The sequence below is a fragment of the Clytia hemisphaerica genome, unplaced genomic scaffold (assembly GCF_902728285.1).
Source record: "Clytia hemisphaerica strain Z4C2 unplaced genomic scaffold, Clytia hemisphaerica genome assembly, whole genome shotgun sequence".
Taxonomy (NCBI): domain Eukaryota; kingdom Metazoa; phylum Cnidaria; class Hydrozoa; order Leptothecata; family Clytiidae; genus Clytia; species Clytia hemisphaerica.
The window spans coordinates 67,215-128,259 of NW_027103951.1; the positions used below are offsets into that span (position 1 = coordinate 67,215).

General features: G+C 34.9%; 4 protein-coding genes across 4 annotated transcripts; all 4 read left to right on the forward strand.

Moving 5' to 3' along the window:
* Positions 1-2,220: 2,220 nt before the first annotated feature.
* LOC136810119 (plastin-3-like) lies at positions 2,221-17,930 on the forward strand. Its single transcript, XM_067066687.1, has 13 exons — positions 2,221-2,402; positions 9,650-9,805; positions 10,183-10,439; positions 10,639-10,846; positions 11,152-11,337; positions 11,774-11,854; positions 12,735-12,815; positions 13,082-13,217; positions 15,085-15,173; positions 15,669-15,867; positions 16,141-16,253; positions 16,679-16,822; positions 17,778-17,930. Exons 1-13 carry the CDS (start codon positions 2,349-2,351, stop codon positions 17,928-17,930), a joined length of 1,857 nt encoding a protein of 618 aa, XP_066922788.1. The 5' UTR covers positions 2,221-2,348.
* Positions 17,931-29,504: 11,574 nt separating this feature from the next.
* LOC136810120 (cartilage-associated protein-like) lies at positions 29,505-42,246 on the forward strand. The gene is made up of 5 exons (XM_067066688.1): positions 29,505-30,046; positions 31,318-31,486; positions 38,828-39,109; positions 41,477-41,613; positions 42,163-42,246. Exons 1-5 carry the CDS (start codon positions 29,612-29,614, stop codon positions 42,244-42,246), a joined length of 1,107 nt encoding a protein of 368 aa, XP_066922789.1. The 5' UTR covers positions 29,505-29,611.
* A 6-nt stretch (positions 42,247-42,252) lies between these two features.
* LOC136810116 (uncharacterized) lies at positions 42,253-45,049 on the forward strand. The gene is made up of 4 exons (XM_067066683.1): positions 42,253-42,357; positions 43,200-43,349; positions 43,935-44,042; positions 44,926-45,049. Exons 1-4 carry the CDS (start codon positions 42,262-42,264, stop codon positions 45,010-45,012), a joined length of 441 nt encoding a protein of 146 aa, XP_066922784.1. The 5' UTR covers positions 42,253-42,261; the 3' UTR covers positions 45,013-45,049.
* Positions 45,050-45,579: 530 nt separating this feature from the next.
* Positions 45,580-49,937, forward strand: LOC136810121 (prolyl 3-hydroxylase 2-like). The gene is made up of 6 exons (XM_067066689.1): positions 45,580-45,604; positions 46,063-46,169; positions 46,867-47,020; positions 47,335-47,452; positions 48,902-48,974; positions 49,577-49,937. The coding sequence occupies exons 1-6, from the start codon at positions 45,580-45,582 to the stop codon at positions 49,802-49,804; spliced, it is 705 nt and encodes a 234-aa protein (XP_066922790.1). The 3' UTR covers positions 49,805-49,937.
* The last annotated feature ends 11,108 nt before the right edge of the window (positions 49,938-61,045 follow it).

Here is a 61,045-nt window from a genome sequence, read left to right on the forward strand (position 1 = left end):
AGAATTTTGAGGTTTTGTTACATACATATTTCAGAATATTTATTTTCAAATTTACGGGTTCTGCAATTTACATCTGCAAATTGCAGGATGTGTATACTATTGGGAATTATTCAAGACTAGAGTCAAAAATTTTGACACAAAGACAATGCAAACGATTATCTTCGATATAAAATTCTTCTGCTTTTTGGACAAAATCAAAGAATTAGAATTAGAATATTTTGATTCATTCCTTTGCATCTTATCTTCTTTTACTACTTGATTTAGATAAAATTTTAGCATAGATAAAACAGATTTGAAAGATTGTTTAACGGTCTCTGCTGTCTACAAAACACAATACTGTGTCAACCACAGCCATCATTAAATTGGATATTCTCATCAGTTCAAAATGAATCGACAATTATCTTATACTTCAAATCAGATGAATGCGGACGGTTGTTTTACCGGATCATATCAATTACGGAATGGAAACAGTCTTAATAAAGATATTGTGAATGAAGTAAAATCAGCTTTTGATCAGGTAAATAACCATTGACTTCCAAGCCCGAAGGACTAGAGGCGAGACTCCTGGATGGGAAATGAAGCCACTTATTTCGTATCCAGAACGCTCGCGCGTGGTTTTTACACAAACGCCGGATTGAAAGTAAAATCTATCGCTAGATTTCAAAAAATGCAGCCCTCAAAAACAAACGGACCACTAGATACAATCTGTCGTCATGATTGCGGTGCGTTTTGGTAAAATATGTAGAATAGCGTGCGTTGTAACTAGGACAAAGCGTTGAATCTCCTACCGTAAACCTTTCAGTCCAAGAGCTTAAAAAAAAGAAATTCAAAAGTTTCTCACCGATGTCCTGCGTCAGCAAGGGGTTAAGGGCGCCTCATAGACCCGAAGATATAACGTGGTAAAGTTGGGTGTGCTAAGACAACTTATTTTTCAAAAAATAAATAATAAAATAATAATAAAAATAAAATATAATATCCCAATTTTGGGTTCTGAGCGATGAAAACATGTTTTGGCAACGTCCTGAGCCAATTTGAAAATCTTTTAATTTTTGTTTCTTCTCTTAAAGAGAATTAAGACTAAGTGACGACGTCCGAAATGTCCGAAATAATTACCTATAGCCCTTTGAGCTTCATGAAAAACGTACCTATCAAGTCATACTTCTTAAGTTGTGTTTGCTAACTGTGTTTGCTAAAGAAAACTGTATGGTATCTGCTTGATATTGATAGTAAAGTTAGATTATCGTAAAAATGATAGAGTAATTTTTTATAATTCCGTTCTTTTAAATTATTTCCACATTGAACTTTTAATCTCTTCCGTTATTATATTTTGACATCATGCTAATTCATCATCAATTGTGTTTAGACCTCCAGCAGGACGAAATATTAAAAGATATACTACATGATAATACTTTCTTCACAGTGCCACCGCCTGTTTGATATTAGTTGATGATGATTTGCTTTTGCTCATTCATTGTTTTTAAATCAATTGTTTCATTATTATAAAAATCTAACTTATCGGGAGAAAGGGAATTTTTTTATTCAAAAATCTATGATCTTTGTTGTGTGCGTTTTGTCCTGTTTTTAATGGTGGATGACCTTAATATCACAACACAGATCATCCATTCTGCGCATACCACGTTCTGCTCTATAAATTCCTAAAGGGATATGGCGATTGTGATGATTGGACCTGGTTGTTTTAGCCAATCGCAGCACAGCGCGCTCAAACGCTCATTTGGATTCCAAATATGGGATGAAAATGATTTGCTAGTCTAGAAAAAGATCTTAGCATTGTGCTAATAATCAGGCAGATTCTCTTGCGGAGCCATGGCCTCATAAGAGTGCATACGTAAGTATCAGAATCTGCTTTGAGATTTATGATGGCCCATAGATTTGTAAAGCCCGAAGGTCATGCTTTAAGCTTTTCCACAAAAAAAGTGAATACATTGCAAAAAATATTTCTGCTATTGTAACCCGTCAAGGGCTAAAATTCTATTTTAATTTCACGTGACCTAGGTAGGATTTCCTACCTAAACTTGGTATACTTTTCAGCCGAAGCACGACATATCTCACTCGCCCTTCGGACTTAATGGAATTTATGAAATAAAATTTATGGAATGAAATGAGCCCGCGCGTGCGTGCGGTGGCACTAATTCTCTGCGGCGGAGAGGTTAAAAGGCTAAAAGGGGGAGGGTCCCGTGAGAGCCTTCAAAACGTCAAGGTATGACGTCACAAGAAGGAGGACAAAAATAAATCTGCATCAGCTCCTTGCTCAGAATTTTCGTCATCAAAAAGTCACTGTCATTCTCTGAAATTTCTGACCATTCAGAAATCACATAAGTTTATTTAGAATGGCTTCTTTACCTCAAGATACCATAGACGATATACGAGAGACTTTTAATGAGGTTTGTGATTTAGAATAGATGAGGTTTTTTCCTGAAACTTTTTGTTTGTTTTTTGAATTTTTGTTTTGTTTTGATTTCTCACCACTACAGCTCAGTGTCAGATTACACTTTCTTGTCTTGAATTATTGAAAAGCCTCCTAAAGTTATCTCAAAGTTAAGAGTTTAATATAGTTTAAAACTCCAGTATAAATTACGAAATTATAAATTTGTTGTTTGTTGTTGTTTTTACAAAGATGGAGTAAATTTTCTTCAAAAAAATGCTCTGATATAGCTTTATTTTATGATGTACTTTAATGGGATAAATTTTCGCGGGGATTAAATTTCGCGGATGAGGGATTTCCTGATTTTTCACCAGGATTTAATTTCGCGGATTGGGGTACAAATTAAAATTTTTGAAAAGGGTCAAAACATTGAAATAAAATTTTCCAGGAAAATTAAGAATTTTTTTTCAAGTAATAAGAGGGTGTTTTGGAATAGACCTTTTTTTAATGAGGCCACCCTGTTTAATAATTATGTAGTCCAACAAAAAAAACAATGGTATAGCCATGCATAATTATTATAATAAGCATGAAACAGTAATTATGCATGGCTGTATCATTGTTTTTATGCTAGACTACATAATTATTCAACAGGGTTACCTCTTTAAAAAAAGGTCTATAGGGCGAGGAGATATGTATTACAAACTATCAAAAGTTGAATTTGAACTTCCATGGTGCGGAGCTTAATTTTCACAGCCTATTTGGGAAAAAAGCGGAAGAGAAATTTGGGATAAGAAAAAATAAATTGAAAATTAATTAGTTTTAGTTTCTCATGTCAATTTAATTTCAAGCCAGTTGGATTACCCTCTTGCATTGAAAAGCTTTTAACGATAAGCGATCACTTTAGATAAAAGTTTTTCCAATACCTCTTCCAAGTTTGTAAATTTGTGAAGAAAATTTTGAGGAAAACAATTTTTGCTAACAAGCATATCGAAGATTTGACCTTTTTCGAGGGTTGTGTGCCCTCATGTAGAAAAAAAAACGATAAAAATAGAAATTTCGGGGATTGCAAAAAAAATTCAAATTTTTCGCGGAAACTAATTTTCGCAATTTTCGCGGATGACACCCAAATCCGCGAAATCCGTGAAAATTTATCCCATTAAAGTATGTCAGTGTAGACCTAACTCTTCATACAAAAATTACGGGAAACGCATATTTGGACTTTGTACCCTATGCTGCACTCAAGCACTTGAGCCAAAATCCCGCAAAGGCGGGACAAAAATCAGTTTTTTGAAGTTTGCAAAAAAACGCCACATAGAAGATCTTTCAAATTCAGTATGTGAATAGAGCAGTAAAAAATACAACTTTTCTATTTTTCCTTTTTTTTGCAAAAGTTATAGGAATGAAAATAAAGGGATAATGATAATTGAATACTATCCATTGATGATCCGCGGCACTATCGTAAAGCTAGAATCACTTCGCGTACACTTCGCTTGAGAAAATGATTGACAGCTTGAAGTTTTTCATCCCCGCGGCGTGTGCCGCGCAGGAGCTTGGGCGCTATGCGAGGTTTCTCGGCTCAATCCTCGGACCGCGCTAAAAATGGTAAACTGAGCTGTGATAGATCATTTCGATAGAAGTTGTTGGAATGTTTACAAGGCTCTTGACAGAAAATCGTTTGTTTCATTGTCAATGATGACAGTGTGGTTATTAATTTTGTTAGATCTGACAAATTGATGTTTGTAAGTGCACTTTATAGTTTTGATTCCCATTGAAGAATCATATTTTGGTTTTCATGTTATTAGATGCTGTTTTAGAGCTTTAGGTCTACACTGTATGTGTAAACTTACATTTCAAATGTAACAGGTAGAAAACAAAAGTGACCAAATGAGTCAATATAGAATACCGTAAGTTGGTCTAATGTCAACAACCCTCATCTAATTCCGACACCTACATAGCTGTCAACTTTGCCTCACAAAAATGCGGGAGAGCTCCAAGTCGGAAAAATTTTCCCCGATAATCCGATTTCTCAAAATCGGAAAATCGGGAAATCGGGGAAATTTTCTCGTAAAATCCGATTTTATTGGAAATTTTTTTCGGGAAATTGGGGAATTTTTCGTTTCGATCTTTCAAAATCCAGAAATTTCGCCGTTTGGTTTTTCCAAAATCAGAAAATTTTTGGAAATGCGGGAGATGCGGGAGAAAATCCCAAAAATGCGGGAGATTTGGCAGAATTTTCTTCACGCGGGAGAAATCGTTGACATGCGGGAGTCTCCCTCTCAATGCGGGAGAGTTGACAGCTATGCACCTATTTTAGGAATTCGAAAATGAGAAGATCGGAATCGCTGTTGGAAACTAAATGTTTTGCTTAGTGGTCAGAGAGGAAAAAAAATGTTGTCCATCACAGATTCAGACCTTCCTACTATTCCTATCTCTAAAGAAGTGTGGCGGAATTAGAAGAGGGGTGTCGACATTAGTCCAATACTTACGGTAGATGTTTTGGCAAACGCAATAGTCTTTCTTCGAAACATGCCAACATGGGACTGGTTGATATCTGGTCTGTATTTTCGCATACTGTTAAACAGTACAGACTTAAACTCGTATATCAACGACCCTGGACACCGCCGTATATTGTACGGTGTTGTACGGTGGGGCTTGATTTAAATGTCCGGTGGGAATTAAAGGTTAACTTTGAAAACACCGTACATTTTCCCACCCTACATTAAAATTTCCACCGTACAATAGTATGGTGGGAATGCGATCGCAAAAGACAAGTTCTGTGGTCAAACTTAATGTACCATAGCTTCAGCCAGGTTTCTAGCTCCCCCCAACAAAGTAAGGTCCCCCCAACAATTTAGCTCCCCCTAAAAAATTGCATTGTGCTAGGTCCCCTAACACTTCAGGTCCCAAGATAAACAAAAAAAACATTGTTCTCCCGCCCCGTAGAGAGAAGTCAATAAAAAATATATGCGAGTACTGATAAATGAAAACTAAATTTTACTTGTTTTGATATATATGTTTACAAGTCTTTTGCTTTTTATATTTGATTTAATAGTAAGATAAGATATATTTTGAATTTAGCTGAACAGCCCCCATAGTCTCAGTCAGATCATCTAGGCTCCCCCCAACAATCTAGGTCCCCCCAAATATTTTGGTAATTTAAGCCCCCAGGCTCTTTAAAGGCCAAAATATTTCTTAGCCCCCCCCCCCCAAAAAAATAAGGGGGGGCTGAACCTATGTTTACCAAAGAAACTTTTTCCGACTTAGAAGTTTTTCGGTAAGTCCGACCACGGTCGAATATCTAAAAATTCACATTCTTTCTGAAACTGAAATCAAGTTAAACTCTGATAGTCTGAAAAAAAAAAAAAAAATCAATGAAAATATGGGTTGGTGTAATTTAAGATGCACAATCTAACGATTTACGATTCACGATGCGCGATCCATGCATAAAGTATGCTGATTATTCCTAATAATTATCATAAAACTTAAATTATATTTATATAACATAATTCTAAAACAATGGCATAATCTTTTCTCGCTTTTGTTTACCATGGTAAATTTATGCAACAAAAAAAAAATGAGTAAGAAATGGAACTACGAATAATTACGACCGTTTTATTATGAAAAAAACTAACTTACATGATTTTGATAATGAATGAAAGCTACCTTGTGAATATAATCTTACAATTGACAGAGAGTGGAAGTATAAACAATGTACAAGAAATATTATTACTCTCTCATAATCGAATATACCGGGTGACCCACGAAAAAGTTCGGACAGTTTTCGGCGTCTCGAGGCCGAACAAATGCCTCAAAGTGCTTGAAATTTTAATATGTAGAAAGTAGATATTCTAACTTAAAGTTTGAGCTATTACTTTTTAAAATTGACCCACAAGTTCCCTACTTATGAGCTTTTAAAGTCAAAATTCACTTTTCGGAAAGAGCGAAATTACGTCAAAAAAGAGGTATCAAATTGTTTTATTATCAATCAATCAAGCAAGGTCGTTAAATCGTTAGAAAAGAGCATGTTAGTTATTTTTATTCAATTTTAAAACTTTTTTTAGATTCTTTACTTTCACAGAATTTATTAACAAGTTATTCGTTCAGAAAAGAACCACCACCATACACTTTCTAGCATATTCCAGGCAAACCCACACTATCTGTTCTTTCATAAGACGTGACATTTTCATAAAGAGGCAAATTTTGCCTATTTGCAAAATATTTTTGATAAAAATATTTACAATAAATTTATATAAATCTACTTCGTTGTTAATTTATTATTTTACAAACTTTAATTAACTACAACACTAATCAACGAGGTCGTAAAACATCAGCACACTCGAAAAACACAATGTTAAAGATAAAAAAACAATTATAATTTGATACCTCATTTTTGACGTGTTTTTGCACTTTCCGATAATTGAATTTTGACTTTAAAAGCTCATAAATGAAGAACCACTGAACCAAATTTAAAAAGTAATAGCTCAAAGTTTAAGTTAGAGCATCCTCTATCTTAAAAAAAAAGATTAAATTTATATTACTTTTATTTCAGACCCTAGCCAACGAAAACCGTCCGAACTTTTTCGTGGGTCACCCGGTAGGAATTTCTTTCTTAAAGGAAATAAAATAATATATTGGCGAACAATATGTTTTTCGGACCGTAATGTACGAAGCAAAAAGCTGGTGCTCTATTATGAGAAAGAATTTTTTCTTTCGGTAAACATTTATTCAAGTTATGAAAAAGAGAGTACAGAAGGTGAATGCACCACGTGGCTTTCATTTTCTTTTAATCTATGACTGATTTAAGTATAATTTGTATAATCTTACATAAATGATGTTCTGAAAAATAAATGAGTTTCAGTGAATGAAAGTTTGTAAATTGCCTAAATATTTTATCATGATTTGCATAATTACGCATGAATTAACATATTTTATGCACGGATCGCGAATCGTGCATCGTAAATCGTTAGATCGTGCATCTTAAATTACACCAACCCTGAAAATATCATACTACTACGTCAGTCTCTTTTTATTTCATGATTTGGGCTGAGAAAAGAAATTGATAAGGGTGGTCAGGCGTCTTTAAGTGGGCAGAGAGCAAAAACGGGAAGTTCAACTATGTGTACAGTGGGATATATGCTTCCGGGAAAGCACCACCGTACTATGTCCTGTGGGACCACTGAATTTGGTACGGTGGTGAAATAGGTTAACTTGAAATCCACCGTACACCCCACCGGACATCACCGTACAATGTACAACGGTGTCCAGGGTCGTGTATATCAAGATTACGGGATTTCCAATACGGGCCGATTATTTAATCGAAATGCGGGATTTGGAAAATTTTCTATGTTTAGTTTTTTGCATAGATCCCTGCTGGTTGGTATCGATACCAAAATGAGAGGTTGGGTCCCCCTTTTTTCAATTTTTGCTGAATTTGAAATTGGTATCTGACTTAAAATGTTGTATAATGTAAGTATAAAAACTTATTTGAATCGTTTACACTATACCCTGATTCCATATAAAAGCATTCTTCATTCTATAATTGAAATTAACTTCTTATTAAACTTTTGCTGCTCTCAATCCTTTCAATTAACCAAAATTCATTCAAAACTAGAGTTGAACAAACTGAATCAAGTGTTAGCAGCAGATCTTAGATCTTTTTTAGTTGTGATAAAATTTTTCTGTACAAAACATTCATCATACAGGCTATATTACAAAGACTCAAAGCGTGCCTACTACAATGAGTTTTTTATCTAGTCTAGTTTATCAACTAGCCCGGGGGGCTAAAAAATGGCTTTTAGAATCGCACCCTTACAGTGCAGAAAAAAATCGGTGAAATTCATACCCTTACAGTGCATTTTTTCAAATTTTAAACTCTTTTAGAGCAAAAAATCAAGATTTTTGAGCCAAAATTTGCAACTTTTCTTAGATTTGCTGAAATTTCCACCCATCCAGTGCATTTATCAAAAGTCACCGTTACAGTGCATTTCTGATATTTTGAAAAACATACCCTTAACCGCCGCACGTACCCGTCCGTCAATTTGCCTGACTGCCCTCCCCCCGGGTCAACTAGTTTTATGAATATGATACATTTTGCCAGTTTAGTTCAAGAAACTTAATTTACGTTGTGTTAGAATGAGAAAAACTTGTTTTCATTTTCAGTCTAAAGTGTGGTACATAATATAAGTGATTGATAAGAGGAATGTTCTTTGAATAAAAATATCCACAGATTTTGTTTAGCGTCCCTTGTATGCAGTATCCTATGCATATAACTTCTTGCATTTTTACTGATTGCCAATTTATGGGGGGATGGGTCCCCCTTTTTCAGAAAAATTGGGATTTTCAAGTTTGTATCGATACCAATTTAAGGGGGTGGGACCCCCCTTTTCCGAAAAATGGAGTTTTCAAGTTGGTATTGATACCAATTTAGGGGGTGGTGGTGTCTACTACTTTCAAATCTGGAAAAGTCAGGTTTTTGGGCCCTGGGTTGGTATCCTGGACGCTGACCCCCCCTGAATTCCCGCTTTATTCTTCAGTAAATTGAAGATGAGAAAAATCTAAGCCACAGATCACGGATTGAAACAAATACAATATAGGTGCCAACGCGGTCTTGCAAAATTCTGTAATCTAAACCTTCCAGATGTTGAAAATTTATCCGACCTTCAGAGCTTTAGCATCGGATGAAAATCTTTGCATCTGCTGGGTGCCAGATCAACTTACCCTTGCGCGTAAAGCTACAAATATTTTGGTTGGATTTTCACTTTCACGCAAGTTTTTTCAATTCACGCATTTACGCCCATTTAGAATCTTTCAAAAGAAACAGAGAAAGGTAGAAAGAGACAATATATTTATTTTAGAGTCAGTCAGAATATCTGAGGTCTTTCGAGGGGGTATTTGATCTTGCAAGTGTATAATGCAGATGGCTGCAAAAGGGTGCGATAGCAAGCAATCATAATAATGATCAAAATCTGGTTATTTTGTTACATCAATGTCCAGCTTACATTCAAAATTGAGAAACTATGACAATATTGGTGCTATAAAATGAATACAATATTGACTACAATCTAAGTTTAGATTAGAAAAATAATAATATCCTTATTGTAATGGGTTGATAAAAATGAAAGAAGTATAGTATTTTAAATGACCTAAAGAATGACTATAAATTACTATAGGTTGCCCAAAAGTCTAGCTAGAAAATAAGGGAGAAATTGAAACCGGCTTTAAAGGCTAGGTAAAGCTGGAGTGTAAGTTTTAATTTCTTTCTTGTAGTTTGATTTGGACCACAATGGACACATTACATCATCTGAACTTGGAAGTATATTCCAAGCATTGGGTGAATCAGTCCCCGGTTATAAGCTCCGTGAAATGATTGCTGAAGTTGACACTGATAAAAATGGGACTGTTGAATTTAATGAATTTATAGAGGTTAGTATATTTTTTCTAAGTGAATGTCTTTCATATTTAAGCACCAATTCATGATATATACCAGAGCATACCACAAAAAAGTTTAATATATAACACTTTGAATGAAATTTTCTCAAGTTCCAAGAGTCGTTTTTTCTTACAAAATAACTATTTGCATTAGGAAGAAGATGAGTGATTAATAGAATGATTGGTTGAATGATTGGCTGTGAGATTAGCCAAAAAAAATCTACGTGACGAAAAAAACTCACACTGCCTTCTTTGACAGCTCAAAAAATTGAAGCCAGGGAACTTTCAAAAAAATTTCACCTGGTCAATTTCTGGAAACAAGACTTTTTTTATTTGGCCTTAAATTTTTGGGTATTGCTTTCCCGTTCTAGATGTACTGCAAGGTGTCATCCAAAGGTGTTTTTGGTCAATGGACATCACTAGTAACCCGCAGAGAGGGAATTAAAGTTCAAGGTGGCACCACAGAAGCTTCAGCTGAAGGAACGACTCACACCTCATCAGATGCTGAGCAGCTAGCTTTCAAAGATTGGATTAATTCACAATTACGTGAGGATGCTGATTGTAGACAGTATTTACCTATTGAAGCTGCCAACCTGTTTGAACAGCTCAAGGATGGAATTATCTTTTGGTACGATGGTTGCTAGTTGTTTTAAAATTTAAAAAATCTGTTTTCAGATTTTTTATCCTGTACTTTCTTCAAAATATGATAGATTTTTATGATAGCCAAAAGATTTTGAGAACATTTCAAGCATTTAAATTTGAACATTTTTGAGACATGACGTTTGACACTCATTTAAAAATTTACTCTTCTCAAACTATTTTTTCAGTAAAATGATCAATTTGTCAGCTCCAAAAACTATTGATGAAAGAGCCATCAACAAGGGACGATTGAATGCATTCTTAATTCAAGAAAACAATTTGTTGGTCATCAATTCTGCTCAAGCTATCGGTTGTAGTGTTGTCAACGTTCATGCTGAGGATATCATCAAAGGGAAACAACACTTGATACTTGGTCTACTATGGCAAATTATTAGGGTAACTTCTTCTTTACATCTTTTGTACTATTTTGAAAAAAATATTTGTAACTTCCTGGCACAAAATTATTTAAGTAATTAGCTTTAATTTTTGAATATGGGAATATAATTTCAGAAAGCTGTTGCACTAGCATAAATAGCAAAAAAAGTTCTGTCCGACTTCTTCTGAAATGCAGTACCTTTTTCTGCTACAAATATTACACCCCAATTCGTCAGTGCAACTATGTAGAGCAAATATTGGTAAAAGTGCTGAGTGTTGTGTATGTAATGGCTAATTAAACTTTGTTGGATATTTTAACATAATAGATTGGTTTATTTGCAAACATCACACTCCAAGCCAATCCAAACATTGCTGCCCTTCTTGAGGATGGAGAATCAATTGAAGACTTGCTCAAATTGTCACCTGAAGAACTCTTGTTGAGATGGGTCAATTATCATTTGAGGAAATCTGGTTCCAACAAACGAATCAACAATTTCTCTGGCGACATCAAGGTTGGTAATTATTTTGCAAGAAGATTTTATGTGATGTGAACCATGAGCTAGGGTGATGATATTCTTTCTTTGAAACGATTGAATATTACTTCTAAAAAAATTCTAAAATATTATAGATCAGCCTTATTTCGAGTATAAAGTCTGTTTTCCAGTCAGATCCTCTAGAGAACAAATTATTTTGAAAATCTCTAGAGAATGACTGCAGAAGATTGTTAGGCGTAGGTCACTGCTGAATCTCTAGATGGGCTCTTCCAGAAAATGTCCGTACATGGGAATTGGAGGATATAGTGTCCTGGGGGAAGTGAAAATTCGCTATGTACGAAGAGTAAATTCTTAAAAAATGTTATATCCTCCATCCCCCATATTCAATTTTTTTCTGGCAGTTTTGAATTTTACATAAATGAAAATTATAAGTATTCTTTCTTTGTATGTTTAGGATTCGGAAGCTTATGCCATTCTTTTAAATCAAATCTCACCACAAGAATTTGGAGTTGACCGCCCTGAGAGAACCATGCAGGTACTTTATTTACATGCTCTTTATAAGCTGACCTTTTCCCCAATTGATTTAGATAGATAGATAGAGTCGATTTTCTAGCCCAGTAATCTAGGACTTTTAGACAGTCTTTCGATTGTTTTCACGGGGTCCACGGCTAGCCGGCTCGGCTATCTTTGAACTGAACAGAACAATGGAAGGAGCGGGGATTCGAACCGCAAATTCCTGGTTTGGGATGCAAATGCCTTTGACCACTTGGCCATCGCTCCTCATTTCTTTTTCGAATTTTAGGTTATATTTTACTTTTGATGTTTTTGATTGCCTTTAATTGTTGTATCCATTACGTGACATTGGCATTATATCATTTTCTCTACTGTGTGAGTCGTTTATTCGTACTAGTAATAACATGGTTTAGAGGGTGATTTGGGATTAATAACCCCGAGGTTCATTGAAAACATTTCAAAATAGCCCGAACGTAGTGAGGGCTATTTTGAAGTGTTTTCAATGAAACGAGGGGTTATTAATCCAAAATCACCCGAGAATACCATGTTATTCCGCGTTAATTATATGGTCAAAAAAAGAATTAAAGAACACTCAATCGCTATTCTTTTCGAAAGTTATAAAAACATTCGAAACTATAAAAAAACATTCGACTGACACTCTTATTTTGATTGGCTTAAAAATTTCGTACGATATTTTGTTAACCAATCAAAATATCGTAAGATACTTGTCTTTCAACCAATAGAAATTTTGGTTTACATCAGGGCGATTACAAAAAAGCGGGGCTATTACGGATTTATCGCCCCGCTCGTCCTTTACAAATCTAAGCTAAATGTAATCAACCATATAATTAACTTTTAAATTTACACTTGTTTGACTGATTATAACTTTACAACCTTTTTAGATTGGGGATAGTACCAAAAGAGCAGATTTGATTTTAAAGAATGCTGACAAAATTGGGTGCAGGAAATTCGTCACAGCTAAGGTAAAATTATTTTCATAAGCAACCGAATTGCTAAAGCCCTCTAAACCAAATTCCGTTGTAACGTTAGGGTTTGATTTGTGAACAAAGATAAAGTTTTTACATACTTTTTTTAGATCCTTTCCCTTCAGGACATAGTGGGGAAAATAACACGTTAAATTTTATATCATATGATTCCTGTAACTTGAGCCCAAATCCCTTTGTAACGTTTAAAGGTTTGGTTGGTCAACAAAGTTTTTACATTTTTTTTACATCTTCTCCTTTCACAGGACATTGTGGGAGGAAATAGTAAGTTGAATCTGGCCTTCGTTGCCAACTTGTTCAACCATTTCCCCACCCTCGATCCCAACGACATCGAAGAAGACGTCGAATATGAACCTTATGAGGAATCACGAGAAGAGAAAAGTGAGTATCATTTGAAATATTTTTATCCCTTTTACTTTGGCTGCCTCTCTTAAAGGCGCAGTAGTGTAGTGGTCATCGCTCTTGACTTCCGTGCTGGATATCAGGGTTCGATTCCCACTCGGTGCTGCGATTCACTTGGCAAGTGAATGTACCTTGTCCCGGGTCAACCCATACCATGTGAGGGGAAAAGGGTACCATCACTCTGATACAAGAGTATGGGGAAATATGCTGGACATTGCATTTGGTGTGGCGATGGTACTCATATGTTCAGGTTCTCCCGTACTGTCCGAGTATCATCATCAATACAGCACAGCGCTCTGATGCACAATGTCTGGTAAGCGCTGTGATTTCCCTATCTAGGGGTAGGAAACTATCCCGGGAAAGGGCCCGGTCCGATGATATCGGAAGGTCAGCTTCTCTCTCTTCTCTCTTCTGCCTCTCTTAAAATCGCGAAGTTCTTTTGAGGAAAATCCAGGGGGGGTCAGGGTCCAGGATACCAACCCAGGGCCCAAAAACCTGACTTTTCAAGATTTGAAAGTAGAAGACACCACCACCCCCTAAATTGGTATCAATACCAACTTGAAAACCCCAATTTTCTAAAAAAGGAGGGACCCACTCCCCTTAATTGGTATAGATACCAACATGAAAATCCTGGTTTTCTGAAAATGGGAGGACCCACCCCCCTAAATTGGTATCGATATGAACTTGAAAATCCCGATTTTTCTGAAAAAGGGGACCCCCCCCAAGAAGTTATATGCATAGGATACTGCATACAAGGGACGCTAAACGAAATCTGTGGATGTTTTAATTCAAAGAACATTCCTCTTATTAATCAATTATATTATGTACAACACTTTAGACTCATGAAAATGAAAACAAGTTTTTCTCATTCTAACACACTGTAAATTAAGTTTCTTGAACTAAATTGGCAAAATGTATCAAATTCACAAAACTAGTTGATAAACTAAACTAGATAAGAAAGTCATTGTATTGGGCACGTCTAGAGTCTTACATAGCCTAAGTAGGCTATGAATCCCTAAGAGTGTAACATAGCCTATATGATGAACGTTCATGAAAATTTTTATCACGACTAAAAAAGTTCTAAGATCTGCTAAGACTTGATTCAGTTGTTCAACTCTAGTTTTGAATGAATTTTGGTTGATTGAAAGGATTGAGAGCAGCAAAAGTTAAATAAAAATTTAATTTCAATTATAGAATGAAGAATGCTTTTATATGAAATCAGGGTATAGTGTAAACAATTCAAATAAGTTTTTATACTTACATTGTACATATTGTACATATTTGCGAAAGTAATTCTAATGAATTTATGCAAATAAATATATAGAAATACAACATTTTAAGTCAGATACCAATTTCAAATTCAGCAAAAGTTAAAAAAAAGGGGGACCACCCCCTCATTTTGGTATCGATACCAACTTAAAGAATCCCTAATTTTCAAAAAAAAGGGAACCTACCCCCTCATTTTGGTATCGATACCAACTTGACTTTTTGAAATTTGAAAAAAAAAATTGACACCACCCCCCGGCCCTGGGTTTGGTATTCGGATCTTGACCCCCCCCCCCTGGAAAATCACTAACAAAAAGTGCCCTTTTTTGCTCCCAGCAGACACCTATTCCTTTCTAGAATATGAATTTTATCGCAAAAATCTTATCTGAAATATTTGGCTTTTTCCAGAAATAGTCTGGACCCCCTTTGTTGAGGAGGTGTAACGTCAAGGGTGGTCTGGAAAATAAGTTCACCTCTTCAAAAAAAATCATTGCTGCCCTTGAGGGCAATATAGAGGGTACAAATAGCCCCGCCCAACTAGCCCAACCCAGCTAGCCTAACTTTTACCTTGTTCTTTTAGCTTATCGTAACTGGATGAACAGTTTGGGCGTCAACCCCTTTGTTTATCACCTATACAACGATTTGAGTAACGGCCTTGTTTTATTCCAGGTTAGTTGTGTTGTCATTATTTTTCAAACTTTTTGTATGAATGCTTTTAATTTATTCGACACAGTTTTTATCTCTAAACAATACTTTGGCCTCCCTTGTGAAGGTTAATGTAGATTTTTGTATGCAAGTTTTAACAATTGTTCTCCTTTCGATATGGAGATACTATATCCTGAGAAAAGAGTTTATGGTTCGTTACAAACACCGGGCATTGTTTGTTGAGCTACATTACTATCAAGAACAGAGCAAATCAACTTTTATTTAGCATAAGCTATTCACAAGAGAAAAAGGTTACAGTTCGTGAGCTGAGGGTAAAAATGGGCTCAACGAGCTTCATCACAGAGGTCTCCGTACAGGAATTTTTTTTAATATGCAGACAATGCCCACAGAGTGTACTACGAAGCGATAAACATGAGATACACTCTGTTACAGAGTAGGTCAGATCAGGCTCATTATATTGACTATTCTGTCATACGAGTAAAGTTAATTATTTCATAGCTCTACGAAGACATTCGCAAGGGAACGGTGAATTGGGACAAAGTCAATAAAGCGCCCTTCAAACTTGCCACGGGTGGTAACATGAAGAAAATTGAGAATTGCAATTATGCAGTTCAACTTGGTAAAATAAAGAACAGCTACTCGCTTGTTGGAATTGGTGGCGAAGATATTTATAATGGAACACCAACCTTAGTTCTTGGTGAGTTTTCCTTCTGTGTAATAATAGGGGTGTTAATTTATGTTTGCTGAGGGATGTGAACCCCCGATATTTATTTCATCCCTCCTCTATCTGTTATAAATTTTGTCCACCTTTTTTATAGAAAATCCGTATCGAAAAAGTTGTTATAAAAAATTTGTGATGGCGCGCCCCTAGAGAAAGCAGTTCTTCATTTTGTTAAAAAATACAGTGTGGTAGGAATGGTAGGAAATATGTTTAATGGCGGTTTTTAGTATACTTATTTCCATTTTACAGCTTTGATTTGGCAAATGTTACGCGATTACACTACAAGGATGTTGGCCAGCCTCACCAAACAAGATGGTAGCAAAATTACTGATGGTGCAATCGTGGACTGGGTTAACAATAAGGTTTGGTGATGTTTTTTCCAGAAAACGTCGTTAACTTAACATAACCATTAAGGGCTATTTACACTGCACAAAATATTGTCAGCCCACCCTCCCCCCCCCACTGTTATACAAAGTAAAGATTTTTGGTTGCGCATAATCTATATTAATTGCCCCCCCCCCCACTTTTAGCTCACTATTGACTTTCAGCCGTTGGAAAAGTTAGGATTTTTTTGCAAATTGCAGTGTAGAATTTGGGTCTTAACTTTAGATGACCTGTAAAGTGCACACAAAGTGCGTTTGATTGCGTTGTCAAATAAACTTAGTTCAATTTCAATAAAAATTCCTATATTTTGCTGTCATCCTTCTAAATTCCCACATGTAACGCTAGAATGGACTACCGTCGTTCGAGTGTATTTTAGTTATGTTTTCTCTACCTCTCTCCTCAGCTCAACTCTTGCAACAAACGAACCCGTATCGCCAACTTCAAGGACCCAACCATTTCCACCAGCCTGGCTGTTATTGATCTTGTCGATTCTATCAAGCCTGGATCCGTCGATTATAGCCTGGTCACAGAAGGACATTCTGATGAGGTAAACAAATGACCTGTTTTTATTTTTTTTTCTTATACAAGACAATAATGACACCTTTCTAAAAAAGTTTTCAGCGTATAGTGCCAGTGATATTCATGATATTTTACACAGCTTATCGTGGCTTGGATCACGAGATTTATGTAAGGTTAAGTTTCGAGTGATTCTTCTTCGATCATCAGGCAAGATGATGAATGTTTTTCTCCACTTTTCTCCACTGCTCAGGAAATCTCACAAAATACTCTATTATTTGGTATGGCAATGAAATAAGAGATCGTACGATTAGTTGATATTTTGGGAGCTAGGGGAAATCAACTAAGGCATATGCCGTAGCCTACTAAAGGCCTGTTTCCATCAATCGCGCGAGCGTGCACGTTAGGCCAAAATTCTTAAAATTCAATGATCAATGTTTGATTTCCATCAAGAAAGAGGATAACTCGAACACAATTTGTATGTTTACATTTTTTTGTTTACTCAGCAGTTTATCTCTTTCTTGTTTGGTTGAAAAATTATCAATTGGGATGTGCGCTCCTGTTATTGTGACGGCACGATCAAAATACATTTTGTAGCACTGTCTTAATTTCTGAATTTATTTTTTGTCTAAAACCTCTCTGTAGGTGTTTATCTTACGGAAATGAAGTATTTATTATGACTAATGAGAAACAAGAATTTAACTATATGTGCTGTATAAAGTCAGGTTATTCATGATATTCATGACGTAATGTTTTATACGGAAAGACCCCAGTTTTTGCCAGTAGTGGGAACTTTAAACTAAACTAAAGTTCTATAAAATTTGCCACCACTGGCAAAAACCGGGGTCTTTCCGCAGAAAACATTACCTACATCATGAATATCATGAATAAAAAGTAGTTAAGTAGTTGCTTCAATTTTTTGTCTCTTTAGCTTGCTACTTTTAGATTTTGTCCTATTTATCAACACATTCTCTATATTTTTCAAGGACAAGGAACTTAACGCCCAATACGCCATCTCAATGAGCCGAAAGATTGGCGCCAAAACATACGCCCTACCCGAAGATTTGGTTGAAGTCAAACCGAAAATGGTTTTGACTGTCTTCGCATGTCTGATGACTCGAGGTTTGCAACCCAACTAAAGAACAAAGCTCCTTTTTTTATGGCATAGATCGTCTGAGATTCTCTTTCTTAAATATCTAGGTAACTTTGTATTCATTTTATATAGGAGCTAACTATAATTTTCTATCCGGGTATTCTATTATGACTTAGAAGTAACAAATCACCTGGAACATATTTACCTTCTTAAACTGGACTAAACTTCGCGTGGATTAATGAAAGAAATTTGGTACCAAAGGGGCCTATTCGCTAAAATTTTAGATACTAAATTGGCGATAAGTCCATGCGAAAATTAACCAACTTAAGGTATATCCATGTTATGCTACAAAGTGAATTGGTTATTTGTAAGTCTCATTATCAAAGTGTAGTTACTAAGACACTTTCGATAGCACTAGTTAATATAGACTATAATTTATAGCAATTTTTGCACATTTTCCAAGTTGAATTTTTTTTTTGGCTGAGGGCTGTAGATACATTTTTTTACATTATTTAAAAAATTTCTGAATATAATATTGTAAAGTACGAATTTTTGGGCACCATTGTATAAAATTAGGGTTTTCTAATGCACCATTTTTTCTAGCTTATTTATCATTTTGTTGTTTTTTTCATTTCTCCTAGAACTAATTAATATTACCCTCGACCCAGTACTCTTTTTGAGCAGTTTGAAGATGAATTTTCCCGCTATAGTCATGGAGTTGAGATGTGCTTTTCATTATTTATATGCCTTTTATAAGAACAATTTCATAGGAAAATCAACAAAGTGTAAGAACACACTCGCATCAACTTGGGCCAGCTTAACGTTATTTGTATAGACAGTAAATTACGTTGAAATAAGAACAGCTGAACAATAAGACGAAAATAAGAACAGCTTGAGACTTGTGTCGGTTCTTATAAAAAAAGCATTCAGTTTATTTCTTAAATATATTTATTTTATACTTTGTAGAGAAAAAAATCCTCTTTCAGTTGCATTTATATGAAAGATTCTGTTTGCCGTATTTTTTTTTCGCGATTCATAATTTTGTCTGCGTGCTTGAGTTGAAAATTCCTTATGAATTCCATTGTTTTCAAGTCAGAAACTTAATGAATGGGGATGGAAAAGGAAGCACAATATATTGAAGTGAGGATTTATTTATTCATTAAGGACAAAATTTGAGTATAATTTTCCATATATTATCTCGGGTAAGTTATGGCAAAAACTGCAAATTACCATAATTTTTAGTTAGATCGCATTAGTCGACAGCAAATGACTAAACATGAAGAGTACTATGATGAAGTTTTTAACCTGATGTGTAACCTAAAGTCTATCCAGATATAATTGTCAGTGGAAACAAGAATGCCTGTAACTTTTCATAATCAAATATAATTGCGAAAAATAATTTTGCTTGTTTTTCGACTAGAGAATCAAAAGCGCTATATTTATATTTGAATGTATTTTTGGCTGAAAAATTCGCAATTTTTAGCGGTTAAATTTGCGATTGCATAAATTGAACTTTTTTCTACTTTTACTACGTTTATTTTTACACCAGTGGCAGGTCAACCTTAGATTAAGAAGGTTTGTGAAATTTCAAGGCAAACGGAAAAGTCCTTCGGAAGATATGGGACCCGAAATACCCCTTGCACTTTTCTGTGAAACATCAAATCTCAAAAGTCAAATAAACGTGGTGAGACCATTGAGTTTAAAGCCCGAAGGGCTAGAGGTCAATCTTTAACCTTTCTTAGGCAAGAAAAATTGAAGCCTTAAAATATGCGCCGTATTTTTGATGACGGATTGAATCTAGCATTCCTTTGTTTTCGAGTGATATATTTTTCGAAATTAAGCGGTAAATTTTAGTTTCAATCTGTCATTTGTGTAAAAACCAGGCGGGTCGCTCAAGGCCGCGCAACTTTGGTAGGATTTGTTGGCTTCAAATCCTACCAAGGAGATTGACCTCTAGCCTTCGGCTTGAAACTCAATGGGTGAGACTTCAGTTTAAATATCGACTTTTTCAAATATTTCCGGAAGCCCCAGCTCGTTTTCGGGGATTGTCAGGTGCAACCAAAATATATTCAGGCTCCACACCCACAAGGATTGGGGGACGCGGCACATCACGGCACAATTTTTTTTCTGATATTCACTTTTTTTTTGCCTTCGGGCGGCAGTCTTTATAAATCTATGTGAGCCAATCCACCATTAGGTAATCATTCGGCTACCGTAAAGCTTGCAAAATCTATCCAATCCCGAAACGGATTTCTCCCGCGCCTTTTGAGATATAATTTTTGTTTACATTTTCTCATTTCCTGTTTTGACTGTGCGTCAACGTGGACAGAGAGAAGCAGAAAAGTGAGATGACTGGACTTTTATAACTGTATCGTGTCAATTATTGTTTAAAGACTTGTCAACTGAGAGATGGCTTAACTTTTATGAGAGGTATAATTTCTATAGCACGAATGCTAGATTTTGTGACACGTTTTTAATGTCAAAAGACCTTTTGCCTTTTATTTTAGTTTCAACACAACAAAAGTATTTTTAAGTATTGCTTCTGAAAGTCACCACCCTGCTGGCTGTTGAGGAAGACAGAGGTTTTGTTACAGTCAGTTGGGTTAAGGGTGGCCTTCTTCGTTCAGGCGCAGTTAGTAGAAGTACTTTGATTTTAAGCATGTTCAAAGTTCACAATAACAGCTTTCTTTTTATTACGGAATCCAAACGAGTGAGAACAAGTCATAAAACTAAATGTCAGCGCTCTGTGTTTGTGACGTAATTTACGAAGTTGTTAAGATAAAACCAGACAGTACTAATCAAACGTTCGATTGTGATCGAAGTAACCAATATAATGGTCGATAATAATCAAAGGTGATCAGTGACCACTTATCAATTCTATCGGTGATCGAATACTCACTCAACTCCAAATCATGGCATTTTCTTCTACCATTTTCAATTTGTTCAATCGTAGACAGGAGACCGGTCGTGTGTTTTTTATAATTTGATGTACACAAGAAGACGGGTTCAAGCTGTGAGTCCAATATTGGACTCACATTTTTTACAGTGGGAAATTCGAATTTAGCGCTGTCCTCACTTACTAAAATAAAAACCAAATTTCGAAAGTTGCGAAAGTTGCGCTAAGAAAGTGTGACCAGTAAAAGAATAACAAAATTTGATTGGCTATGTTTTCAACCGTTATTAGGATCTGAGAAATTCAAACTCTCAGCCCATACCGTAAGTTGGTCTAATGTCGACATCCCTCTTCTAATCTCAACATCCTTCTTTAAAGATAGGAAAAATAGGTCAGAATCGCGGATTGAAACTAATTTTCTTTGCTGAGCAATCAGTTGAGGAGTCCATCAGTGATTACGACCTTTCTATTATTCCTACAGTCTTTAAAAAAGGATGTCGAAATTAGAAGAGGGATGTCAATATTAGACCAACTTACGGTACCATGCTATACATTCCGCCATCAGTTTATCAAAGAAGAAATCATAGCATGGATTCCCAGGCTAGTTCAATCGTTGTGATTACTGTTCGATTACTTTCAATCACTTTCGATCATATTGAATACCTTAAATATTGTGTTAGGGTGGTCAGTCGAAATTTCAAACTCATTTTTAAAATGTCAAATCAAGTTTAATGAAAAGCCTTATCCTCAGAAAATAAATGAGGGGTCACTAATCTTTCAACCTTAAGTAGTTTTTCAGATATTCCATTTTGAAGTTCCATTTTTTTAAAGATTCCTGTTCAAAAACCTCTAGTAGAGGGCATTTTGTAAAATCGCTCGACTTTTTTGTTAGAAGCACTTGTTATACATTTTTGGAAAGCTAAGGGGTAGGGGAATCGAAATTACTATGTTTCCAATTTTTTTTCGGACACTTTGGTGTGATTTTCGGTCTCAGGCAAAAATCATAGGGTTAAAAATTAATGAAAATTTTAGCTCGAGAAAACGGAGACCTGTTGGATATTTTTGGAAAGCTCTCAAAAAATTAGGATTAGAGATATATTGCAAGTATAGGTGATTTCAGTACCTAACTCGAGATATTGAGCTTCAAAAAGCGCAAAAACTGGACAAAATAGCTGTTTCTGGCTGAAAAACACGGTTTTCAAGGGTTAATATCTTGAGTTAGGTACAGAAATCACCTATACTTGCAATATATCTCTAATCTTATTTTTTTGAGAGCTTTCCAAAAATATACAACAGGTCTCCGTTTTCTCGAGTTAAAATTTTTATTAATTTTTAACCCTATGATTTTTGCCTGAGACCGTCATATTTGTCTGAAAATCACACCAAAGTGTCCGAAAAAAAATTGGAAACATATTAATTTCGATTCCCCTACCCCTTAGCTTTCCAAAAATGTATAACAAGTGCTTCTAACAAAACAGTCAAGCGATTCCAAAAAATCGAACAAAATTCCCCCTACTACTCCTGCCATCTTGTAAAATGTCCACGGCACTGAAATCGAAAGTGTTTTACAAAAAAATCTGCACGGGAAGTTTGGGGCGATGAGTGTTTTCCGTAGTGCGAGCCATAGAGTCGGGGGTCACTATACCATTAAACTTCCCTTACAATGGAGCAGATATAGATACACGAAAGATAATTGCACAGCATGAAAGAGGAAGATCTAATCTCTTTGCTGTTACCTTGCTTCACATAAAAAGTCAACGGATTACTTGAAAATTTTTGGATTTACTTCTTTGATTCAAATTTGCTCAACGACAAAATGGGAACCCCCTTGATCGCAAGATTTCAAGAGGAAGCTTGATCTACCATCTTTCCAGCTCAAAAAACTGTTTGTTATGGGACCGATTTGCTCCATTCAGTACAGTCAAGTATCAATATTTAAGGTATATTTTTGATGAATTTTTGCCGTAATCGCTTTCGTTTTTAACATAAGGTCTTAGCAACGGGTACACCGGGCATAGTTACAGGGCATTGAGAAAAAATCCTAACATAGAATTTATAAAAGATTCACACTATCATATTCTGTATTACAAAATGCACCTGTTCTACGTCGGTTTTTTTTCTTGGTGTTTTGTAGGCTTAATTATCGTCATACAAAGTAAATAAAAAACCCTGGAAATCTTTAGGTTTTGATAAGCAAAATACTTACATACTATTGTATACTTTTCAGGTATTCATCCAATCAGAGTTCACGCTCAGAAACTTTCAACCAATCAAAATTCAACGGCACGGGAAATGATCCAATCAGAATTTCGATAAGCTAAAGACTTACAGCCAATCAGAATTTGTTAGCAAGTGGTATTCATCCAATCAGATGAAAGCGAAAGTGAAAGTAAAGGCGGAAATATATTCTTTTTTCAACGTGATCTGCAGGGCTGCAAATAAATATTTTTAGTCAATCGGACATCATGTCCGACAGAAAAGAAATCATGTCGGTCAAACTCAAAATCCTGTCGGTCATTCAGTGTATATTTTTTTTAAAGTTACGGAGAAAGCGAGTAGAAAAAAAAAAAGTTACCTTTGAACAGTTTGTTACTGTATATAACAGAGAAATTGATTCGATAAAAGTGATCTTAGAAAAACCCTTGGAAGTTACGAAGAAAGCAAGTTGATAAAAGTTAACTTAGAAACACTCTTAAAAGTTATGAAGTAAGCAAGTTGATGAAAATGGTCTTAAAAAAACTCTTGAAAGTTACGAAGACAGCGAGTCGATAAAAGTTTAACTTTGAAACACCCTAGAAGTTACGAAGAAAGCGAATTGATAAAAGTGATCTTAGAAACACTCTTGAAAGTTATGAAGAAAGCGAGTTGATAAAAGTTAACTTAGAAACACTCTTGAAAGTTATGAAGAAAGCGAGTTGATAAAAGTGATCTTAGAAACACTCTTGAAAGTTACAAAGACAGCGAGTCGATAAAAGTTAACTTAGAAACACTCTTAAAAGTTATGAAGTAAGCAAGTTGATGAAAATGGTCTTAAAAAAACTCTTGAAAGTTACGAAGACAGCGAGTCGATAAAAGTTTAACTTTGAAACACCCTAGAAGTTACGAAGAAAGCGAATTGATAAAAGTGATCTTAGAAACACTCTTCAAAGTTACGAAGACAGCGAGTCGATAATAGTTAACTTTGAATCACCCTTGAAAGTTACAAAGAAAGCAATTTGATCAAAGTGATCTTAGAAACAAAGAAAGTAACGAAGAAAGTAAGTTGATAAAAGTTAACTTAGAAATACTCTTGAAAGTTATGAAGAAAGCGAGTTGATAAAAGTGGTCTTAAAAAAACTCTTGAAAGTTACAAAGAAAGCGAATTGATAAAAGTGATCTTAGAAACACTCTTGAAAGTTACGAAGAAAGCGAGTCGATAAAAGTTAACTTTGAAACACCCTTGAAAGCTACAAAGAAAGCAAATTGATAAAAGTGATCTTAGAAACAAAGAAGGTTACGAAGAAAGCAAGTTGACAAAAGTAATTTAGAATCACTCTTAAAAGAGTTACAAAGAAAGCGGGTTGATAAAAGTGATCTTAGAAACAAAGAAAGTAACGAAGAAAGCAAGTCGATAAAAGTTAACTTAGAAACACCCTGAAAGCTACAAAGGAAGCGAGTATTAAAAGAATAGGCTAAGTAAGAGACAGGGGTGTAAGAGATTTATTTTCAACTCAAGTTAATGGTTTATTCCTTTTTTCATTCGGACATCATGACCGACACAAAAGATTTTCAGTCGGTCAAATAGCTTTTTCAGTCGGACATTGACCGATTACCGACGCTTATTTGCAGCCCTGGATCTGCATATATATTAGAACAGAGAGAAACGCCAATTTGTCAAAGATTTGTTTAAAACCACCTTATTTTTTGTTGAGTATCGCCTATAAATTTATCGAAAAAATACGCATTTCAACATTAATTTTAAAATCTCTTGTTTTATTGTGTTGTATCCTCGGGGATAAAGGCTGAAAGGAAAATAAGCGGGCGGAACCGTCCTCGTAGTTTAATCCCGGGATCGAAAAAGCCTGGAGAAAACCTTTTCCGTACATATAATGTAGCTAAGGAATTTTAAAACACGGCATTTAAAGTGAAACAAGATGGCAGAGAAGTAGTGATTGGAGGTTTTTGTAATTAGACAGCATGAGAAAGGTTTGTTATATTTTAGCATAACAAAGACAAACTCAGGAGGTAATAAGGTAAATTGCGTTTTGACTGCTTTTAACCATTTTTCTAATAAAGAATATCTTCAAACTTGACTTCACTGCCATTGTAATCTTAACAAAAGTAACCATAGTTTTTCGAAATTCGGGTGCCTTGATCTTGTTCACAACAATCAGGGCTACCCTAGCTCTGAAAATTGAAGATTGCAAATGAACGAAGAGCGTTAAAGACTTCTGGTTTTTTGAAATGCAAAGGTAAATAAATTCTTTTCTACTTAGAAGAAAAAAACATGTAGATATGTTACTTTATCATTCAGATATTAAATTCTGAATTTTATTTTTATACATTTTCCCTTGCCGCGTCTTTTGTCCCGCGGGAAAATATGTGACTTCCGCCCGCCTTAATTGTGTCGGATATGTTTCCTGTAGCAAGCAAAGCGACGGAATTTAAAATCAAGTTTATCTCGTCCAATAAAATATGAGACTGAATTTATTTCATCGAATAAAAACATGCGATTTACGCGCAAAAACCACTTTTGCTTTCTCCGATCAATCAGAATGCGCGTTATGGGTTATTTGAGGAAACCCAGGGCGAACACACTCAAAATGACGTGGAAGTATTGAAGGTGATTCTTATGGCTTCTTTTTGTGTCTACAGTACTTTGGAAAAGCCAAAAGCATTGATCTAAAACCAAATTTTAAATCAATGCTTTTGGCTTTTCCAAAGTACCGTAGAATCGTCTAATATCGACATGCGTCTTGTTATTTCGAAATAGCTGTAGGCTGGTCTTCAAAATAAAAAATCAAACATAAACAAATACATACCAAAGTTATCAATCAATCACTAAATTGTACTCTGCCTATCACGTCACAGATTGTTGAAATGTAAGAAATGTGAAGTGGTTTTTTTCGAGAAAAAAAACTTTAACAATGTAGTCACTACAAAACTAATTAGCATGTTTTCAACGAAGATACCCAAATCAAAACAACATTTTCCATGCGAGGAATTTTTTAGTAGACCTTTTTGCCATGAACTGAAAATAATAAAAAGAACCCGGTTTCCTTTTGAATTTAATGTGAACGTCATACTGGCCATCACGGCGTGCAGCCTCTTAGCGCCTAGAGCGTGTGTTTTTTATAAATAAGGAAGGGGAAACCAGGCTAAGCACGCAAATTATTTTTATCAAGTCACTTAAAGCGTAATAAAATTGTAAAATTTTAATGATGGACACAAGAAAGTTACGAGAAAGTTTGCATGCGTATCATGTGTCGTGTAAAATTGCTGATAATAATTTGACTGTTTTTTAATTGAAAGGATTGCAATGTTTACTGAACTTCTAGTTTGATGGATGAACTTGCTTGATAAGAATAATACCAAGAATTTCATTCAAGGTTTGTTTTGATTATTTTACAGATCCGGTGTCGACTTTAAAGGAGGGGTGTCGATATTGGACGATTCTACGGTATCTACTTAATCAACTGGTTATCATAGTAATCGAAAGTAATCAATAACAATAAAAGTACTCGAACGGTTATCAAGTCTTCGAAGGGTTGTTAAGAAAGTGATCAAAGACTCGAAATTTGATTGTTAATGGATAAATGGTGGTTTGATTATTTCAATCATTATAGATTACTTCAATAATAGAATTTATCGATTAGTATATACCGTCTCAATGAAATGATATACTTTTTAACAGCTTTTTTCTAGGTCATCTTTATGAAGCCTCTTTGTAGAAGAATGTGTCTTTCTATAAGGAATTTTATAACACTTCATGGCAGATTAAAAAGACGATCAGAAAACGAAAGCTTCTTCATTTTTCATTTTCCATTTTCACATTTATGGGGAAGAATGAGATTTTCAGAAGATGCTTTACTTGATATGAGGATTCCCATTTTCGTAAAATCACGATTCTCCATGGTTGCAAAATGGTTGCTATGGGTAATTCCTTTGTTCTTTTGCTATTTTCTTTTGTTCTATGTGACGTAAAGACACTTCACAAATCGAAGTAATTCCACTAACTGTCAGGCCATCAACATCGGCAAAATACACATTTACCGTAAAGTCGGGTAACTTGCATCAGTGGAGGGAAACTTGCATAGCCCTCAAATGAATGACCTAGCTGGTCATTAAAATACAAAGTTTATTCAAAACAAACCTAATTTACAAGAAATTTGCGGATGGTAAAATGTATGAATATCTCCTCTAATCACCATAATAATCATGTGATGTCATGCATAATTATTTTTAATATCATTATTAAATTTGAGGTTACACATCCAGCAGTCATTGAGAAATGTCTGAATTCTAGCAATCTTGAAATTTATGATCTTGCATGATTTTTTATTATCAAACCACTTTGTTTTATTTCCTCCCAGACCTATGTGATCGATAGGATCAATCATCGGGGTGGATCGATATGTGATTGATGGATTCCTTATCAATCCGTAAAGGAGATTGATAGATGATTCAGCCATAAAAAAGTCTTGAGTATCGATCCTTTGCTGATTATTTATCGAGCTAGTAGTTCAATTGAGTATATCAATTAGTTACCGATCGTAAATGGATTATGCATCAATCATATTTCTATTTCTATCCATTTATTTGCATAAGCCTAAAAAAGCTAACATCGCAAATATTTAACAAAAACTTGTTTACAAAAGCAACAATTTAGATTTTTCGTCATGGTTACGCCGAGGTACTTTGCTTGGTCAACCTTCTCAGGTCAACCTTCTCAGGTTGGATACCATGGATGGAATAAGAAGCTTCAATCATCTTTCTTTTGTTTGTGATATGGATATAAGTTTGCATTTGTCGGGATGAAATTCCATTATGACCAGTTATTTTCCCATTGAACTAAGTTGTTTAGATCGTTTTGGAGCAACATGACAATCTGCCACCTTTTTTATGATTCTGTACAGTAGAGAATCATCTGCAATGAGTGAAAGTGACGACTCTACCGTTAAAGGCATATCATTGATGTAAACAAGAAACAACAGGGGCCCTAAAACAGTTCTTTGGGGGACCCCTGATGTAACTGGAGAGCTTTCAGAAATTGTGCCTCTTACAACAACGTTCTGTGATCTTCCTGACAGAAAGTCTTTAATCCCAGCAAGGATTTTTCCGTTGACTCCGTAATGTTGAAGTTTTAGTAGTAATTCACGATGACATACTTTGTCAAATGCTTCGCTGAAGTTGAGAAGTATTGCATCTACCTGTTTAAGGACTTAGTCAAGTTGTTTACAGTGGTTAGGAGTTGGGTTTTGCATGAGCGGTTCTTACGAAAACCATGCTGCTTGTTGGATAATATTTTCTGTTCCTCCAGGTGATTTATAATATGATGTAGAAAATGCTCTAGGAGTTTACACAAAATGGATTGAGACTCACTGGCCGGTAGTTTTCAGTCATTTGGTACTGATGATTTTTTTGATGATGCATTAAATAGCAGACCGTAAGCATCTGCAACGTGTTCCGAGCATTCTTTTAATAGTCGTGATGCAACATTGTCTGGTCCCCTTGCTTTTGTTGGGCCAAGATAATATTAGAGCTTGATCTTTAGAAAGAATCGATGAAATCAATATGATCGATAAAAGATCGATGATAGATCAATGTATAATCGATAATTAATCATAAGCTTGATCTCGAGTTATCAATCTTTGATCATGCATAGTTCATTGGTTTTGGAATTTTGCTGCTTTGATTAGTCAGGCATTTGATGGATATGCAAAGTGCCCGACTTCATGGTACCGTAGATTCGTTTAATCTCAACATGCGTCTTGTTATCTCAACACCGGAGCTGAAAAATAGGTAAAAAAAACCTTTCAATTAAAAAAGCAACCAAATGAGAGTCATGTGTGTAAAAATCTAAAAATCTCTATTGCTTCATCAAAATGCCTTGTCTTACAAGGGACCAATGATTGTGGATTTTTCTTAAGAATACCAGAGTTAATAATGCTTTTATTACCAACGAATAAGTTTTGATATGTTTTTCAGTTTTCGCGAAAGTGAGGGTTTCTCGTTGTTAACTTAATCACCCATTTTTGGACCATTTTTGGCTAATTCTGAAATTTTATCTGAAAACTGATTACTCAACAACTACTGAACAAAATTTAAAAAGTAACAGCTCAAAATTTAAGTTAGACCTTCCTCTTTCTCATGACGTTAAATCCAAGTTCATATTTTGATCCATTCTGCTTTAAATGCTTTGCTAAACATCCAAAGATTTTTTGGACCACCTAATATTATTTTTCAGGTTACCAGGTGCAAGAGGCTGATAGGTCAATATCTTTCTGATCTGTTGTTTTTTGGCGTTACTTTTTATAAAAGTGTTACCAATGCATCGCTCAATTGTTTAAGTGATGCATTAACAAAAAGTATAAAAACGTCAGGATGTATTTCTGCATCTTACAAGATTTTGATTTCTTTCTTGGTCCTGTATAATCCGCCCATCCATTTTGTCTTTCTAGTTTTACAGAAGGTCTTTGTGGCCATCTGAACATCGCTTTCATCAAGCACTCCTTATAATATTTTCTAATTCAAACAGTTGTAATTTTCTTCTTTTTTTAGAACCAAATGGAAAAAATAAATTAAATTTTTCAAAAAACATAATTATACTTATACAAATTTACACACGTATAACGATGAAGAACCTTGTCATATGTTTGGTTTTCAAAGTGTACCTTATAACTATCGTGTTTTCAGAACACATAGAAAATTATGATGACAAGCCTGCATATGATGAACTGTATCAATCAGGAAGGACATCTTATGATAATGACAATCATTTAGAAGCTGTATCATTCTTTGAAAAAGCAATAGCAGATTACCGCCATGAGCAAGAAGTTAAAGGACAATGCTGGTTACGTTGTCAAGACTCTATTAAAGATACGCAGAGTGTTTATTCAACTTTAATTGATGGTCAACTGAATTTCTTACATTATGTTATCAAGACAAGATCATGTTTTCAACTTTGCAAAGAAAAGTTTTTGGGCAGAAGAGGACGGATTGCAAAATATGTTAAAGAATTATTTGAGAATAAAGAACCGTACAGTTTTCTTCAATACTCACTTTATAAGGTATACCTTCTCAAGAATTTAATTGGTTGTTCCGTTAAAAATCCATACAGGGCTTTGGACCAACCTGCTATTCAAGTCAAAAAATATATATTCATGGAAATGTGTGGATACCCTGTAAAATTAGCAAAGAAACCCTGGAAACCCTTTAAGTATTTTTGATACTTAAAGTGATGGTGAAGAAACTAAAATCAGTGCTTTATTCCCTGGAAATTTTAGAATAACTTTTTACCCCCTGAAAAATGAAACGACACTCCTTTAACCCCCCTCCCCTGGAAATTCTTCCCAGACATTCCCCCCTTTAAATGTTTACCCACCCCCTGTATGGATATACAATGGAATGGCCCAATCTTGTTTTAATATTTGTGCAAATTTTTAAGGCAGTAACTACTTAAATCGGATACACCTACCAACCCTTAGCGGTGCAGGCGGCTTTTTAGGGGACTGGTAATATATTTACAAGAAACATTAGTTCTCGGTGCACGGCATTTTTAGGCTACAACTAAATCAAACCAAGCAAATATTTACATTAATTTATTGCTTTAATAATGCAAGGGTATCTTACATATTCCACAAGAGAACTCCTACACTTGTGCTTTCGATTACCATCATCGAGAAGAATTTTTTATTTTCGTTACCAGTCTCCTCAAAAGCGTTAAGGGTTGGTGTATTCAAAGTTCTTTGTGAAAGGGTTCGAAAAGTTATACCTATCTGTGTAAAAATTAAGGGACTTGAGAGGGCTAACTCTCTATTTTTTTGTGTTTCTATAGGTAAAAACAATATCCATCAAAGGGAATAGGGCTCAAAAAACAGCATCATAGGACCATTCCGAAAAAACACCTTCAATTGTAAATAGTTTACGCCCAATTAAGTTCGTAGCGCTCACATGCTACGGTTCTGTTTCGCTCAGAAACGAAACGAAGTCATTCTATTGGTTAAATACAAGTTTTACGTCGCTTGTAAACAATAGAATGGCTTCATTTCGTTTCGGAGCGAAACAGAACCGTCACGTGCGAACATAATCTACTATGAGTGTTATTACTGGTGGTAAAAAGTCAAATAAGTGCGTGGCGTAACGTACAAATTGCTCTGAAATGGTTGTACAGTGGAGTCTCCATAACTCGAACACTCACGATGAACACAAATTTGCTCGAGTTATGGAGTAAGATTTATAAGGCATTATTAACTGAAGAGACAAGATAACTTGTTCGAGTTGTAGAGGTACCAGTTATGGAGACTCCGTTGTATAATTCTATATTTTGCTTTTATTTTAGATTGGAGAAGTGAGCAAAGCACTTGCTGCAGCATACACTCATTTCGAAGCCAACCCATCTAATGAATTGATGAAAGAAAATATAGAAATTTTAATGTCAAAACAGAACAAAGATTGGGCAGATTTGACGTCATTAGAAGAACCACCCCATATAGCTTTGTACAAGAAAGGTTAGTGTGTCATCTTTATATTATTTTCATCACAAACACATATATTTTGTTTCTAGTTTGCTTGACGAACTACAAAATTCAAATGTTTTGAAATTCAGACGTTCCAGGGGGGGGGGGGTCAAGCAGTTATTATATAAACACTATGACAATTACTACCGTGGTGGTATATAAACCAAAATTTGGGAAAACAGTTACTCCACCAGTGGACTAACTGCAACATGGGTGCTGCCTAAGCCCAAAATTGTCGATTTTGGTAGGAAATGGTGTACTAAGTGAGCACATTTTCAATTTTTCACTTAAAATTTTAGATTTTTGAAAATTCCGGAAGCAAAAAAATTCAAAACTTTTTTTTCAAAAGTCAAAAAAAAATCACAAAATTTTTTCTTCAATCAAGGCATGAAAGATATTTTAACAAACTTGGAAAATGATTGAGATATTTAACTATTGAACGGTCGTTAATAAGACGTACCCAAAAATGGTATCAAAAATGAGGAATTCGGTGAAAAAATTGCCAAATTTGGCATTTTTGAGGGTGGTATACACCAATTCTGAGGGTAAAATCAGTTAGTACACTATGGAATAACTGCAAGGGTGGTGGTGTCTGTAGAAAATGCCCAAAATTGCAGTTACTCCACATAGTGTCAAGGAGTAACTGCAAGACCCCCCCTGGCCGTTCGAAAATCTAGCGTAAAAGAGAAAACAACATGGCGGACTAGTCAATTTAAAAACTGGACACCCGTCCACGAAAACAGATATATCCTTTCACGTTAGATACACAATCTTTTTTATGAGCAACTCTAATTTTCGACTCAGGACCGAGGTTACTTAGCATTCTAGCTCAATTTCTGAGAAATTTGCTTTTTGATCATCCCTCATATTATACCATATCTCTGCTTATTGGGTCAAGGGCTACCGTTTGTCATGGTTAGATTATCTAAAAAACTTTTTCTTTAGGCTAATTTTCAGTGCTCGAGGTTGGCAACCCGGTTGCTTGTAAAGAAAAAACTGTATAGGCTAACTAGTTACAGACTTCCTGTGGAATGGTCTCCTGTTTTTAAATTTACAAGTCCGCCATGTTGTTTTTGGACCTACCTCCGGGTGCCCCGGTGGAGGTTCTATAAATTAACCCATGTCCGTTCGTCCGTTCGTCCGTTCGTTCGTCCGTCTGTTACCAGCATTTCTAATTAATTTTTTGCACAATGATGCAAAATGGCAATACCCAGAACGTGACGGAGCCCGATTTTTAAGAAAAAATTTATTTGGGCAAATTTGGGCCAAAAACTACCTGACTTTGTGCAAAATCCTGTCATTACTTTTTTCTGATTTTTTGTACAAAGATGGAGGGCAAGATTCTCTAAAGAATGGCTGAAGTGGTTTTTCCCGGAAAATTCTTATTCGCCTTAAAAAACGGATTTTCGTATTTTGGGGGAAATTCCCTTTAACCAAATAAGAAAATATAGCTTTTCTCAAAGTTGACTCATTATTTTTTTCTGATTTTTTGCACAATGATGCAAAATGGCAATGCCTAAAATTTGACGGAGCCAGATTTTTGAAAAAAAATATATTTGGGCAAATTTGGGCCAAAAACTGCCTAAAATAGGGTTTTTTGGACTTGGTGCAAAATCCTGTCATTACTTTTTTCTGATTTTTTGTACAAAGATGGAGGGCAAGATTCTCTAAAGAATGGCTGAAGTGGTTTTTTCCGGGAAATTCTTATTCGCCTTAAAAGACGGATTTTCGTATTTTGGGGAAATTCCCTTTAACCAAATAAGAAAATATAGCTTTTCTCAATGTTGACTCATAATTTTTTTCTGATTTTTTGCACAATGATGCAAAATGGCAATGCCCAAAATGTGACGGATGACAGAGCCAGATTTTTAAGGAAAATTATTTTGGGCAAATTTGGGCCAAAAACAGCTTAAAAGGTTTTTCATGGCCAAAAAATTAAGAATATGCTAAGAATATTACCATCATAGAATTTTGCTACTCAAGCTAAGAATGCCATTTTTAGAGCATTTTCAATTATAAATTGTCAATTACCCCCAGTAAGGCTCATTCCTATCACAAAAATGCCATCCTATGCTTGAGACGTATGTACTAAATGTTAAATCTAGTCTGAATTAGGATCCTAACCTAACAATATGCTGTAAGAATATTTAAGGATGATTTTCCCAAAAAAATTAAGAATATCCATGATGAAATGGATTTACACCATTCTTATAAAAAAGCGTGTATTTTTCCATTCTGAATTTTTGTACAATTGTTGTCACTTTTTTCTTATTTTCATCTGATGTTAATCATTAGGTAGGTCCATTCAGCATGTTGCTTGTTTCTTTTACGTCAGATTTTCGAATGTTCAAACGTCTGCTTGAAACAAAATTATGGACTAGTTGGCTATAAAGCTGGTCACACCTCCGCTATTGTAGGATCCTGTCAAAAAGTCAGAGATAAGTGATCTCGGTGTCTTTAAAGACAACTTATAGTGTCATAATATCCGACAGATGCATGTTTTTAGGAGAAGGAGAGTGAGTGATTTTGGTCCTCATGGTTCTCTCGATTTTTTATTGGCTGGCTTTCCATCTGTATCTTGTCTTTATTTTATCGATCATTATGGATTATCATTATGTCGATCTGGTTAATCACCAGCCTACTTTCTGTTACATTTCTTTGTTGTCAGGACTGTCCTTGTCTGTAAACAGACCTCCTATATACGCCGTACTTTATACGTGAGATTGTTGAACAAAGTCTTTGTCTAAAACCCATCCTTAAATTCAGTTGAGGAAAATTGTGTCTGTCTGTCTGTCTGTCTGTCTGTCTGTCTGTCTGTCTGTCTGTCTGTCTGTCTGTCTGTCTGTCTGTCTGTCTGTCTGTCTGTCTGTCTGTCTGTCTGTCTGTCTGTCTGTCTGTCTGTCTGTCTGTCTGTCTGTCTGTCTGTCTGTCTGTCTGTCTTTAGATATTTGGATGTATCTTGGATGTATTTCAGATGTATCCGACAAAATTCATTCTTTGATTGATTTTTCAATTTTTTTCATTGATTCACTGATTGTATTTTGTTAGTTCGTTGCTTTAAAAATTGTGCTTTTGTCAATAATTCCTTATGTCTCACTACGGATTGCATGGATTTTATCAGTCGTTGTCAAGACAGCTACCTGAAAATGAAAGGTTTTAGGACCGTGTGCAAATTATTTTCCAATCTCTAGTCCTGTCAATATTTATTAGTGTAGTGACAAATTAGCTTTTTCGCAAGTTCAGACATGAAAGTCTAGTTGACGTCGGTAAAAAAAATACATTATATGCTTTATTCAAAATTTCATTTTCTTTCAAATTGAATATTACATATAAATCATAGTACAATAAAATACATTTTAACAGTTTATAAGCTCTGGTGGCCGAGAAGGGGCAGCTCTCTAGATCATTCTTATGTTCCCTTTAGGACACCTTTAAAGTTGACTCCTAGCTAAACATTTAAAAAAGTTCGATTTCCGCTAAAAGAGTTTTTTAATATAGTTCTTCTGGAACTGCAAGTCGCTTATGTATTGAAAAACTGTCCCTTATCAGAATGCCACAAGTTATAACAAATTATTTGGTATACCAATTTGACTTGGAGTTAACTTAAAAATTTATTGATAAACCCCCGTTCAAAGAAACGTTAAATTTTGGTAACCTTGGTAACGCACTTTATTTCTTAACCCCATAACAGGTTATCCATTCTACACACGCTACACTCTGCTTTAAAGAGATATGGCGTCTTGGTTGTTCAGCCGAAACATTCAAAACCGCGTTGCATTTTTCTTGAAATCTGAAGTCACTTTCGACTGGTTAATGGTTATGATTGACCGTTGATTTTTTGCGCGATTGTTTTGATTAGCCAATCACAGCGTTCAAATGCTAATATAATATATTCATCCCAAAAATGGATATAAAAGATCAAAGTGGTCCACCAACCTGACATGATTTTGCGAAGTGAGTGAGTATGTGTCATGCGTGGAGTAATCAGAATCTACTCGGAGACTACTAAATTCTAGATGTAAAAAATTAAATGGCGATCAAAATCCTATAAAAATAAAAGACTGTTCCATAACAATGTCAGGTCTAATAACGGTAAAAACAGGCTTATTAAAGAGGGTTGGGCCATTGTGTAATCTGGACAGCCCTAGCAGAATAATCAGTTACCATTACTCCTCCACTAGCACCACGGTCAAATTTCTTGCTATTATGACCAGGGCATATAGGTAGGATATACCACCATTGGTCGGGATTTGCAAGCTCCATATGCCCACCAAGCAAGGTTAAGGGGGTAGTATGTTTTTGGTGTGATGCGCTATCAGGGCTATTGATGTAGCAGATGGTAGCCATTTTATTGAATGCTTTTTGCCAAAAATTGATCCAGGGTGTTCCTCGTTTGTCTACCGCAGAACCGTTGACATTGTATACTTTCAAACCACCAAAACCAACCTTTGTACCTAGATTATATTAAAAAATTGTAGTACTTTTCCAAAGATTAATTCTGTATGTGAGAAACAAACCCTGTCCAATCTCATGCCGGTTATCCCGGGGATAATAGCGGGAAGTTTCTGGAAAAGTGACAAGAATCTTAGTGCGGAAATAGGAATCTTATACAGAACGACGGTACTTGATGCTTATCAAGGGTAAAGTGGAGAAATCCAGGGAGAAAGAGGGGCACCCTCCCCTACCTTCGGGTAGATAGCTATCGAAAGAAAAGCCTTCGGGTCGCCTCCGACTGATGGCCTCAGAATCACTACTTTTCATCTAGTTCTTTTTTATTTCGCTATTTCCTTCTGAAACATAATACTTAAAGAAATATCATGCTTTGCTTCAGACTTTTACATAAATGAAAGATCAACTAACCTTTAGAAACAAAATAATTTCCAGCAGCTTCAAACGACACGTCCATTTCTATCGGATCATTGAATTTCGCGAACATTTCGTGCGCCTCTGGATCTTTTTCTCTCAAACTATTCAAAACGTGTTCAGGAATAATTGCTGCGTTTCTAATCTCACCACCATGTTGTACAAACAGCATCTTGAATGGCACATCCACGGGTATACTTTCCAAGTCTTCAGCAAATTTTCTATGAAAATCTCTTGCCGGCGACAAAAGCTCACTTGCTTCTAGAACAGGTTCTGGCCCTGTCGACAAAAGCTCTTTTAGGGTTATTTTTGCGTTTTTTATATCCATGCTACCTCTACTGTTTAGTATCACAAATATGATTTCTTGTTGGTTTTCGTTTACCTTTTTATACACTTTTTAACATACTGTATACCATCTATAATCATTATAAAGATCTTTTTGTAGACATTCCTGAACAATACTATGACGTCTTTAGAAACTGAATTTGACAAAAATGACTGCTCCTAAAACAATTTCTAAGAAACGATTACTTAGTAAAATATTTCTTGTTCTGACTTTAAAGAATTGACGTCTTTACAATTTTCAAGCTAAAACTTGAAGAAACTTACGATTATATCTGAAACATTCCAAATAATTAGCCGCAAACCCTATTCTTATCTGATGATGTTCTGATGGCGGGTTTTCGGCCGCCCACGCTAAAGCTCTAAAGAAGCGGCCCGATTTCACGTCGGAAACACAGATAGGGACGGAATAGCTCTATCTAGTGTTTTATATAAGATATCTGTGGTCGGAAAGGAATGAAAGTTGGGAATATGGTGTCCCGCTGCAAACTCCTCGACGCAGTCCGGAGAAATTACGAGGATTTATTTTCCTGGGCGTTATTTTATTCTTATTTTTTGTGCTAGACTAGTAGATTTCTTTTGCTTTCATGTCTCATAGAGTGAGTGATATTTTTAAGAATCAAATTATGAAAGCAGTCAGAAGTACAGTGCCGTAGGAAGCATTTTCTTATTGAAAGGGGGAGGCTGAAGTTTAGTGACACCGCCAGGGCAAACCATGCCTTTTGTGTGCAGTTACATTAAATACCTTCACAGAATGAAATGTCTTGCCTATGTATTTAGATTAGTCTTAATTTCGTTCTAAACTGAACCTAATTTGAATGTTGACGATTTAAGGTTGAACTTGGCATAGAGCATCGATCAGCTTTTATTTTTTAAGAGGATTACTCTTAAAGACTCCGTGTTGGAATTTAGGAAGCCTAAAAAAATTGCCGTACTTATGCAATATTGTTCATTTAAGATTCATATATAATACCTTAGTATCAATGCTCATCCTAATCTTCTATAGGCATAAGATAAGTACATCTACGCACTGCATACTAATCACATGACCTAATTATTTTAAACGTTGACTCTATAAGCTTAACTCCACTATTTACTATATTTCCACATTTTACTATTTGTAGGTTTAAAAAGAGTTGACTTAGCCTTTCTTTTTTTTTTGCTAGCAATCCTCTGTATGTGGGCCAAGGCGTTTTCATCCTTTGACTCTATGTAATTATGCTAAGTTACCTTTCCCCGTTTCTAAAAGAGGAAATTTAGGTACTTTAGTCATCATTGAGTTAACCTTATAACAGATCATCTATTCTAACTAAGGGATGGGGTCAATGAGGTATAGCCGGCATGGCGGATTAAATCTACCGCTAATTAGTGCTTTGTTTTTGTGTTTTTTTTTACATTTTTCGAATTCTTTGTAAATATGCTATAATTAGCCCCATTACATCTCCTCTTTTCGAAAAGATAGACAGGAGGTAGACAATCCTATCGTCTACACAAGATCACTAAAAAAAGGGAATAGTTTAGGAGGCGTGATAAATTCGGGCGGAGTAAGCATTGGCGGAGGTGTTTACAGTGTACGTTAGTTCCAAACTCTACCTCCACTTTTTTTCTCGTAAACCACCCTGACGCCCTGACTATACGCTTATATATTTTCCCGCGGTTACTGATCCTCTAAAACGGACGATAGCATCGTCAACATTCGAGGTGACTTTCAAAGCTTGATTTCTCCAATGGGGAGCGCTAATATCACATCATATCATTATTATAGTTCATACAAACTAAAGTAACATCGTCCCGTAACAGTTATCGTATTATCATATAACACATATATTACTGTATAACACGTATAATACGATTAGTATTAGTAATAACATGGTTTGGAGGGTGATTTGGGAATAATAGTCCCGAGGTTCATTGAAAACATTTCAAAATAGCCTGAACGTAGTGAAGTCGAAGATTTTCTTTTTCTCTTTTCGCGAGGTAATTACAGCAGGGCTATTACGGATTAATCACCCTGCTCCTCCCTTACATTTCTAAGCTAAATGTTATCAGCCATATAATTATAATGATTATACGACTTCAGTCTAGAATACAACGTTTAAAAAATCCAATTCTCTCTTCAACCTTCAGGTGAGAAAGCATATACCGATAGCGACTTCAAACAATGTATCTCGACTTTCGAAGAATCTTTAACACTTTTCTACAAAGAACTTGCCAAGTGTAACGCAGTATGTGAAGAACAGGATACCAAAAAAGAAGTCTCCTACACAGCTTCTCTATTCAAACACTTTCAAGGCATTTTGGCGTGCCGTAAAAAATGTCAAGTAGCGTTAACCAAAGTTGATGGAGAATCATCCAGAACGCATTTTGTGCCACAATATTTTCATTACCTGCAGTATTGCTACTTTCAAGGTAAGGATCTATGAAATAATCCAATCTTTTTGGAATTTTTGGAATTTTTTGGGATGGTTATTTTTCTACGTTCTTTATATCAACCCCCGGTGGTAAATATTGAGTTGGTTAAAAAAAGTGAAATATTGATACGTTATATCTTCAATAATGTTACCGTATTACTTTGAATAAACTTTATTCAACTTTGAGGAAAAATTTTCAATAAACGCTCCGTTCGAATAAACGCCTCCCCTCTAGGAGGGGCGTTTATTTGAAACAAAGTAGCTGTAATATTATGAAGATATATGATAATAATTGTATTCTTTTAGTATTTGAGTTAACTGATTTTGACCCCTAAATTGACATATGGACAATCTCAAATCAATGTCGCCTAAGAAAAAGTTAATTTTTTTGAGGAAAAAGTGAAAAATTTACATAATTGGCCATGTAAACTTCATTTTTTATCTAAAAAGGTTGAAATTTTGAGGGTTGGTCATAATTGATGGCTTATACCCAAAAATGAAAAAAAAACTTGAAAAAGGTTTGTTATTTGAGGTTAATATGACAATTCATAGATTTTTGTTAACCTCAAAATATAGAGACCCTTATTGAATTATTGGGGAAACAATTATTAGGGAGTCATCAAAAAGGCTCAAATATCAAGCTTGTTTAAAAAAGGTTAGCGATTTCCCACAAGAAAGGTGCAATTCATGAGGTTAAAAAAATGGTAACAAGTAACCTCACATTCTTAACCATATCTTCTGCTAGCCACTGTTATAAGTTATGGGACAAAAGTAAAATGATACTAGAAGCTTAGATCAATAGGGTTTTTATGAAATTGACAATCTTTGCTCTAACGTAGGGTTAAAAATTGAGGTTAAAATTAGAACTCTATGTTAAGGAATGTGTGAGAAATTTGCTTCTCTAATTGACCTAAATAGTTCTATTCTATTAAAGCTACAGGAACAAAATTACTTTTTAAAAGTTTTCATAAAGTAACTAAGCTAAAAAAACATGAAATAGATCAAAAAGGTTCTTAAAATGAGGTTAAACAACCTGAAAAAGTAGGATGTTTTAGTTTATACCTTCAAACTTAAACAACTGAACGAAAAACGTTTAAGGTATACTACGATAAAAAGTTAACCTCAAAGATTTTTAATTCAGACTTAATTAAGACTTAAGCTTTACTTTTAAGCTCAGTATTGATATCAAAAACAGATTTATAAGTCATTAAAGTATACAACAAAAAATTAAAAAACCTTATAAGGCCAATTCACAAATAACCTCACTTTTGGTACCCAAACTAAGATATTAACCTCATTTTTTCTACCTTACCTTGTTCCTCAACCATTGAGTAATGGATCCCACTATTTTTATCACACAATTTTCCCTTTTTATGAGGTTATCGGAAAGCTTAAAATTAACCCCTTTCTCGGATACTTGTGTCTCTCAAGTTAATATACGAGTTAACCTCACTTTTTATACCAAAATATAATTTTTCATGTTTAGTTGTTTTTGATAATAGGCTACTGTTTGTCTGATATCCAAAATTAGACTGAAATATCATTGTTAACCTCACAATTAGGGTGTTTTTGTGAAATAACCTCAAATTTTACACCCTACTTGAAATATTAGCCTCATTTTTTCTAGCCTACCTTGTTGCCCAATCATTAAATAGTAAAACCCAATCATTTATTTTTACTTTAACCTCACATTTCATACCAATTTTGGTCCATCTTTAAGGACCATTAGGTTAACCTCAGTGCAAGTTAACCTCATATTTTTAACCCTACTTTGACCAAGAATATCTCTTTAAATTCAACACTTAACCTCTATAATGTATATATCATTATGAACCTGAATAAATTTTGAGTTAGCATGTAAAGTAGCAAATAAAAATAAGTTAACCTCATTTATTTATCCTTTGTTAAAGTCAAAAAAGTTCTTTTGAAAAAGTTAGGCGATTTTTGGGGGTTTTGACTTGAGATGGTCCATATTTGTACTCAAATAATAACATAAAGACCAAACAAGGTCCACGTAAACGTGGACCAGAAAACTTTCTTTATTAAAATTACCTTAGGTAAAAATTATTTGATAAACGCCCCCCCCCCCTCCTTCTTATAAAGGTCCCCTAAAATAAGGGCTCTTTTGAAAAACGAAACAATTTAATAAACGCCTGGGGCTATTTTCGAAATACGGTAATAGATATTAATAAATTATTTCGCCATATCCCTAAAAGATTACACAGTTGACGCTCTTTAATTCGATTTTCAAGGGGAATTCAATTTTTATCGAATAAGGGGGCGTATCGTAGAACGTCGAGTTGGAGAGAGTTGACGACTGACTATTTTGAACCCCGAACTCTGAAAATTTATTTACTCTATTTAGAAAACAATCTGATAGAAGCAACGAACGCAGCAGAGAGCTATCTACTCATGATTCCCAGTGATCCTGTTATGTCAAAGAATCTTTATTGGTACCAAAATCAACCAGCTGTCAAAGGAAAAGCTGTTGGCCCAAGACCAGTAAGCTTTGTTTTGGATACGAAAATATTCATTAGGTTTCAGTTATTTTGTATTATTTCTCTAGCGGCTGTCGGTGGAGCCAGGAGTGAATTCTATTTGCGCTAGACCTGGGAGATCGAATTCTAAGGCTGAGCAGCACACCTTCTTTCACTTTCAGCTCCCTGTTATTTGCCGTCTAGATCGTACTCAATCTGAGTTACTTATTCGCTGAGTTCGCAGTGGACCGGGGATCGACCCCACAACCCTTAGGATTATAAGGCGAATGCTCTACCGACTGAGCTAACCGGCCACAATGTGGAACCTTAGCTCTAGTTTGGCTATTCTAATAACTCTATCTAAGGCAGATAGTTGGCTGTCTAAAGCCGATACATTGCCCTCTTTTGACGTCAACATGCAATGTCTTCTTTCAATCTTTTGCAAGCAAAGATTTTAACTGCCAACTTTGCGCCCAGTGTTCGCCTACTCAAATAATTAGAAGAGGCAGGACAGAAAGTCGACTAGTTTAGACTGGTGCTTATATTCGATGAAATGCGTTTGTTTCACTTATAGAGAGCGAAGAAATACATGAAACAGTTCGCAATCGAATTGAATTTGGCGCAAATCTTTGATGAAATGTGTTTGTTTCCCTTATAGAGAGCGAAGAAATACATGAAACAGTTCGCAATCGAATTGAATTTGGCGCAAATATTGGATGGATATTTGGATGATAAAGTTGACAAAGATATTACTGCTGATGATGCGAGAGTATGTAAACCATTGAGTTTGAAGCCCCGAAGGGACTAGAGTGGAACCTGCAACCTTTCTCAATCAAGAAAAAGTGAAACCTTAAGATTTGCCCCGCCTTTTGAAATTTTGTTTCAAAACCACGCGGATCACATGTTTTGTATGGGAAATAAGTGGCTTCATTTTCCCTCCAGGAGTTTTGGATGTAGCCCTTCGGGGCTCTGAGATCAATGATGTAAACACCTCTCCCTCTCTCTAATTCGAACAGTTCTCTTTAAATCAAACTAATTTTCATTACCCCTTGACGGATTGATGGCATTTCAAATCAATTATGATTGAATAGTACCCTAGATGTTGCAGAGTAAATGAACGGACCTGAAATATTAGGCTTCAATTACCAAAATGTTAGAAGCAAGTTTTAAGGCTTTGCGGACTCTAAAACACCCAGTTTCTTAAGAAATCGCCCAAAATCTCAGAAAATGGTCTTATTAAGAAAATTTCAAGGACATAAATTTGGGCTTAAACGTCAAAACTTAAGAACATACTAAGGTTTCAAAAATTTCGGACCTTCTTATAAAAAACGTGTAAAGATTCTTTTCAGTTTCATTGTACACGATCTTATCCCAGCCGACACAACGTTGTTTTAACGTTCATCTAACGTTATATGAACGTTAGGGACGTCAGCTAGACGTTGTTATGACCTTCTTTGCCAGCTGTTATAAGACCTAAATAGACCATTTCACAGTCGCAAAGCGTAATGGGTAATCAGGACCACTGTGCGCTAATAACGACTTACTATTGGTCCAAAGTTTTGAAAAGAAACCGTCATTTCGACTGTGAAACGGCCTATGTTTCCACCTTAGATGTTGGACAGGATCTACAGAATGGTAGCAGAAGATTTGACCACAGATGAGAGAGGTATTAGAGGTGATGCTGAATCCATCAAAGGCCATCAAGCTGTCCACAGAGCTTATCGTAATGCTAACAGGTGGCAAACACACCCTAAAATCAAGGTAAAAAAACTCACCATTATAAGCGAGTTTGTGTGTTTTTTTCTGAGACGGAGATGGTTAGCTTCTGATATGTTCTGAGAGATCCTAATTGACTAAATCAGTATTTTTACTGTCCTCGATTTCACGGGTCAGAACTGCGGGTTTTTCCAAATCGCTTCCGTCACTCCTCAAATATGCAAATACATAAACTCGCTGTAAACCTTATCAACTGGTCTTCATATACCCCGGAAAAGTTTCTCAATCCTGCCAAGCAAAATCTTTGATCGGATATTGAAAATCTGATTAGTACTTTGTAATAGAAAGGTATGATCCTGAAAATGAATATTTTTCAATATAAAAAGTTCTTCCGTCTCAGGCGAATTTCCATCTCCGTGAAGTATATACAAAAAGGCTTTTCTGTCTCGAAATTCTGCATAATTCATCTAAAGATTATACCGGGTGTCCTGGAAAAACTTTTATACTTGTATATTCTGAGAATGACTTTTTTCGGGGCACCCTATGTGTTTATTTTATATTTCAAATCCATTTAAAGTCGTCTCAGGCAAAAAACCTTGAATTTCCACTGATTTTTGTACTCTACTTTAGCAATCCGTGTTACTCATGGAGGAAGAACAATTGAACGGAACGAACCGAGTAGCCTTTGATAATGTTTCTACGCAAGAAGAATGTACTGAAATCATGAAACTTGTCAAGGTATTGCAAAGTGTATTGTTTTTGTGTTTTACCCTTAATTACTACAGTTGAAGCCCTCTTATTCGACTTTCAAGGGGAATTAGATTTTCATTAAATAAGGGAGTATCGAATAGTAGAGCGACGTTTATGAGAGTTTCTCGTTGACGGTGACTTTCAATATCACCGACTAATGGAACGTATCCAATATTAGAGCGTCGGAGAGAGGGTCAACTGTATTCAAGATAAGTACAACTGCAGTTACTGGTTTTTTTCTACCTCTAAGAGGTCGATTATAGTCAAACAGATGTTGTAAGGGGCCACTCAAATATCGATGTTTCCCACGACTAACGTCATAATGACGCGAGCGGGTAATAGGCAGTGATGCTAAGAAAATACATCAAAAACACCGATTTTCGGGGCTTATGGAATTCTAGTTTTGTAACTAGCAAACTAGATATTTCTTGGACTTGCATGTTGTAAAACTATTTGCTATCATGCAAAATTCATTATAGTGCAGTAGAGTCTCCATAACTCGAACACGCAAGGAAAAAATCTTGTTCGAGTTGTTGAGATTTTGTGTAATAGAGACTTGTTTATAAGCGTTTGTTACTCGAAGGGACCTTAGAAACCTTTTTCGAGTTAAGAAGACATTCGAGTTTCAGTTATAGAGGTTCGAGTTATTTTTCCTGGCTTGCAATATTAACTAAATGTTCTAAATGTTTGACCTGTTTGTGTTTCTTACTACTGCTTCTGATAAACTAGAAAAGTTTTAATTTGTAGCCCGAATATCTAAAATTTCCTATTGCTTGTGTTATTTTTCGCTGAATTTTAGATAAAGATTTATGCGAAAAACTGATTTGTAATGAGTGTCTCTAACTTTTCAAATGTTTTCATTTCTTTCTAGGAACTAACACTGGAATCTAACCAAATGTTAATCACTAAAAGAACTCAACAAATTAAAGATCTAAATCGAGTTGGTACCGACATCTAAATCTATTTTAACCACTAAATCCCCCTAATAGCTAATGTCTGGGAAAATGATATTTAAACTAATATTTAGTTTTAGAATTATTCTAATTTTCCTAAAAAATAACGAAAGAGTAACTAAAGTATCGGCACTCAATCGTAATGTGAAACATCTAGTACTGGCGCACTATGCTCGCGAAAAATAATTTCGAAATGGAATTAGATATTAAACTCTCAGCATAATTTTTTTAATAAGTTTTATAATTATCCAAGTTAAGCTAATTTTAATTGCAAAGATTTCCTTTCTAAACGATTCGCGTATGTTTTAGGTCGCAAATTTCGCGATTTTTGACTTCGCAAAAGTTTTAGATCGTTAAAATTTTTCTTTCTGCATAAAACCAATATTTAAAGCCATAAAATCCATCCCATTTGTGTCCATTAGATCAATTTTTCTTAAAGGTCAAATCGTTAGATGACTAGAATTTAGAATTCGAAACTTTTAAAACTGCTAAATATGTTTTTTTGTGTCCTAATTATATTGAATCTGTAAGACTGCGGAGTTTTCTTTTAATCTTAATTATTATTGTCTAGCATGCTAGGGGACAAATTCAGACATAGTGAAAATAAGCAAAAAACAAGGAAAGGGACTTAGGTAGTTTTTACAAACTGTATCCCATAACAAGTATCGTATTATGAAATAACACCCATATTACTGTATTACATGGATTATAGATAACACATTACGTTTGTATCCCATAACAAGTATCGTATTATCAAATAACACCCACATTACTGTATTACATGGATTATAGATAACACATTACGTTTGTATCCCATAACAAGTATCGTATTATCAAATAACACCCATATTACTGTATTACATGGATTATAGATAACACATTACGTTTGTATCCCATAACAAGTATCGTATTATCAAATAACACCCATATTACTGTATTACATGGATTATAGATAACACATTACGTTTTGTAAGCCAAAACAAGTATCGTATTATCAAATAACACCCATATTACTGTATTACACATGGATCACCCTTGACGTATACAATTTAAAGAGAAAGCGCAAGGAGGAGACGGGTACAAACACAGTCATACAGATGCTGATCACCCTTTCACAAAGAAAGAAACATTTAAAGGTGTCACCATCAAAAGTGCTGTCGATGTAAGATGGATGATCTTATTTTGAAGGATTTATATCTTACATTAGTGTTTTATGTGTTTGACTAAAATGCTAGTTTTTATTTTTCCGTTTTTGTACAGTTCAGGAACGGTAAAAGCTAGTTTTCCAAATGGTTTTCCCAGTCCTCAATATAGACTTCCTCTATTAGCCAAGTGGATTTCCTCTGTTTACCATGTGGTTTCTCCTGCTCAAAAGGTGGGTTGCCCAGCCCTTTACCCGTAGGCTCCTCTCGTTCACCTTTGGGTGCGTGCGGACGCGTAAGGTGCGTAAGGTACGTGGGTGAAAGGCGCGTCAAAAAATGGAAGGCGTTTAACAGACTCTTGATAAAAAGTGAATAAACATTCGTTAGTTCAAAGAAAATCAAGTTAGCCTTAAAGGTTTTGTTTTTAAATAAGAGTGATATCGTTTGCTTACTCATCAATTTTAATTCACAAGCTTTTTAACATTGGATTGACACGGATGTTGAGCAAGATTGGTCAGAAAGAGGAAAAGAAAAACATTTTTTGCTTATATCAGCATAATATGATAATAACAAGACACTGTCCTGATATGAAATACTTGTCTGATATGAAACAGAAACACTTACGTGAAAAGAAAACCTTTAACGCACAGCTTCGTAAACTTTAACCCGATCATCTGTTATGAATCTTTTGCTGATGAGTGCATTTTCTACTTACAGGCAGCTAAAGAAGGCAAGGTCTCGGTCAATCAAACAGATTTGTACGTCAAATTAAGCGAGCGTACAAGATTGCTGGTGCAAGAATATTTCGATCTACCCAAACGTTTAAATTTTGCTTTCACTCATTTGGTTTGTCGACATGCTTTGGCTGATGGTATGTTCAAATTTGTTTTCTTTATATAATTCATGAATCACTTGCTCAAAACATGCAGTCAAGTCTAGTCAACTAGAATGAATGGGATGCTAGGAAAATTATTCTAACAAAAACCAAGACTCGGTCACACAAAGACCTCTAAATGAATAAATGTTCGCGAATCTTTGTCTTTTTAATCTCATCCCATTTTCCCATTTCCTAGGGTTTTGTGCTAAATTTTAAATTTTTTGTGGGAACTAATTTTCGAGAAAACAGCCCAAATTCACGCGAAATTTAACGCACTTAAGAGTAATCTTTTCGTTATTTGTTTTCAGCATCAAACGTTGGAGACCATCTCAGTCATCCAATCCATTCAGACAACTGTCTGGTGAATGAGGATGGTCCAGGAACATGTCCGGAAAAATCACCTGCATATACTTGGAGAGATTACAGGTATTTGTTTCAACGCTCTTGTAAAATATTTTTGATCACTTTAGAGAAAAGAGCAGTGTTTTTAAAAAGTTTTTCCGTCTTTTAGCAAAGTATATGATTTCAGTCTCTAAATTCAAGAATATGTGCTATTCTGCTGCTAAAATGAATTACATGTTTTTTTTTATAAGCAAGTGTATGCCCCTTGGTCAGGCTCGTGTATGCTTAAGATCTCAAAGCATCCAGGCATAGTTTATGCTTATTATATGCTTAAGAATTATGCTTATGATTCACCCCGAGCCAAGTTTTTTAATGAAATTTCAGAAATTTTGTAAAGAAATTGTTCAGATTTTGGGAGCAGTGGAATGTAGCTAGCCGTGGAATGTCTTATTTTTTACTGACCTCTACCAAACCAGATAAAAATGAAACAAAAACAGATAAAAATGACCACTTGAAAAATATTTTAGGCTGACATATATGCTCATGTTACGCTTAGGAATTCTGCAAATCTGAGCCTTCATATGCTTATAAAAAAAAAACAAGTATCCGTCTCAGACTAAAATTTGATCACTGATGAAAGAGGAAAAAATTCTATGATTTCTGACTTTGGTTTTTTGAGTTGGGCACAGGGCTTCGATAACCTTATTAATTTTATTTTCTAGATCTCTGATAACATGATAGCTTGTAATTTAGGTTTAGGATTACCATATCTCTAATCCCCCTCTAGGGCCAAACATTATTTAAATCATAATCTTTCAATCACTATTTTAAAATGAACCATGCAGTAAGAGTATCCGTAGAACTTTCTCTGTACTGTACTTCTGTATTTCGAATCAAAGCATGCTAAAAGTGTAAAAAGTTTGACGAATATACAGTTAACTTTCGCCGATTCGATTTCCAGCGGGAACAGGGGGGGGGGGTCAGTACCAAAATCTCAGACATATATGAGTACTAGAAGGGTTCTCGAGAATCTTTTGCATACTATCACCCCATTTTGGAGGAATGGTCTTTTATTGCCCATGTAATAAAATTTTTGGGGATGTTTTGGCACAGAGACCACCCAATTTTGGTCTTCTGAGGACAATTTTTTTCTTCTCTAGACCATTTTTCTCAAAAGTTCTGATTTTTTAGTCTGGATACCGCCTTTTTGGTATTTTAGTACGTCGTGGTACTAAAAGGATTTTTAAGTTTCTTGGTTATACCACCACGTCACTAAATATCATAATGCCCAAGATTCTAGTACCAGTCCCCCCCTGGCCGGAAGTAAAATGTGTTGAAACTACAGAGAAATTCAAATTATAGGAGATCATTTTACTACGTTTTACTCTTGACGGGAACCGTTATTAATTTGGATTACCGCGAGATCCCATTGCATCAAGTTTTTCTATATCAAGAGTGTTGTTTGAATTGTTTTTCATACGTGGTGGTCTCAAAATGATTTCGGTTCGTTCATTTCCATTTTCTTTACCACAGTGCATTGTTGTATTTGAATGACGATTTTGAAGGAGGCAATTTCATCTTTGCAAACCATGATGGCAAAATTCAGGTAGGATGAATTTCATGTCAAACCTTAACCGTCAAAGTAAAATCTCTTAAAGGGGAACAGTTCGTACCGGAGATCCAAAGTGTCAGCACTTCCACGATATAAGCTGAAACCTATATGGGACCATTCAAAAAGTACGTACGCTCTGAAATGGGAGGGGGGTCCTTCGAAAAGCGTATAAAAGCATAACCTAGTACAATCTTCAAATTTCTTTAACTTTGATTTGTCTTGAAAGAATTATATCATTAAAATCAAGACCTGAACTTGCGTCAGTTAATTTCTGCTACAATTTGAAAAAATTTCCTAGAGGGGTAGGGTAAATCGGAAAACGTATGTACGCGGATGGGGGGAGTACTTTTGAATTTTACTTATATTTTAACTTACGTACTTTTTGAATGGTCTCTGTGCTGATGCAACCTCTGACAGCGCCTCCGAAGCTTTTTGGTAGCTTTGGGGTACGCGAAAATTCGTCAAAAATTAAAAAAAAACTGTCCTTATTGGGGTTGTGCCCTGGAAGCTACCTTGGAACGCCTATGAAACGTTGATCGGACAAAAATATTGCGACTTGAAGTTGAAAGGTTGAAATATTTTTCTTCCCATTTTAGGCTCAAGTGAGACCAAAATGTGGACGGATGGTTGCTTTCCGATCCAAAAGCATAGAAAACCTTCATGGTGTACTCGGCGTGAAGTCCGGTACAAGGTGTGCATTACCCGTTTGGTTTACGTTATCGGATGAACCGCGACATCTTGAATCCGATCGGACTAATTCGGAAACGGAATTAATGAGGATGAAGATATTAGAGCAGAGAAATCAGAAGAAGGAGGAATTGTAATTCGTTCTATTTTAGTTATGTTTTTTTATGTTTTTTTAATCTCTTGATCAAGTAGTTTGCTTTCTTGGTAGAGCAAAACAAGGGAAAATGTTAGGGAATTTGTTAGGGATAATAGCTCCTCAACTCAAGGAAACTTAGATTATTTTTTACCTGAACAATATCCTGAAAATAAGCATATATGAATTTAGTGCGAATTTGTTTTCCGTATAATTTTCTGCTTTATCAAGTTGCTGCTCTTCGCCCTGGAAGAGGGTGTGGTTACTAGGTCTTCAAGGTGGTATGTCCGAGCGAAAAATTAAGAATAGAAAGGTAAATTCTATATTTTAGTGATTTTCGAACCCTTTGAGAGACCAACATACAAATTTGTACCCCTTTAGGGACTCTTTAGGTATGGAAAGGGTATAGCTCGCACATACCCGTCCCCTGTTTAGCCTAAGTGCCCCTCCCCCGGCCTCCTTCACACTTTAGAGTTTTCTATATGTAGTTAGAAATACTTTTTATAAACAATGTAGACGAGTAGATGATATGTACCACTGCAATGAAACACCCCTGTCTCACAGCCCCGGTGAAACTTCTTCCCGCAGTGGGAATAAAAATTTCTATTAAAATCACAATGGGGATATAAATTCTATAATTGCCAGCTTAAGAAATTCTAGTGGGGATGGTTTTGGAGTGCAATTATGTACATTGAATTTCAAATGCGGATGAAAACAAAGTAAATTTTCCAGTGGGGCTGAAATAGTATTTTTGAAAGCGTATTTTTCCCACCGGGGACAAAATTGACATTACAGATGACATTGCACTGGTACAATATAAGGAATAGAAAATGTTTAGAATGATAGAATTTTTTTTTTAGCTTTTTTATACGTATATTTAAGAAAGTATTTCCTTATTTTTTTAACAATAGTTTTTACTTATATACCTCTCTACAAATTTTACAAATCATAATATAACGTGTGCAAAATCAGATTAAAGTCCTGCTTTTTGTCCCAAAAGTTCTTCTGAGTCGATCTCTTTTTGTCCAATTAGTTTGTCAGAACCTTCTTGAGGAAAATACTGAGCCTAAACGCACCTAAGTCAAACTGAAATCTTCTGGGATTAATTTTCCTTTAGAGTAACTCGTTCTTTGTCCTTGCGGAATGTCTGATACAGCTTGTTTTATACTGTCTGTGGTGCTGGGTATATTGGTCATCGACCTTGGTTGCTGCACAGCGACTGAGGTTCGATTCTCACTCGCAGCGGTTTACTTGACAAGTGAATCCATGCCTTGTCTGTACACAGACCCGATATCTACGGCTAATTTCAAAATTCATTTCCGTAGAGGAAACTACGAAGTGATAAACGTGAGATACACTCTGGTACAGAGTAATCCATGCCATGTTAGGGGAATTGGGTAGTCAGACATGGCGCTCATTTAAAGCGTCTATACCCCGTCTATAGTAAATGTTCTTTAAAGCCAGCTTCAACTCAACACAATAGAAGGAACCTATGTATCTAAAAGTCTTTGCAAATAGAAAACTGGCAATGAAATCTTCTTGGCAGAACCTTAAAACTTTGGAAACCAAGGCAAACAAGCAAGAAATGCGCATAACCAACTTACGATGAAACATCGATTAAACATTTTTTAAACTGCTTGAAACAAAAAACACTCGGCCATTTTTCTTTTACAGTTTTTTGTTCTTCGTTCTTGAGAACCTCCGTCAATAATTAAAGAAAATAAAAAATATCCAAAAAAAGGTTGATGATGTTTGCACTGGGTGCTATTATGTGGCGTTGGGCGTATCGAAAAACTGACGAAAATAATCAATTAATCAGCATCTGTATCCTCAGATTTGAATGCAGACGATCTAAGTAAATCCGAATATCGAGATGTGCGTTTATCACGGAGACTGATTTTTAAAACTTCTTCGTCAACAGACCCAGTCTTTATGGCTAATTTCGAAATTCATTGCCGTAGAGGTACTACGAAGCGATAAATGTGAGAAACACTCTGGTACAGAGTACGTTAACACGACCTAAGTGCAAAAAATAAATATTAAATGATGATGATGTATATAATATACGATCGATTTTGACTTTTTGAATTTTCATTTGACCTTCTTTTATTTATTTTTTTCGTTCCTTTAATTGGACATTTTTCCAAAAAACGTCCAACGCCCTCGAACGCCAAAGATTATCCGCCCAAATAGTTTCGAAAGCGCCGACCGCCCTTAAATACCCCTCCACCGATCGGCTGATTGTAGAGACTTTCGGACTTTTTACGGACTTTTCTGTAACTATTTTATTGACTCTCTGACAATAATATTTTTAATCGATATAAATGATATTAAAATTATCACAGCCCCCGGGGAGGGGGTACTTATTAGGCCAAATGAGAGTTGAGTATGCTGAAAGGATCTCTTTATTCGCACTCTCGAAAGTCCTAAAGGGGTACAAAAACCATTAAAAACCAATCGAGTCTCTTTAAGGGTTCCAAAATTACGAAAATCAAAAATCAACTCCCTCAAAGGGTCATAAATTCTTGAAATTTGGCGGATTAAAATTTGAAAAATTTGTTTGTTGGGGTATTATAGTCTCTTTGAGGGTCTTGGCAAAAACTTATTGAAATTCAGTCTCTCGAAGGGTCGATTTCGAGATTTGGCTCGGATATACCCGTCATTTCGCAAACTTAGTACCTCCCCGGATCACAGCTCTCGATAGCTATGATCTCAAAAATATTTTAGCGCTTAATGTCAGCAATAACAAACAGTTTACGACGTAATGAGAGAATGCATTGAAAAGAATTTGAAAAGAAAGAGTGTGCTCAAAATCAACGTTTTCCATACAGAGGATTAATGTTTTCAAGAATCAAAATTAATTTTTCTCGATGCTTTTAATCACCGTTCTCAATGCTCAAATAACTTTTTTGCGTGTTTGATTTGAATTAATTTCTTGCCTGCTTACGGCGAATTATGGATATGAGAGAACCACAAGTAATAATTTCGTACGCATATCTAAATTAAATGAATCAAATGTGTAGAGTGGAAAGTATCAGGTTAAACAACTACTCGCTAATTGGTAAAACAAATCGCACGCTTTATTTAGACCATTAAATTGAAAAATGTTCAAATGATAACTTCATTGCATAGCATCGGAGAATATGCGCATGCGTAGAGGGTTTCACCACAAGTAATAAGATAGCATATTTCATTGGTCAGGTAAAGCTGCAACAATCATGTTGTCGCAAAATTACGCGACGGAACCCGGTCCAGGAAAGTAGAGGTTTTCGCGCTGCAGTCCATACCAGTCTGTAAGCGTCTAACCATGGTTAATTTCATGGTTTAACATGCGGCAGCCGGTTCCTGGGGATGTTATGGTACCCCGTTTCGTAATGTGAACTTGTTCGCTCGAAGCTCGTGCACTTGCGATACCCTTTGCTCTCAACATAGTTGCTTGATTGTGCGTGCATAATTAGTACGGTTGATGACCTGTGTATCATAGAGTGCCTTGCCCGAAACCCACCCTGGGGGCTCTAAAGAGGCGTGGTCGTGCGTCCCTTTTGAGTCCAAAGGTCTTTTAGACCTCTAGGGCAGCGATGCGCTATGACCCGGACACTCTTTTTCAAGACACTCTTAAAATATAAAATTTCAATTAAAAAAGAAGAAACTTCAACAAAAATCTTTCTTTTTTAATGAAAATAGACTAAGAAACTTCAATTTTTGAAGTGCCTTAGGTATGTTATTGAGTTACTATAGACACCTCCACCCCGACCGACCAACCCAACGCATTTCATTATGCTTATATATTTTCAAGTATTAACTACTTGTGGTATCTAGTTACGCATGCGCATTCATCTGCGCAAAGTTTACTCGAACTTGAAATATTAATCCTTCCGATTACAAATGACGGCATCCGCCAGGACTCGAATCTGCACATTAAATAACCTTGGGGTTGACGTGACAGTACTTTAACCTATTGCGCCACAGAATCATATTAAAATATGTGTCGCATGTTTGCCAAAAAAATTCCCAGGGTCTGGAATTTTTTTTCTAGCACAAGTTTAACCTTTATAGAGTATTCGATAATAATTGATTATTTTTGCCGCATACAATTGGAAATCCAGGCTGTAATTTTTTTCTCGATTGATTTTTTGATGTTTTAGTCTTTTAGGTTTTTGGTGATCCTTCAAAATCTGAAAACAGCGCAAGCGTGCAAGTTGTGACGATCCTTGTTTTAAAAATTTATCCAAATGCGATAGCAATTAAAATTTATTTTTTCTATATATTATGCTTGCAATCTGTCTGACTTTGGCTGCAATACTTTCCCATCGTATTTTTCTGATCTCTTTTAGTTTGGCTCGTTTTATTCATATATATTCATATCAGTCAAATGACTTACCTTAACCTCGATACCACGTCTCAATGAACCCTTATAATTTGGTACCCCAGCAACTTGCACAATTTATTGCTGTTACATACCTTATTGGTGAATGCTATCAGAATCAATAAAGAGGACTTATGGATTGGATTCGAATTTGGAGCTCTTACCATTTTGACAATCCAATAAATAAACCAAGGAACTTGATGAACGGACAAGTATTTTTGATGATATTTTCTTTAATTTCCTCATCGACATAATTCTTTCTAAAACCTTGTTTTAAAGATTTGGAATATCAAGCTATTTTTTATGAATGTTTTTGATAATATGTGAAAGTACGTTTGGGCTCCGAAAATTGACGCAAAAAAGGTTTACAATCCTGATTAAATGCACCATATTTTTACTTGTGGTTTCCGATGAATTTTTGAAGTAATAATTTGCACAGAACAATATGTTACGTTTGTTGATAACATGTTGGTAGATAAAGTTATAAATTTGTTTTTGAGGTTATTTGAAACTGTTGCTGTTGCACTTTAGAAAATTACGCAAGGTCGGCAAAGAATTAAATTTTTCGAAGTTAAATTTTGAAATTTTCTACTACTAAGAAGCCTACAAGAAAGCCCAATGAACTTAGGAAAATAGCATTAAAAAAAACTCTATACCATAGTTGATTGAAGATATAAGCATAATCCCAGTTCCAAAAATCTATTTCAGTACAAAAAGATGGATTACATAACCATCCATTACACTGTCCGACTTTATTTGATGTCCAACTGAAAACTAAAGAATTCTCATTTTTCCCATTATTACGCCCCACGTAACAGATCCGCTGAAACCCGCTGGGAGCCTGGCTAAAATTTCCGAGAAATTTTGTCCCCGTTGGGAAAGATAGTCTTCAATTTCAGCTCCAGTGTAAGATTGACTTTGAGCATCAAACGTTTATTTGATGAAATTTTGAGCGTCAAATTTTTATTTGATGAAATATTGAGCGTCAAATTTTTATCTGATGAAATTTTGAGCGTCAAACTTTTATTTGATGAAGTTATGGATTGGATTCGAATTTGGAGCTCTTACCGCTTTTCATAATTCCATAAATGAGGCAAAGAACCAAAAAACTTGATGAATGGACAATTATTTTTGATGATATTTTCTTTAATTTCTTCTAAAACCTTAATGAAATTTTGAGCGTCAAACTTTTATTTGATGAAACTTTGAGCGTCAAATTTTTATTTGATGAAATTTTGAGCGTCAAACTTTTATTTGATGAAATTTTGAGCGTCAAACTTTTATTTGATGAAATATTGAGCGTCAAACTTTTATTTGATGAAATATTGAGCGTCAAACTTTTATTTGATGAAATATTGAGCGTCAAATTTTTATTTGATGAAATCATGAAATTTTGAGCGTCGAACTTTTATTTGATGAAATATTGAGCGTCAAATTTTTATTTGATGAAATCATGAAATTTTGAGCGGCAAACTTTTATTTGATGAAATATTGAGCGTCAAACTTTTATTTGATGAAATATTGAGCGTCAAACTTTTATTTGATGAAATATTGAGCGTCAAACTTTTATTTGATGAAATATTGAGCGTCAAATTTTTATTTGATGAAACTTTGAGCGTCAAATTTTTATTTGATGAAACTTTGAGCGTCAAATTTTTATTTTATGAAATTTTGAGCGTCAAACTTTTATTTTATGAAATTTTGATTTCTGTAAAAATGTTGCATTTTATTTTTGAGGGCCAGCGATACTACGTTGAATGTTTTTTATTTTTGGTCAAATTTAATTTGAGGAGAATTGAGGAGACATTTGAAATTTAAGGAGCTGTGGGAGCCCTGTTTTTAGCGCCTAAATATTTATTGATTAAATTTTTCAGTATCAAGTGTTTCTTTGATGAGATTTTCTGTATTAGATTTTTAGGCAAAAAGGAAAACAAATTTACCAGGGAAATTAGAAACAGTCAACTCAATCTAATTCGAATTTCTGTTATTCGAATATTTCTGTAATTCGAGCTAATATATTAGTACCCTCAACTGGAAAGTAGCTTAAATGATCTCTTTGATTTGAGTCTCGTCCTAATTCGAAAAGAAATCTCAGAAAAGTCACCTGTATGGCTTATTTTTTATGTTTTAAATTTTCACTCATTGGCCTACTTTTTAACATTGGTGTTAAATAACATAAATTGTTGTTAAAATCGAGAAAATTGAAAAAGTTCGAGTGACAATACTGACATATTGCATGAAATTCAGGGACATAAAAATTGCAAACAATCTTAATTGGTATAAAATCAAGTTCATATTTTAAATCAAAGAATTTTCAAGAGGTAATCCATCATGGAGCTCAGTTAAACTTCATTTGCGTCAACATAATGAAAAATAACTCTTTACTTTCAATGAATTTGTAAAATTTCTTGATTTTGAAGAGCCATGTAAAAAATTTTCAAAAATCGAAAAAATATATAGAACTTTTTTAAATCGAGAAAATCGAAAAAAATCGAAAACTTACAAAATTTGGATCTTTCAACCTAGAAAGTTCTGATTAATTCATAAATATTCATAGATTAATTCATATCAAGTTCACATTTTATATCAAAGAATTTTCAAGAGGTAATCCATCATGGAGCTCAGTTGAACTTCATTTGCATCAACATGATGAAAAAACACTCTTTAACTTTCAATGATTTGTGAAAATCTTTTGATTTTACAATCGAAGAAAAACGATAAAAGTCGAGAAAATTCGAGTTAATAAAATATTACATACCTATATTTACATTTTGGCCAAAAAATTTGAATATAATTGCCATAAAATCAAGTTCATATTTCACATCAAAGAAATTTCAAGAGGTAATCCATCATGGAGCTCAGTTAAACTTCATTTGCGTCGACATGATGAAAAATAACTCTTTACTTTCAATGATTTGTGAAACTGCTTGATTTTGATACATTAAATTCTAGTTAATCTAAAGTAAAACGATAAAAGTTGAGAAAATTCGAGTAAATAAAATGATTACATACCTATACTTACATGGATACTTTCAGGGCTATAACTTTGAAGACCATTATTTTGGTAAAATTAAGTGAACATTGCACGAGTTTTCAAAATGTTATCCTCGCAGATTTTTGTCAAGCTTTAAGTACAAAACCTATATGAAATTCTGCACAACACGCGAAGTCATATATGTTATTGCTCAATTTCCAATATTCAATCATGAATTCCATTGTTTTATTTTATGATTTTTACGAGGCGGCAACGAAGTTAGCACTGTTATCTTCAAAAATACAAAGGAGATGGATGTCCAGTCGTTTATATGTTCATGATTCAATAAAGCTCATTTAATACAACTAAAATGATTGTTGTATAAAAAACAAGTCCAAAAAACCTTATTTTTAAGTAGTTTTTGGCCCAAATTTGCGAAAATCCGTATTTGACGACGAAAAAAGATTTTCCGAGAAAAATTACTTCAGCCACATTTTAGGGTACCTTGCACTCTATCTTTCTGCCAAAAATCAGGAAAAACTAATGAAGCAATTTTGCACAAAGTCCAAAAAACCTTATTTTTAGGTAGTTTTTGGCCCAAATTTGCCCCCCAAAAATTTTTTTCAAAAATCGGGCTCCGTCACTTTTCAGGCATTGCCATTTTGTATCATTGTGCAAAAAATTAAAAAAAACTAATGAGCCAATCCCGAGAAAAGCTTGTAACAGACGAACGGACAACGGTCAAATTAAAGGACCTCCCGGTAGGTCCAAAAATTAATTGTAAAATTTAATAGCAGTGGAGCAGGGAATTCGATGTTAATTGATCTACGTTTTATTGATTGTCTCTAGGGATCTAATTGTCAAAATTTTAATAAGAATTGTCAAGATTAAAACCTTGGAAAAACTAAAACATTGTCTAAAGTCTGTCTCAAAATAATTTGCAGCGGAGACAAAAAAGGCTGTAACTATTGATAGAATTCGAATTAGATAGCGGTTCTGTGCTTTTTAAAAAGACAATTGTAAGTGGAATTTATCAAGTAAAAAATTTGGAAAAATAAAGAAAAATGAAAAATGAAGAAGAATCAACTTCTTGCAGAAATGTGGTATAATAACCATTTTTACAGGAGTGATTTTTCAATCTTAGATCATCATCACTGTGAAAAAAATTTTCAAAATTATTCATTCAATAAAAAGATATAAAACAAAGTTTATTGCTGGTTGACTCTATAAAGTAGTATAAAAAACGATAGAAAAACAGCCTTTTGTCGATCAACCAATAACAAACTTTGTTTGATATCTTTTGATTGAATGAATATTTTTGAAAAATTTTAGTGACGATGATCTAAGATTGAAGAATCACTGCTGTGAAAATGGTAATAGTACCACATTTCTACAAGAATCCAACAGTGCCAGACAATTTCAAAAAGTATAAAAAGAAGCATAACCCAAAAATAAACATTTCCTTGGATTTTTAAATAAAAAACAACAAGAAAATAGTGTCGATGTTGTAGGAATATTTCGACGATCTTTATGTCATCATTTTCAACCATATACTAAAAACATTTCAAATGCTACAATTTATTCTAAAAATCAGTACAGCAGGTAATAAAAATCGTAATTAAAAACATTAATGAGATTAAATAAAACTATGCACAAGGGGACGAAATAATAAAATTGATATAAAAGAATAACGGCTTAAAAGAAACAAAGAGAGTAATCAATTGTCAGGGGCCTATCCAAACAATTGAAGCTCTTTTGAAGCTTTTAAACCGTCATTAATTTTAGGCCGAAATTTCTTAATATAAAATGCCTCTAAAAAAGATAATTGTGACCAATTATCATTCATGTCTAAAATTTTACAGTTATTCAATACTGCATTAATCATATGTTCTTTATGGTCGATCCCGTCGGAATTATCAAACAACCGAGTGAGAGCAAAAAAGTTTGTAACGTCATGGAATTTATCACAAAGTTTTAAGTGTTGATGCATTGGTTGATCTGCCCTTCTCCCATGCTCAAGCATTCGGGTTCTAAAACATCTATCCGTTTTACCGATATACTTCTCTCCACAGCCTGGGCAATGTCTAATGTCCCTTTAAAGAAAACAATCGATATTATTCTTAAGCGTGTATATGATCAAGAACTCATTACAACCAAGTTACAGAAACGCACTTTGAAAAAGCTTTTGAATGACTCCTGCAAGAAAACTGCTTTCACCTTTAATGAAAAACTTTTTGAACAGATAGACGGTGTGTCAATGGGATCGTCTCTTGGGCCTGTTCTAGCCAACATCATTATGACCCAGTTTGAAATCAAAATTGTCAATGAATTAATTGAGAAAAACTACATCAAACATTACATGAGATTTGTAGATGATACTCTTCTGCTGATCAAACCAAACGATATACCTTACGTTTTGAATAAATTTAATTCCTTTGACAAAAACTTACAATTCACAGTTGATACTTTTGACGATAAAAATGTTCACTTTTTAGACATTAAAATTAATGGCACTGAAACTGATATTTTCTACAAACCGACGCATACCGGCCAGTACAGTGATTTTTCCAGTCAGACACCCTGGAATTTCAAAATTTCGTGGGTTAGGTCTTTGATTGTCAGAGCCCATAAAATTTGTGTTCCAATCAAGAACTTTTCAAAACCAAATCAAAATAATCCAAAAATATCTTTCTTGGAAACGGCTACCCCTCACATGTCAGTAGTCGCCTAATAAAAAAAACGTCAAGTTGACAAATTGAATCTTCCACCGTTGAGAAGAATGATAATGATGAAACTGACTCGACCAAAATCTTTTTGAAAATTCCTTACCTGGGAAACGACGGTGAAAGTCTGGTCAAAACTCTTATACGCAAGTTGAAAAGATACGTCAAAAATGATGTAAAATTGATAGTTCGTTACCAATCAAAGAAGTTATCTATGTTTTGTCCGACTAAGGATAAGGTCTTGGGTGAGCATAAAGCAAATGTTATTTATGAAATTAATTGCACAGGCTGTGGAGAGAAGTATATCGGTAAAACGGATAGATGTTTTAGAACCCGAATGCTTGAGCATGGGAGAAGGGCAGATCAACCAATGCATCAACACTTAAAACTTTGTGATAAATTCCATGACGTTACAAACTTTTTTGCTCTCACTCGGTTGTTTGATAATTCCGACGGGATCGACCATAAAGAACATATGATTAATGCAGTATTGAATAACTGTAAAATTTTAGACATGAATGATAATTGGTCACAATTAATCTTTTTTAGAGGCATTTTATATTAAGAAATTTCGGCCTAAATTAATGACGGTTTAAAAAGCTTCAAAAGAGCTTCAATTGTTTGGATAGGCCCCTGACAATTGATTACTCTCTTTGTTTCTTTTAAGCCGTTATTCTTTTATATCAATTTTATTATTTCATTCCCTTGTGCATAGTTTTATTTAATCTCATTAATGTTTTTAATTACGATTTTTATTACCTGCTGTACTGATTTTTAGAATAAATTGTAGCATTTGAAATGTTTTTAGTATATGGTTGAAAATGATGACATAAAGATCGTCGAAATATTCCTACAACATCGACACTATTTTCTTGTTGTTTTTTATTTAAAAATCCAAGGAAATGTTTATTTTTGGGTTATGCTTCTTTTTATACTTTCTACAAGAAGTTGAATTTTTTCTTCTTCATTTTTTTTTTTGCTAATATTCCACTCACAAATATCTTTTCAACGAGCACGATCACAACTTGATTCAAGTTCTATCAAAAGTTACAGCCATTTTTGTCTAAGCTGTAAATTATTTAGAGACAGACTTAAGTATACTTTACTGAATTCAGCATCATCCACATTATCAAAAAGCAAATTACATAAGCGAAGCATAAGTTTGATTTGACAAAATGATTT

What these genes read in the sequence shown, in the direction of transcription:
- LOC136810119 (XM_067066687.1), top strand. Translation starts at nt 2,349, where the DNA reads ATGGCTTCTTTACCTCAAGATACCATAGACGATATACGAGAGACTTTT. An exon ending in TACGAGAGACTTTTAATGAG is followed by an intron (nt 2,403 to 9,649) that starts GTTTGTGATTTA and finishes TCTTTCTTGTAG; the next exon opens with TTTGATTTGGACCACAATGG. An exon ending in AATTTAATGAATTTATAGAG is followed by an intron (nt 9,806 to 10,182) that starts GTTAGTATATTT and finishes TTCCCGTTCTAG; the next exon opens with ATGTACTGCAAGGTGTCATC.
- LOC136810120 (XM_067066688.1), top strand. Translation starts at nt 29,612, where the DNA reads ATGAAGAACCTTGTCATATGTTTGGTTTTCAAAGTGTACCTTATAACT. An exon ending in TTCAATACTCACTTTATAAG is followed by an intron (nt 30,047 to 31,317) that starts GTATACCTTCTC and finishes CTTTTATTTTAG; the next exon opens with ATTGGAGAAGTGAGCAAAGC. An exon ending in GCAGTATTGCTACTTTCAAG is followed by an intron (nt 39,110 to 41,476) that starts GTAAGGATCTAT and finishes TACTCTATTTAG; the next exon opens with AAAACAATCTGATAGAAGCA.
- LOC136810116 (XM_067066683.1), top strand. Translation starts at nt 42,262, where the DNA reads ATGAAACAGTTCGCAATCGAATTGAATTTGGCGCAAATATTGGATGGA. An exon ending in TTACTGCTGATGATGCGAGA is followed by an intron (nt 42,358 to 43,199) that starts GTATGTAAACCA and finishes TTTCCACCTTAG; the next exon opens with ATGTTGGACAGGATCTACAG. An exon ending in AAACACACCCTAAAATCAAG is followed by an intron (nt 43,350 to 43,934) that starts GTAAAAAAACTC and finishes ACTCTACTTTAG; the next exon opens with CAATCCGTGTTACTCATGGA.
- LOC136810121 (XM_067066689.1), top strand. Translation starts at nt 45,580, where the DNA reads ATGCTAGGGGACAAATTCAGACATA. An exon ending in CCATCAAAAGTGCTGTCGAT is followed by an intron (nt 46,170 to 46,866) that starts GTAAGATGGATG and finishes TTCTACTTACAG; the next exon opens with GCAGCTAAAGAAGGCAAGGT. An exon ending in TATACTTGGAGAGATTACAG is followed by an intron (nt 47,453 to 48,901) that starts GTATTTGTTTCA and finishes TCTTTACCACAG; the next exon opens with TGCATTGTTGTATTTGAATG.